Source organism: Pelobates fuscus, chromosome 6 (genome assembly GCF_036172605.1).
Source record: "Pelobates fuscus isolate aPelFus1 chromosome 6, aPelFus1.pri, whole genome shotgun sequence".
In the NCBI taxonomy this organism is placed as follows: domain Eukaryota; kingdom Metazoa; phylum Chordata; class Amphibia; order Anura; family Pelobatidae; genus Pelobates; species Pelobates fuscus.
The window spans coordinates 289,063,840-289,135,928 of record NC_086322.1 but is presented as its reverse complement, the minus strand read 5'-3'; the positions used below and the strand labels follow the sequence as shown (position 1 = coordinate 289,135,928).

Here is a 72,089-nt window from a genome sequence, read left to right as displayed (position 1 = left end):
GGGGAAAAGGGTGAGTAACTGTAGGGGTTTTAACCCCTTCAGCGCTGCGGGAGGGGGACCCTGAGGGTGGGGGCGGTTTTCCTGACACTATAGTGTCCCTTTAAGTGTTTGCATATAAATGCTCAGTGTGGCGAAACCAACCTCGCCACTGGGCCCTGGAGAAGCCTGTTTGCTAGCCTCCTACCTGCTGACTATGGCCCCTGGGTTATTTGGGGCATATTGTACTGTATATCGCTGCTACTGGCCCTTTTAACAGCATCTATGGACATATTGGGACTTTTGGGACTACTGTCCCTTTAAGACTGTGATACATATTCTAGTATATTGCCTGTAATATTATATGTGTATATGTGTATTAAGTTTAACCTGGGATATGTATGCAGCATTCATCTGATTGTTCGGTAGAATCACTCCATTTATTATATTGAGTGAAACTACCGAACAACCAGACCACCCAGGAATAAGTGTGCCTCCAATTACAGTTTGCAACAATGTTGCGAACGGGTAATTGGAAATCAGTGTAATGTATTCTTTGTCCTCTGGGTGGCCGCCATTCGGGAAACAAACACGTGGCGGCGGCCATCTTAAACTACCGAACAGCGGTGTTTTGCCGTCGAGTGTCTGGAACTAAAATCGGACACTTGACTAGGCAAACACCGCTGAGACCTCCATACTTCCAGAAATTCGTATGGAAACTACCGAATGACCCGCCGTTCGGTAGAAAGAACCCCACAAACAAGGGAATTCATTCAAACCCTCTCCAGGCTCTATAACACAGGCAATTCGTCTGTTTTCATTCCCTTGTTTGTGACCGACCGCAGGGCCAAAATGCATGGAACTGTTTTCGGATACTTTACCCATGCGGTCGGTCAAATCTTTGGAACCCCATATCTCCCGAACCATTCATCCGAATTACTTGAATTTTGGATATGTTGTCCCCCTGAATAAGGGCTATCCAGCGATGCTGGATTTAAATGTGTACCCCCGGGTTTTGGGGTACATCCAGAACTTGGCTGAAAAAGTGTACTGGATAATTGAGTTTAATGTTATCTGAGGGGAGGGGATGTGTGGGCTGAACCATGTATGTGATTGGTTATTTTATGCCTCCCCCTGGGTGTGGCCTGTATGTGGATTAGTGTAATAAAAGCCAGGCTGGATGAGCCAGTCCAGAGTTCCTGTTTTACCCTCAAAGTGATGTGTCGTCTCATTATTGGGGGAAGGATTTATTGTATGCTGTTCCAGTTGACTGCTAGGGGTACAAGCCTATTCGTATGGTTCCTATTCAATGGTCTACAGCATTCATACGCTTGGGAGAATTTAAAGGTTTCTTGGATTCTGTGATTATGGTGTCTGCCAGAGTGCTTGGAGTCCTCAGGAAGCACTAGGAGCATCCATTAACGGAGGTACCAAGTCGGGGTGCCAGGTGATCCGTTACACTCAGCAAATCCCTTTTTTTATTTTTACCAGACATGTTAATGCTTCAAACTTAAAATTAGTTTTATAGAACAAAAAATATTTAGAGAAGCAGCAAGATAAAAGCACTATCGGGTATGCCTACTGTAAACTATATTGCCCCAGGATAGTGGGGTAATAGTGGGGTAATAGCTGCTTGATTCAAGGAGACATCTGACTGCTATTTTGGGGTCAAGAAGGAATTTTTTCCTAGTTTGTTGCAAAATTGGAAGCGCTTCAGACTGGATGTTATGCCTTCTTTTGGATCAACAGCAAAAACATATGTGAGGAAGGCTGAACTTGATGGACGCAAGTCTCTTTTCAGCTATGTAACTATGTAACTAAATATTTTATCAAAGTCCAGTGGTATTATGCCTATCTCTATTTGAGAATTTTCAAGTGGCAAAAGATAGAAAAACAAACAAACAAATAAGCATACAAACAACAAAGAAAGAGCCTCGAATACTGAATCAACAGAATAAAACATGTTAACACAACAAACAGTTTAAAACCAGGATCTGCGAATGTTCCCTTTCCGAATACGTGTTCTGTTTCTCTCTTTTAAGTGACACTCAAGGATAATGTATTTAATTTAAATATAAAGACACAGCAGCTAGGACAATCCATGATAAAAACAATGAAACGTCCTTCAAATGAATCCACAAACAATATGTTCTTTTATGCCGAAGCAGATAAAAACATGAAGAGTGGTTAAAGTGAGGGCTAATGCTCGTGTCCTGACGTTAATAAAATCCTGACTTAACGCCGTTACGTTAGAAATATTTACTGAATTTATTATAAGCAGGAAGCTTGTATTATGCTAGTTTAAGGCTTCTACTGATAGCAAAAAATAAGGAGGGATCCGCACTCTCATCACCTGTAGACCTCGGTGCGCTGTACGTAGGACTGGCAAACCCCTTATCCGTAGAGTAAGAGCAAAGTAGTCCAGGCACTCAAGGTCGTCATACATCAGCAGACTTTTTGGAATAACATGACAGATACAGCAACGTTTCGATCCCTACAGGGATCTTCATCTTTATAGATATAAATGTAACCAAGGCAATATAGAGGATACAGCTGTTAATCTACAAAACATATAATAGTGCAACAATGTTAAAAAAAAATGGTTTATACACTATTTGTACATATTGTTATCTTTAGATTGATAAAGATCCCCGAAGGGATCGAAACGTTGCTCTAGTTTTGCTCATTGATATATTTTCCCTGTCCTGTCCTGGCTACCTTCTTGTATAACTCTACCGCCACCCATACCTCCCAAGTGTCCCTATGTAGGAGGACAGTCCCTATTTTGAACCCAAATCCCTCTGTCCCTCTTTTTCTATTCTAATGTCTCTCTTTTCTATTTTTCTGACGAGATTGATTAATTATTGAAAGACTTCTCCCCCCTTTTCACGCCTTTCTCTCTCAATGTGACTTGTGCTATGCTTCAAGTCTTCATCCCAGTTACTGACCCAGAGGCGTCTTCTCCTTTCCTCTCGCCCACCACCTGATCACATTCACTACATTTTATCAGATTTCCTTTTGTCCTATTCCGTCATTGAAAGAGCTGCATAAGGTTCCTAGAGGCCTGGGCAGGATGCCAGACTGTGGCCCCCTCCTTGAGACCTGGGTTCTGTTTTGTCATTGTTGTGTCTGTGGTGGCTGAGTGTTGCATGTGTAGAAGATGCTGCAAACTGTATGTGGAGGGTGTGGCTGAGTGTCCCAGTGTGTGCTGGTTCAGAGTTGTGTTTCTGTTTGATGTATTTTGTCTGTTGAAGAGTCTGATTGTGTCTAAATATTGTGTGTGTAGTATGTTAGTGTGCATGTGTTTTGCCTTCTTCCTGCTTAGCTTTCCCTGGTAGTCCAGTGGGAACACACTGAGAGAAGAATCCTTGGTGGTCCAGTGGGAACACACTGAGAGAAGAATCCCTGGTGGTCCAGTGGAGACACACTGAGAGAAGAATCCCTGGTGGTCCAGTGGGGAATATTGCTGTCTGTGCAATATTAGTTATAGACCACTTTAAGAAGTCCCTCACAGTCCTGGTGCTCAGTTAATGATTCTGAGTGGTAGCTGTGGCACTCTGGGTTACTGAAAAGTTCTAGAAGACTGTGAGTGAGCTTGTAAAGTTGTCTGCACCTGATAGAGATGCAGACCACAAAAGCTTTGTTGAACAGGTAAGAAAGTTCATTGTTGAGCAGGGAAATCAGCCAGTCTGAGCCCTAGTTGGCTCCCTATTCCAACCTGTAGTTAATCCAGTTCTGATCCTTAACACATGGCTTCATGGACCAAGGGCCATTTGGTGAGATTAGATTGTCTCTATTACCAGCCTGGGGTGGACTGGGGATTTGTGCAAATAACTCCGGGATTAGCAGCCTGAGGCTGAAGAGCTCATGGGACATGGTACTAGACCTTAATAAAGCTCTCATGGCGAACAAAACAACATTTTCGCAACAGTGTTTCAACATCAAGTGCAATATTTCCCCAATAACGTGCGTGATTTTGCCTTTTCACATCCTACATTCTATGTGTGTGAGTGCATGACTGCACTGCATGACTACGTATGTGTGAGTCTGTGTCTATGTGTTTGTAATAGTGGATCTGTGAATGTGTCTACATGTGTGGGAGTGAATCTGTAATTGTATGTCACTGAGTGCAGTGTCTGCGTGAGAGTGCAAATATTTATCAGAATTTAAACTGTGATTTTGCAGAGATTGAATTTGGAAAAGAAGGGTGTTAATGGCAACGAAATCAGTGGTTCTGGGTTAGCAGTGATGGGGTTAATCGCAGGACTTTATGGAATACTAGTGTAGGAATGAAGGGGTTAATTGCAATTAAATGTGGAGATTTAGTATGGTCAAGGAAGGGATTAATTGGTAGCAGGGGGGGGGGGAGGGATTATTGGATAAGGTGGTACTCTGGGAAGGTAAATTGGTGAAGGCAGGGTTAGTTGGCAGGTTAATGAGGCGATGTGAATATTGGGGAGAAGGAGACAGTCCGAAAGAAATGGGAGAATTTAAATTGAATGAAATAATTGACATATGGGTATAAATGAATGGGTTTGACAGTTGTGATGTAAATGTGTAATTGGTTTCGGCATGTTAGTAAGCGATGTAATATGCATTGTGTAAGTGTGTTATTATTATTATTATTATTGGTATTTATATACCGGTAGATCCAGCTTATTCCGCAGCGCTATACAATAAAAGGGAAATTTACCAAATGAGGCAATAACAAAATTTAACAGGAACAATAGGTAGCTGAGGACCCTGCTCAAACGAGCTTAGCTTACAGTCTAGAGGGGGGGGGGGGGTATAAAAACACAATAGGAAGGGTGTGTTATGAGTACATTTGAATGTATTGAGTGTATTACAGAGCTGGGTAAAATTGATATCGATATCAAGCCCCATTTTGAACCCCCCGCCTCCCCCCCTTCCCCTCCTCCCAATAATTGACACTTTATTGAATAACACTAAGACTTCGATTTAATATTTGTGGATAAAGTTTTCATATGAATAAATATTTTTGAATACACTATTAAGATTATTTATTATTATAATTTTTTTATGTGTAATATTTTGAATTTATTTTAAATATTTTTATATATAATGTATTTTTTTATATTTTAATATTTTGAAATTTTTCTTTAAAAAGTATATCCAAAAGAGATTAATTCATTTGAAACCCTTACCCACAAATATTTGAGGCCAATGTGTCACAGTATATATTATTCAGACCCTTCTAGTAATTCAACAACTCAAATAATTATTCATTAAACTATGAATTCTGGCAGTTAAAATCCAATTGCCAAGATCTCGGCTACAACAACTCATTGAGACAAATTCTACAGGCCAGCATTAGTCACATTAGTCACAACTTTACCCATCCTGGTTTTATCAGAGTCCGTGCAAATGTTTAAACAGCAACTAGCTGCATACTTGTAAAAACAGAATATTCAATTATATAATTTTTCAACTCTAGGGTAATAGCTTCTAGATCCAAGAATAAATCTGACTGCCATTCTGGGGTCAAGAAGGAATTTTTTTTTCCTAGTTTGTTGCAAAAAGATATGCTTTAAACTGGGTTTTTTGCCTTCTTTTGGATCAACAGCAAAAAACAAATGTGAGGAAGGCTGAACTTGATGGACGCAAGTCTCTTTTCAGCTATGTAACTATGTAACTAATTCGCTAAAATGCTGTGTTTAGTGAAGAATCCTAGTGATATACGAACTAGTGAGTTAGCCTCTGGGATAATCAAAGTTCAACGTGTTAACCTGCTATAAGTGTCTACGCTACAGTCACAACAGTCATTCAAGTCTTGATAGTTTTTTTATTTTTATTATTTTTATCAACAAATAACGTTTTAAGTAAACCTCCATCCCAAATAACAGCCCAACAGAGAGCAACATCCATGTCCCACCACTTAGTAAGCTAATTTAAGTGGAAACAATTGGCTTAGATCAAAATGGATGTCAATTATTGTTCTATGCTGGGGTTTCTAAACAAACTAAAAAGGTTTTGTCAATTAATTGAATAGAAATGTACTTCGTGAATGTCATTCTAACAGCACATCCGCCGCCTGTGAAAAGACCAACCATTTTATTATAATAGAAAATGTATCGATAAGTCCTGCAAGCAATGCTCCCTTGCAGACTGGAAACTCACAGCCAGTGTTTGTTTTCTCTACACTCTGACTGACAGGTGCAAAGGACACAGCTTATAACAATGACTGACTGAGATCTTAGATGGAGGCGCCCAGTCGTAGGATAAAGAGGTGTGTAGTTCTACATTTTAATGTGTTGCTGATACTACACAAACATATATTTGTCACTTATAGTGGTAAGTAAACAGAATATATAAAAAAAAAAACTGAGATGTAGCAGATTCCCTTTAAGTCAGTCTTCCTAATTCTCAGAACTGCTAGAGTACAGTGAATTAGTAGAGCTGTTATGTGTAGCGCTAAGTACCTTAATACGCTTTATTATGTAGCTTTCTAAAGATGAATAAAAAAACTTTTTTTAAAAGCTATGTAATTTTGCGAACTCATTCAATGTCAGTGAATTTTTTTGAACTCTTTCAATAATGCATATTTTCCTTGTTGTCCCTTTAACACTTCCTACCCTAAACAGTTAAATAAACCAATTGCTTTGGGTCTACTGCTACAATCCCCTGGCATATGGTGAGTTAACTTAGTAAGTATGCCATAATTACTCTCTTTGAATTTATTTCCCTACAATATTTTTTTTTTCTGTTCGAGTTTGGAATCAAAGTACATCCAATAGGGACCTCTTGGAGACGGAAAATGCTTTTTCAAAGCATTTTGGATATAAAAAGCTCTTCAGCTGTTTTCCACACTTGCATAGCAAGTAGATGTATGAATAAATCATTAGCTTTATATTTGCATAAGTAGATGAAGATAGAGATAATGAGAATGGATGAGGATTTTTGTTGTTGTTTTTTTTTTCCGCAAATCTATTTTGGAGAAAAAAAAAGTAATTACACATTTCCTTTTTTGTTTAAAGAATTTTTAACTTTGAGTATTTACATTCTAAACACAAAATGATTCGTCTTACAGGTAAAAATTACAAAATCAAGTCCTGGTTCATGGCCAGATTTGGTCATGCACAGTAAGTCTTTAATTTATAATACTCCATGTTTATAAGGACTCTCCACTGCCCAAATAAAATAAATAAATAAACAAATAATAATAAGCTCAAAGTTAGTAGATATATCCCAAATGTAAAATAATGCACATATTTAATTATTCATTTTTACTGGGTGTCAATCTAAAAACAACTTGCAAAAGCTGTGGATCTCTTGTCTGCAGCCTTTGCAAGCCCTCCCCTTCTAACCCCACCCAGACTTTATGTGGCTGTCCAATCACAGACTTCCCAATACAGCTCAATGACAAGTCTTTGCAAGGCAGGTGCTCTGAGCAATTTATTTCATCTTAAGTTTAGTTCCACTGAGCTAACCAAACCAGGATGTAACAGGAACGGTAGTCAGGTTATCAGTCAGGGGGTTGTAACCAGGTTAATTACAAAAGTGCCCATTTCTATTGAAATCTATAATTTTAGTAAAATGAGAAAAATATTGACTCACTTTTTACACTTTAGGGGTCTGGAGTGCCCCTTTAAGGGCACTGTCAAATTCTTATTTTGCCATAATTGAATGTGTTCTATACCGACAAACCTCAAGCCTTTTCAGGAACCCCCATAATATATATTTTAGGTGTCTTGAGATGGGACACCTCAGTATTCACGGTATTCACTTGCACTGAGTTTATAAGCACCATAATTCTAAACATAACAGGGCAAAACATATTGTCAACATACTTAATTCTGCAAGATATAAAATATCACACCATGAGGCCAATAACAATTGTTCATACTATATAACCGGACACAGTGCTGACTATCGCATTTAGCACCAAAATGTTAAAAAGAGCCCCAAAAAAAATCTGACCCAAATCCTATTGTAAACCGGAAGCTGCCAGTCACTTTTTACTATTAATTAAGTTCCATTTATGAAAATCTCAGTTAACACTTTTTCCTTTTTTTTTTCTGGTGTCACTAATGTGATTTGTTTTAGTCATTATATCATGTCAACTCGTGTGATTTTGCAGTAGTCGTTTATAATATACTGTATAACTTAGCTTCTCACATCTGCTTCCTATTTGGAATGTTCCCACTGTTGGTTGGCGCTTTGTGTTATTTTCAATATTAATTTTCAAATTTGCATTATATTTGTGATGTACTATTCCGCCTACATCAATAGATATCTGAGGATGTTAAATAGGGATCTTGCCAGATAATTAGTTTTTAAATAGTACACAATCAGATATATTCACATATTCTTAAAAGGACACTATAGTCACCAAAACAACTTCAGCCTAATGAAGCAGTTTTTGTGTATATGCGCCTGCAGTCTCACTACTTAATTCTCTGTAATTTAAGAGTTAACTCAATTTATTTATACAGCCCTAGCCACACCTCACAGCATGTGATTGGCACAGCCTTCCTAAACACTTCCTGTAAAGAGAGATCTAATATTTATGCTTCCTTTATTGCACAGTCTGTTTAACCCCTTAAGGACCAAACTTCTGGAATAAAAGGGAATCATGACATGTCACACATGTAATGTGTCCTTAAGGGGTTAATTTAGATTTTTTTTCATCTCCTGCTCTGTTAATAGCTTGCTAGAGTTTGCAAGAGCCTTCTGTCTGTGATTAATGCTCAATTTAAAGAGCAGATGGTAAAAACGTCTAAAGAAAGTTAGCATCTGTTTGAAAATGAAACCCTTTTTTTTCATGCAGGCTGTGTCAGTCACAGCCAGGGGAGATGGGGCTAGGGCTGTATAAACAGAAACAAAGTGATTTAACTCCTAAATGGCAGATAATTGAGCCTTCAGAGGCATGACATATACACAAAAACTGCTTCATTAAGCTAAAGTTGTTTTGGTGACCATAGTGTGACTATAAGGATAAGTGAGAAGAAGGAAGAAGCAACACACAGATACACTCACAAACATACAATAAAACTTTTTTTCTACTTTAACTTTATTGTGAAGAACATAGTACAGCTGGTAACATACAAATTATTCAAACTTAAATTTCAGTGAAAAACCCTATAAATAATTAATTCTCTCTCCGCTGATTACTTGTGTAAGTTGCAGCACTGAAAGGAACCTAAGCAATAACCTATAATTTACTAAGTAAGATTCATCACGGCGTTTCCATGTTTAACATTTATATTTTATTGTAGTTCAAAGCTTTACACACACAATTATTAAAATGATCTTATTAAGTATTGAATACAGAACTGAACACGTATTGAAATGGTCTAGAACAACATTATGTAAAATCTGTGAATAACAGCGCTCATTATTAAACTGTTTAAACATTAAATGGACACAGAATATTTATGAGTGCGGGATGCAATAAAAGGGGTAGTATATACAGGTAAACCCCTGAAATGCATGCTAAATATGGGACATCCAGCTCTCTGTTAGGAGTCCAAGACTTCAATGTCCTCAGTTGGGGGGCCCTGTTGAGAAAATAAACCGTGTCGTCTTTTATTATAAAGCAAACAAACAAATCACCATTTGTGTTCACTGAGCCACTGTAAGCTTTGGTCGATCTATAAAAAAGGCAGCATCACGGAATTCTAAAGGAAGGCATCCACATAATCAGCCAGTTTCAAGTCATGGACATTGCAGGGCTCCTTGTGATGCCTTTAGGCCAGAGACCCTGTTTGGTAGGTTTGTTCCAACGAACAAGGCGAACAAACCCTACCTATGAGCGAAGAGAACCATTCGTTTATTTTGTTCGGTTTGGAACTTCCGAAATTGACCGACCGCTACCACAGAAACTTTGGAACTGTTTCAGACAAGCGCCTCATGATCGGTCAAACATTTACCCCAGTAGCGATTCGGCTGTGTTTATGGGATCTGAGCACTATTTGGAAAACTTGGGCGCTCAGATCCAGGCTATCCTAGGATATGACATTTATGGGGGTTCCTATAGGTTTTGTGTGTATTATTATGAATTTTTAATATTTTGTATTTTATGCAGTCATAGTGACTCAGAATTTTGTGGGTGTGTTGTGGGAGTTTTTGTGGGCGTGTATACTGTACTCCTGAATTGCATAAAAGTCGGCCATCTGGCCTAAATAAATTATTCCTGTTCTACCCTTCATCTAGTCTAGGATGATGTTTGGGTATATGACTGACAATTAGTTTTCATGCTGCACTTTGATTCTTGGGTACAATTCAGCGCTCCGGACTGTGGGCTATAATAACTAAGTCCCTAGCAGTTCGGGAGCATACGAATGAACTGGTATACGAAATACAAGTGCTTTACGTAGAAAAGTCACCAAAAGTAAAAATGTAAAGATGCCACTGCAAATACATAAAAACTTATTAAAGGAGGAGATGTAAATGGGATGTATAGTATCCTTGGTTTTACCGGCTATGTTCTGGAACTTCAGCCCCTAAACCCATCCGTTGCAAGATCAGTCTTCAATGGTCCAGGTTGTCTACACATTCCTGGAGACATCTCAGGAATATCTAGGCATGTGCACGGGGAAAATATTTGGCTCGGATCGGCCTTCCGAAATTCGGGACTTCATCAATTCGGGACTTCGGCAATTCGGCACTTCGACACTTCGGAACTTCGGCACTTGACCACTTCGGAACTTCGGCGCTTCGGAACTTCGCCTCATCGGAACTTCGGCAACTTCGGCACTTCGGATCTTAGACACTTTGGCACTTCGGCACTTCGGCAACTTCAGCACTTCGGCAACTTCAGCACTTCAGAACTTCGGCACTTCGGCAACTTCGGAACTTCGGCAACTTCGGAACTCAGGTGTTTTGGGGACTTTTGTTGCAGCCGCTTGGTAGATAACTCCCTAATTCCCACGGTATTAGGGAGTTATCTACCAAAAGGCTGAATGACCTAAATTGGTCTTTCAGCCAAATTTACTAATACTAAGTAAAAATTACTTAGTATTAGTAAATTATGCCCCTACTCGCTATACCGTGAGTAGGGGCATGTCTATTAAACAGTGAGCAGCCTGTGGCTGCTCACTGTTAAAAAAAATAAAAAAAAATAAAAAAGGGTCCCCCCCTCCCTGAGCGGGTGAGGGCCTTAAAGTAAAGAAAGGGGGAGGACCTATTGTCCTCCCCACCGGCCCCCACCCCTGAGCGGCGGTGGGGGCCCTAAATAAAAATTGGGGGGGGACCTAATGTACTCCCCCTGGCCCCCACCTCTGAGCAGTGGGTGGGGGCCCTTAACAAGAGTAAGAGGGGGGACCTAATGTCCTCCCCCCTGGCCCCCACCCCTGAGCGGTGGGTGGGGGCACTAAATACAAACTGGGGGGCGGGGCCTATTGTCCTCCCCCCTGGCCCCCAACCCTGAGCGGCGGGTGGGGGCCCTAAATACAAATGGGGGGACCTAATGTCCTCCCCTCTGGCCCCCACCCCTGAGCGCAGGTGGGGGCCCTAAATACAAATGGGGGGCCTATTGTCCTCCCCCCCTGGCCCCCACCCCTGAGTGGTGGGTGGGGGCCCTAAACAAGAATAAGGGGGGGACCTAATGTCCTCCCCCTGGCCCCCACCCCTGAGCGGTGGGTGGGGGCCCTTAATACAAATTTAACCCCCCTCCCCCCCAGGTGACTAGGGGTCCCCAAACCCCTAGTCACCCCCTCCCCCCAAAACTAAACTCCTACCTACCCCCATCACCCTAAAAATAATGAGGGGGGACCGTTAACTAAATACCTGTAAAAATAAATAAAAATAAACTTACCATTCGATGTTTTCTTTCTTCTAAAATCTTATTTTTTCAGCCCCAAAAAAGGGCAAATAAATATCCATAATAACCGACGCAATGAAAAAAAAAAAAAAACAAGCGCAAAAAAAAAATCCATCTTCACCCATGGAGGGCTCCGCGCAGACTGAGCTCTGCAGGGCGGGGGAAGGCTTATAAAGCCTTGCCCCGCCCTGCAATTAGGCTCAGAGCACTCTGATTGGTGGGTTTAAGCCATCCAATCAGAGTGCTCTGACAGGTAAATGAAGAGACTGACAGGTAAGTCTCTACATTTACCTGTCACAGAACTCTGATTGGTTGGTTTGAAATCCACCAATCAGAGTGCTCTGTGTCATTTTACACAGCATGGGAAAGTTCTTTGGAATTTTCCCATGCTGTGTAATTTGACTCATAACTCTCTGATTGGTGGATTAAGTAACCAATCAGAGAGTTATGAGTCAAATTACACAGCGTGGGAAAATTCCAAAGAACTTTCCCACGCTGTGTAAAATGACACAGAGCACTCTGATTGGTGGATTTCAAACCAACCAATCAGAGTGCTGTGACTTACCTGTCAGTCTCTTCATTTACTTTTTTGGGGCTGAAAAAAGAAGATTTTAGAAGAAAGAAAACATCGAATGGTAAGTTTATTTTTACTTATTTTTACAGGTATTTAGTTAACGCCCCCCCCCCCTCATTATTTTTAGGGTGAAGGGGGTAGGTAGGAGTTTATTTTTGGGGGAGGGGTGACTAGGGTTTTTTGGACCCCTAATCACCTGGCGGGAGGGGGGTTAAATATGTATTTAGGGCCCACACCCACCACTCAGGGGTGGGGGCCAGGGGGGGAGGACATTAGGTCCCCCCTTATTTTTGTTTAGGGCCCCCACCCACTGCTCAGGGGTGGGGGCCAGGGGGGAGGACATTAGGTCCCCCCAATTTGTATTTAGGGCCCCCAACCACCGCTCAGGGGTGGGGGCCAGGGGGGGAGGACATTAGGTCCCCCCCCAATTTGTGTTTAGGGCCCCCACCCACCACTCAGGGGTGGGGGCCGGTGGGGAGGACAATAGGTCTTCCCCCCTTTTTTTACTTTAGGGCCCCCACCCGCTCAGGGAGGGGGGACCCTTTTTTATTTTGGGGGTTTTTTATAACAGTGAGCAGCCACAGGCTGCTCACTGTTTAATAGACATGCCCCTACTCGCGGTATAGCGAGTAGGGGCATAATTTACTAATACTAAGTAATCTTTACTTAGTATTAGTAAATTTGGCTGAAAGACCAACTTCGGTCTTTCAGCCTTTTAGTAGATAGCTCCCTAATACCGTGGGAATTAGGGAGTTATCTACTTATTCATTCCTGTCATTACACTGACTGGCTAAGTAACTTACATTTTATATGAATGTATGTTACTTGATTGTTGTAAGTGTTGCAAATGCTTACAGCTGAATCCTGTCTATGCTTGTATACTTTTTATTTGAAATTGTATACAGTGTAACATTCTTCTTCTTTCACTGGGTAAGTATATTCGTACTAAGGCAATACTGTGCTTCGGCACTTTGACACCTTGGAACTTCGGCAACTTCGGAACTTCGGCACTTCAGCAATTCGGCACTTCGGCACTACTACACTTCGGAAATTCAGTAATTTCGGCACTTCAGGACTTCAGCAATTCGGCACTTCGGCAATTCAACTATTCGGACATTCGGAAGCACCCGCATTTTAATTCGGACCGAAACGAACTGCACATGTCCAGGAATATCTAGATTGAAATGTTACATCAATTATAGTTATTATTTTCTTGCAGCAACTCTGAGTTTATTTAGGCCCACACTTCATCAGTTAGAGTTAGATGATTCTGTTTTATTCCTTGGTAAGTACTTGATAAAAAAAAGGATGCACGCAACATTAATATTTTAGTCATTTTGCTTTTTTATATTTTGGAAAACATCCTTCGAAATGATTTAGAAAGGCCTCCCTCTGCTTTCTGGGAATTCTGTATATTTATAACCCGACTTAATTACAGCTTCACAGTCTTAGACACATGGCTTCATTTTTCATTTTTATTCCTTAAACAAATACCTCATTTTATATTTATAAGAGGACTGAAAGTAAGTCAAAGCTCTGATGCTGGTGCTTGTCGGAAAGTCAATAAGATATGACAGATGTTTTGGTTAATATAAATCAGAGTTTTACCGAAGATGCATATGCATTCTCTGTGACCAACGCAGTTACGCAGTTATCTCACTTCATGGCTGCTTAAAACATTAGGGGGCTATTTGCTTAAAATTGAGAAATGCATTTTAAAGGGCTATGATCGGGCAGAACTGAACTTGTGATTACTCAGCAATTCTAAGAGGATTGAAGGGTACATTAGACAAAGATTACTTTGGTGGTGAAAAGCAGTTGGCCAAAGTATCTCTATATGGCTTATAGCTTTAGTGGACCTCTAGTGGACAGATTAGTCCGGTCTCTAAAAGCTTGACTTTTTTGGGAGCATCCTGGGATGTAACAATATCTCTGGATGCCTCCTTCCTCCAGGGCGTGTAGATGTGGAAGATTGTTCAGGCCCTATTTCTCATGGAAAACATCTGATTGCTATCTCAGGCACCTCCTGAGCACTAACGGACTTGGCCACCGCCCAGGAAGCTTGATGGAATAGCCAGCCCTGTAACCTAATACATTCTGCAGTAATTTAAAGATTTTATAAGCACAATCTGAAAGTGCACAAATTGATCGTACAAAGGTATACATTCTAATCTAAGCTCCAGTTACAAAGAACATCAGGAATTCATTCTTTCACCAGTTTGATTCCTGCACCCCAATCTCACTTAGCTAACATTTCCAAAATGTTGCTACTACTAAACCACCCTCAATTGCTTTCAGAAATCGCAAGGCCCCTTAAAAAAATATTGGCTGGACCCGCTTCTTCTCCTGGAGCCCCTCACCTAAATAAACATTTATGCGCACACATAGGGTCAAACAGACACACAGTTTGGCATGCATACATAATAAAAAACAATCTCATACACTGTCAGACACACACACATAGGCAGAGACACATTCACACTTTGTCAAACAGACACAAAGACAGACATACGTACTCTCACACATTGTTAGTTAGTTAGTTAGTTAGTTAGATACATACACACACTGTCAAACAGACACACAACCAGATATACAAACACACACACATAGTTAAAAATACACACACACACACTGTCAAACAGACACATGGCTAGACATGCACACACCCACTGTCAAAAAGACACAAAGCCAGAGATACACACACACACTGTCAAACAGACACACCCACAGATACACACACACCCATTATCAAACAGACACACAGCCAGACATACACACACGCACAACCTCCTCTGGTGCTACCACCTGCGAGGATCTTTGTAGGCTCCCTTATAATAAAGAGCTTACTCTGATCATAGTAGCCAATGGTATCAGGTTTTCTTCTATTGTAAAGCACTCAGCATAAGAGCTCAATAAAATAACTGTTTAATAATAAATACATTAATATCCATAATGCCAACATTTACTCATCCGTATTCTACGAGATAAATCGTTGAGACCAATTTATCCTTACTCAAATGGAGCATTAGTTTGATACATATCATCCACAGCATGCTTGTGTATTATTTTTTCAAGGAGATACGAAACTCGTTCCTCCTCTCGTTTCGGGTAAAACAATGCCGACATTTTTCTGCGCAATCGATGTGCGTAGGCTTGCAAAAGTATCATGACGAACAAAAAACTGTAAATAAATCCAAAGGTGATTATGGCAGACACATTGGGAGGACTTGGACGTTGACAACATTTGGATTCAGCAAAATTCATTTTCCACAGATATTCCTGGTTTATTGCAATGTTACTCTCAATTATTAAGAAAGCCTTCACCGTAGCCTGGATAAAAATCAAAACAAAAAGTAAAAGCATGAGTTATCTCCTCTCTATCTATCTTTATAACAGCCTGCTTTACCCCCTCACTTTCCCATTTTATTTCACCCCACACTGAGTCAGACAATTGGGTCTGATACTCCTCATTGAGCTGCATTGAGAAGTCTCTGATTGGACAGCCACAGCAAGCCTGGGCGGGGCTAGAAGGGGAGGGCTTGCAAAGGTTTCAGACAAAATATCTGCAGCTTTTACAATCTCTTAGTTATACCCCAAAGAAAAAAATCACAATTATATGCATGCACGTTTTAATCTGGGGTATATTAAATGAATCCATCCCCTAACCAGAACATTGTTTACCCTTTTTTACGCTTCTTTACAGTTTTTTTTTACTTTTTCCTACATGCATGCAGTCTAATATGCCTTCACCGCACATTTCCATTTAATAATCTAGCCTAATGTTTGACCTTTCATCAACGTTCAGTTTTACTTGTGTACTTTTAAACTATTGAAACTCATTTTCTTATTTTGCCAATTTACACAATGGTTACCAGATTCCCTTTAAATGATATTTCTGTGTTTTTTGTGTTACTTAGTTATATATTAAGTAATGATAAATTTACTTTGAGTACACCTGGTATTTGGAGCCAGGGCCGGACTGGGAAAAAAATTAGGCCCAGGCATTTTTCAATCAGAGCGGCCCCCTAAGGGGGCGGGGCCAGAGAGGGTGTGTTTTGTCATCACTAATGACAAGCACGCCCCCTCTCAAAGTGAGCAAGTTGGTTCAATGCGCAGAGCCCCGCTGAAGAGCTCTGGCATTAGAAAAAGGCCCTGAATTTGTTCTGCGCAGCGCAAGCAAATTTAATAACATGCTTGCGCTGTGTTTGCTTTTAAATTGTCTCTGGTGTCTCCACAAGTGGGATACCAGAGGACAAAAGGGCCAGGAAAGTGTATGGTGCATGTGTTTGGAGCCTGCTTGAGGGATTGCGTGTGTGTAGAGTGTGGTGTGGTATTGTGTAAATAGGTCAATTTCATTTGTGTTTGTGGTGTAATATGTGTGGCTAGGGGCTGTAGAGAGTGTGTGTATAGGGAGCATAGTGTTATAGGGGATGTAGCGAGTGTGTGCATACGGGTTGAAGTGTGTGTGTATAGGTGATGTAGTGTGTGTAGGGGTTGTAGAGAGGGTGTGTTTAGAGAATGTTGTATGTGTTTGCTGACAAGGAATGTAGTGTGTGTGTAGGAGATCTACTGTGTAAAGGACCCAGAGTGTGTATAGGAGATTGTGTGTGTGTGTGTGTGTAGAGGATTAAGAGTGCATATAGGGTAAGGGATCTAGCGTGTATCTGGAGCGTAATGTGTGTAGTGGTGCAGTGTGAGGGGTGCTTTAGTGTGTGTGTATATATATATTTGGACATATTGTATGCGTGAGGGGTGCAGTGTGTGTGTATGTAAGAGGGGTGCTGTGTGTGAGGGTGTTTTTATGTGCCGTCACATTCTAGGTTTCTAATTTTCTTAGTCTGTTAACTCACTGAGGGTTATTTTATTTATATATATATATATATATATATATATATATATATACATATATATATATATATATAAATAAAATAACCCTCAGTGAGTTAACAGACAAATAAAATTAGAAAGAGCTCATATATATATATATATATATATATATATATGTGTGTGTGTGTGTGTGTGTGTGTGTGTGTGTGTGTGTGGGAGTGTGCTGTATATGTGTGAGCGAGGGTGCTGTGTGTGTCTGAGGGTGCTGTGTGTGTCTGAGGGTGCTGTGTGTGTGTGTCTGAGGGTGCTGTGTGTGTGTGTGAGGGTGCTGTGTGTGTCTGAGGGTGCTGTGTGTGTCTGGGGGTGCGGTGTGTCTGGGGGTGCTCTGTGTGTGTCTGGGGGTGCTGTGTGTGTGTGTCTGGGGGTGCTGTGTGTGTGTGTCTGGGGGTGCTGTGTGTGTGTGTCTGGGGGTGCTGTGTGTGTGTCTGAGGGTGCTGTGTGTGTTTGAGTGCGCTGTGTGTGTTTGAGTGTGCTGTGTATGTTTGGGTGCTGTGTGTGTGTCTGAGGGTGCTGTGTGTGTCTGAGGGCGCTGTGTGTGTTTGAGTGCGCTGTGTGTGTTTGAGTGCGCTGTGTGTGTTTGGCAACGCTTAGACCTCGCGAGAGGACCCGGCGGAGCTGCTGGCTAGAGCTCCGCCGGTCCTCTCGCCTGCCTTCCTACCTCACACCCTCTCCTGCCGGCGGCCGCCTGTCAGTGTCTCTGGGCCGGTGAGGGAGATCTTTGATCTCCCCACCGGCCCATGGAGATACACAGCAGGGCCGGTGCTTGGGTAGCGCTGGCCCTGCAGGGGCTGGCAGGGTAGATCCTGTGATCTCCCCTGCCGGCCTCGGCCCCACGGCCATCGCGGCCCACCGGGCATTTGCCCGGTATGCCCGATGGCCAGTCCGGGCCTGTTTGGAGCCACATACCCCCCCAATGCTTAATACTCTTGCGTATGTGCACCACAAACTACTTATCAGCATCTAAAGAGGCATAATCAGAGAGAGGAATAGACTTTTGACTGTGCCATCCCAAAAATGTATAAGCCACTTCCTTAAAATTGTTAGGGCTTCTCATAGGAAAACTGTTACTTCTCTGGAACTTATAAAATTGAATAAAACATAGAAAAGCACACATGATTTGTGCTATCCCTTATTTTATTTTTCTTTTTTTTCCTTATAATTGTCTTTGTGTTTTTTGTTAATAATAGGGTTTCAATACCTCAGTACCGCCCCTGTGCATCATGGCAAGTTTTTTATTTGATAAATCAAAAAGAGATGTTTGGTGTAGTGTATACTCACTATGCTCTTACTAGGATTTAATTTAACACTTTATTTTTAACATCAGTACTATTTAATTTGCCCCCCACATTTTAGCGTAGGACCCACCGATATTGGGGTACTTTGAAAGTAGTGGTGGGCTTAACAACATATGGCCATATGGTGGAACCAAATCCCCATATTTATTCTTAGATAGGCATTTTAGTAGCCATCTTTGTATTATATTTTTTGCAGTCTGAGTGCGCCGCAACAATTTATTTACCACTTCTAAAGATATCAGCAGACAGCTTGTTTTTCTGAGGCAAACAGCATGCAGATCTACAGCTTCAGGCTTGAATACAGTAAGATATTGCTATATTTATGGAGGCATGAGGGGCCCAGGGGCTAGATGGTGGTTTTAACTCTACAGGGTCAGGAATACATGTTTGTGTTCCTAACCCTATAGTGATCCTTTAAAAAAAAAATACAACCAACCTACTTTCGAAAAGTTACTACTGACACAAACTAACTGTACGCAACACATTTAACTGCGTCAGATTCATTTTATATATTATGCACATTCTAAGTTCAATCGTAATAAGAAGCAGCCACTGCTTAGACAAGTAATCAGATGAGTACAGACACAGTAATCTGTTTGATTAATTCCCCAATGATCCAGAATATATTTAAACTTTGTGAAATTGTTTCCCAATTTACTGTTGGCAATCTGTGTTTCTGTTTCTCAAATTCTCAAAGCAGCATGACCTATTCACACAAAACAACAAATGTTTTCTTGTTCGTATAACAAAGTAACATTTGGCCATTTACAGGGAAATGTGCTAAAAACCTGTGACCACTTGCGAATAAGGCACGTTGGATGTCGATGGGAGGTACTTTCTGTATTCATGATTCCTCTCGCTAAACTACCCACATTATGTAATATCGGTAAAAGCACCCTGGTTGGTAAGCCAACCAATCAGAGCGCTTTGGCAGTAAAGTCTTCAGAGAAGTGAGAATTAAATTAGAATCTTGGGGGTATCCATTAACTGTCAATGGTCCTCCCCCTGAATATTACATTAGGACCCCAGCTACTCCCACGGTGCATTTATTTATTTATTTTGTCTTTTGTTATTAGCACAATGTAAGTCTTTGAAACCAGTGGTGGAAGTAGGGTGTGAAATTGTCTTAGAAACCATTTTGTTTTTAATTAAACATCATGGATATTATGATATTTTGTTTTTAATTAAACATCATGGATATTCTGCAATTCATAGACATCTCTATAACTGGGTGAATTATTTTTCCATATGAAAATTGAGAATGAACTATGGCTAAAAAATTCACAGATATTATCACAAATATTAAGTCAAATATTATGTAGAAAATATACCAAAAATAATCATCCAAATACCAAGGAGCTGTATCCCTAGGCAGCCAAACTTATCAACTTATGATACTCCCTATGATTCGGTCTTATCCCCAGATTTATTCACAAAACCATGAAAATATATCTATAAAGCAAAAGGAAAGTGTTTTCTGATTGAGAAATGAGAGAGATTCTGTAGACGTTCATAAAATTCAACTCAGAGAAAGGAATATCTACATGACCATAATATGTGCCCAAAGTCCATGTTGCCCCATAAGGAACATGTTACTGAGCCTTCACAGAGGCAGATTTAGCTTTGATCTCCTTTGTATTTTGGACCCATAGCTGATGAGACATATTTTGATTATCACCCGATTTTGTATGTGTGTTTGTTCTGTTTGAGCATGAAAAGTTGTAACACATTCAACTGTAGATCTAAACGAGAATACTGAAAAATATACTTACGTCATATTTTATTTGAAGAGCAATAGGCATGGCCGGCAGATCACTGACCCAGGCTCCCACTGCCAGTGCAAATTGGTAAGCAATGTGGTCAGCAACGATAGTCAAAACAGTCAATAATATGAACAAAGAGAGTATCAAAAATTGTACCAGAGAAATGCAGATTTCTTCTCTTGAAAGCTTGACTCCTGTTGATCTTATTAGCCATTTGGAGGAACTAGGTAATAGACCTGAAGCATGTTTCTTCAAGGCTAATATTTTGAGCTGTTTTGTGATATACATGTTGTCAAATTCAAGGTCAGTTAAGTATCTTTGTAGATACCAAATGGCATTCCATAGAAGATATAGGCCAAGACACACAGCCAGAACCTTGTTGCAGGTCAATACACCATCCTTGAGTTGTGATTCAACACTCGTAAATTCCTCGTTTACATTTTCTGACAGTTTTATTATCTGACGCGAGATTATTGATTTATCAATGTTTGCATCAATCTTCATATCCCTAGTGGTTGTCGACAAACTTAAACGCACTACCTTATCTTTAAAGTCTGTTAACCTGCCAGTCATGTCTCTAACAATGTTTTGAAAGACATCCGTTGAGTTTAAAAGACTTTCTGAAGAATGTTGGGCGATGCATTTCATTGTGTGAAAAACGTTTTTCAGATTTATAACAATGTTTGGGATGATGTTGAACATTATCGCCACAAAGCTTGCAGACCATAGGAAATTACGACCTTGTTTGGTGCCAATGGAAGGCAGGATAATGCTTATTACACAACGAATGGGATGCACCAGGATAAGAAGGCAAAATTGAAAGATGACTACGATTATTGTCAGTATGATCACTGGTTGGGAGTCATATTCCAAATAGCTTGAGAACCACTTGTACATCAAGAGTCCGATTGTTAACGAAAGAAGCAAGCACTCTATAATGAGAATTAGAAGCTGTTTTCTGTTTGAAGGAACTGGGTTGGAATATGCTAAAAAAAAATCCTGCATGACACTTTTTATTCTTGGAATGAAACTCTTAAAAATGTAGTTCTGTCCTAAGAATCTGTGAAATAAATTTAGAAAATATTATACATACATGTCCCCCACGTAATATCACAGGCTCATGGCTGCCTTGTCACTTAATCGGTAAACCGACTCAGAGGCTGAATGCCTTGAGTGCAGTCCCAGAAACGGGATACCAAGAATGAACTATCCCTATCTATCTATCTATCTATCTGTCTGTCTATCTATCTGCCTGTCTGTCTTTCTATCTGTATGTCTGTCTGTCTGTCGGTCTCATTATCTGTGTCTGTCTGTGTTTGTCTGTCTCTCTCATTATCTGTGTCTGTCTGTGTTTGTCTGTCTATTTATCTGTCTGTCGGTCTCTCTCATTATCTGTGTCTGTCTCTGTTTGTCTGTCTATTTATCTGTCTGTCGGTCTCTCTCATTATCTGTGTCTGTCTGTGTTTGTCTGTCATTATCTGTCTGCATTAATCGTTTTGGTTGTTAGCTGGCTGTACCTGTCTGTCTGTCTATCTCATTATCTGTCTCTGTCTGCATTTATTTTGCTGTAGCTGTCTGTCTGTGTATATATCTCATTATCTGTCTGTATTTATCTTGCCGGTGGCCAGCTGGTTGTTCTTCTCTCTCTTTGTATCTTTCTGTTACCTACCTGTCCTTTTTCAGTTCATGAAAAAAATCTGACGACTTTCCATTGCAAAAACAATAATATTAATGAATAAACATACCTCTTATCGGAACTGTTTATTTCTGATGTATAGCCCGACATTCTTTGAGTTCATTAATACATTTATCCACTGTTTGCTCTTAGACAAGGATTAGAAGTGAGTAATCTTTAAATGAGAAACGCTTGACATTTCCCAAATCACTCTGTAACTGTGGGAGTGATCCTCCTACATCACTACACACGTTTTTAGTTAAGAAAAGAGGAAGTAATGTTACTGTTACGGATTTTAATTAATAAGAAAAAATCTTGCCGTCTCAGTAATTCAAAATTTAAAGAGGAACTCTATGTCCGAAAAATACATCTATTTTTGATTGCAAATAAATATTTGTTGCAAAATAATATGCATTTACTAACGTTTGTTCAAATATTTCTTTAAGGGACCCCGTAGAATAAGGAATTAAAATCTGTGTTCCTAACACTATACAAAGCCAGTCCCTAGTTTCTTTTCCCTAGCATGCAATCATTGCCTCCACCCCAGCGCAGTGGCGGAGCTAAAGTAGGGAGGGCTCTGATGCAAGAATTTATTGGGACCTTACAATGGCAAGGTAGATGCCCATCCGTCATGCAGCTCCTACAATGCTTTGCCACCTGGGGCTCTACCATTTTCCCATGCTTGTAAGGTTGTATTTAGCACTGAGCAGTGTTTGTGTGTTTGAATGTAACCATGTTTTTGTATGGAGTATGTCTGTGTGAATGCAGGGGTGTGGTTGTATATGTTGCTGGCGTTTGAATACAGAATGCATTTATGTGTAATGTTGGTTTTTGAATGCAAGGATGTGTTAATGTTTATTTTTGGTATTTAAAACAGAGGTGTGTTTTTATGTAGTGTTAAAGTTTGAATGCAGGGGTGTGTTTGTATGTAGTGTTAGCGTTTGAATGCTGAGATGTATGCACATATTCACGTACACTGCCAAACACTGTGATACAAATACACACACATACACACACACTCTAAAACACATGTAGATACACAGATATACACACTTACACTTAAATACCCTGAAACACATGCAGATATAGAGACACAAATATATTCATTGACACACATACACATACAGATGCACAGACTGACACAGATGAAGACAGATACACAACCTGACACACATGCAGATACACAGATACAAACACTGACACACCATGCAGATATGCATTTACACAGATACACACGCAGACACAAACAAATACCCAAACTGACACAGACAGATATATTGACCGAAATACTGACACAGACACATAAACTGATACACACTGACAGACATACTGACATGCACATAGACACACAAACACTGATAGACATACTGACACACACAAACAGACACGTACACTGTGAGACATATTGACACATACACAGACACACTGACACACACACTGACACACAGAGACACATATACTGACTGACATATGGACACACACACATACATACTGACACACACATTGCAGGAAAAATAAGGTGCGCTATGACTTTAAATAACTTAATAGTGTCCAATACAATAATAATTCTTAATATTATTGTTAAAAGTGCATGTGCAATGTGCAACACGTGAAGAAAATGGGGTAGCAAATCCACACTCACAATTTTAACGCCACTGGCGTGGATCACCCCTCAGGGCTATGCAAATATGTAAAACAAACACAAAAAAACAAAGATCATAGGGTAATATGTCTTTAAAACTAGAAGTATATGTAAGGGGGAAAATTCACACTTACAAAAGTAGAGCAGTAAAAGTCTGCTCTAACTATGATGGCAGAAGTCCTCTTATCTCAGGACTCAGAGACCTTTAGTATTCAGGACAGCAGACAAATCCTTCTGAAGCACTTTATTTGAATAAAGAATTTAAAAAGTAATTCACACCAAGTGATAAAATGTATAAAATTAGCTTCTAAGTCACCAGTCCAAATGATTCTCCTCGTCCAGCGGTCACGATATGTGCTGTTTGTATCCGCCGGTTGATAAGTATTATCACCTCGAGTCAATACTTCTGGGTTTCGGAGCGATCACGTGGTGACGTCGTGCGTGATGACGCGTTTCGCCAGATTGGCTTCCTCAGATCAGAGGAAGCCAATCTGGCGAAACGCGTCATCACGCAGACTTTTACTGCTCTACTTTTGTAAGTGTGAATTTTTCCCCTTACATATACTTCTAGTTTTAAAGACATATTACCCTATGATCTTTTTTTTTTTTGTGTTTGTTTTACATATTTGCATAGCCCTGAGGGGTGATCCACGCCAGTGGCGTTAAAATTGTGAGTGTGGATTTGCTACCCCATTTTCTTCACGTGTTGCACATTGCACATGCACTTTTAACAATAATATTAAGAATTATTATTGTATTGGACACTATTAAGTTATTTAAAGTCATAGCGCACCTTATTTTTCCTGCAATGTATGTATAGTGGTGTTTTTTGAGCTATTTTACACTTTAAGGTGCAGCTTTTTATTATTGCTTCACTTGTAATAAGTAAATATTTGTGTTCACTATCACTAAATATATAGCGCCTACTGTTTGCCTGTAGATATTTCTTTTATACTGACACACACAGACACTAACACAGACAGACATACTGACACACACAGTCACATATACTGACAGACAACAAAAATAATGGGTAAGTGAGAATAACAAAGTGCAAATAAGTGGAGGCCAGCAACTGAAAACCGGGAAACACTCCCTGTATACCTCCAATAGAACCAAGTGCAAGCAAACTGTATAAACCAAAAGTGAAAGGTTGTTATAGTTACCAAAATGCAGAGTTAAGAATCAAACTCACATGGGAAAGAGAAAGAGAAATCACAGTGCAAACTTTAATACACACAAAATATTAAAAGAAAAAAAAGTAGGAACGCTCACAAAAGTAATGGCACAATTGAAATAAATCAATATTTGCACAAGCGCTTATTGCCTCAATGTGGGGTTAGTCCCCAGGAACAACAGTCAGCAGTATAAGTCTCTGTGCCTCAACAGGGCTTGCTCCGCATGCCGTCAAAGATCAGGAACCAGGGAGTCAGTCTTCAAATCATTCTATACTGGAGTCCTTCCGGGGGTGACTATCTGCTCAACGCGTTTCGTCTTGCTTCAGACTTCCTCAGGAGCTTGTTCTGTCTTCATTTTCCGGCATTTAAATATGCCTAGCCACGTCCATGCGCAGTGTCTGCACATGCGCGTCGACGTAACGGCGTGATGACTTTGGAACGCAAGCAAACTTTATTGCTGCTACATAATATGTCCACATATCTGGCTTGTCAAGCTGGTATATAAAATACAATACGAAAAAAATATAAGAAAAAATATATATTAAAAAATATATATTAAAATATTATGTATGTATGTAGAATATATATGTGGATGAGACATAAAAAGGAATATCACACCAAAGAACTATTATATAGTACATATAATACGGTTTACAAAGTAAAATCAGGGTGATTAGTCTAAAACATAATATAACAAGTATATATCTAAAACATACAACAAGTATAAATGGATTGATTCCATTGGAATTTTTAGCTCTTTTATAAATAAAAAAATTTAATATATTTTTCACATCTTTTTATATATATTTTGAGTATTTGTATCTTTTAATGATTTATACTAATGTATTCCCGAGATGTATCACCTATTCCTAAAATACTAATTGTCTTTTTTCTTCTTTTCATACAATCTTTAGGTCAATAGATTATGTAATCAATACTGCTTTTCATTATTGCCCCCCCCCCCTTTTTTTTTTTATATAAACCTGTTTTATATATACTTGTTGTATGTTTTCAAAGCATGAGCTACCTGATGGGTCTCCTTAGTGTGCAGCGGGTCCATGGAGCTGCTAAAATAAATTGAGGGCACGGGGCAGCTGCTTTGAGGCCCCCCAGGAGTAACTGGACCTGGGGTACTTCCCCGTTTCCCCGACGTTAAAGACGGCCCTGGTTTGCAGTACAATTTAAAATTAAAACAATATATTTACCTTCTCTCCAGTGCCAAGTCTCCATCAGCACTGTCATCTGTACTCGTGACGTCAGGGTATGCCTGGTTATGAGAATAACTGCAGTGTTTTTTGAAGACTAGAAAACTTTTATTATTAAAAGGAGACTTAAGTCACCCAGACCACTTCATCTGAACGAACTGGCGTGGGTGCAGTGGTTCTGTACGTTTAACTCTTCAAACCTATGAGCAACATTGAACTGGGCCGTCGCCGAAAGAGGCCACGTCTTCTCGATGACATCACAGAAGTTGGAGAGGTGAGTAGCACCAAAGGAGTCTCGGCGCTTGAGAGAGTTAAGTAAATCTTTTCTTTTATCCTTTTGTATTGCAAATGGGTGTGGGACGACCAATATATAACTAATGACAGGGGCACTATAGTTTTAATATTTCTAAGATTTTAAGGTTTATATTCCTATCCTATCGGGTTCCTTTGAACTTTCAAAAAATAAAAAAAAGGCTGCAGGGCCAGATTATTTGCACCATAACTACTTCAGGTAGATAACGTTGTTGTAGTGCGTAGAATAACTCTTTAAAGTGATGGTATCAATACAGGGGTGTTTTTTGCTTGTTTTTTGTTGTGCAAATACTACGTGTATAGAATTGAATGGTTTAGTCCTAGAAATGGCTTTTTTCTTCTGCTTGTGTGTGTTATATTTAGTGATGTCCCGAACAGTTCGCCGGGAACCGTTCGCTGGCGAACATAGCGTGTTCGCAGTCGCGAACATGCGCGATGTTCGGTCCACCCCCTATTCGTCATGGAGGTGGGAGGGTCTGGGAGGGAGGGTCTGCTGCTGATTGGCTGGAATGTGTCTGCTGACTGTGAGGTACAGGGTCAAAGTTTACTCAATGATGACGAAGAGGGGGCGGACGGAACATCGCGCGTGTTCGCGATCGCGAACACGCTATGTTCGCCGGCGAACTGTTCGGGACATCACTAGTTATATTGTTAGTTTCTGCTTTCGTGCCTACAAGTCATATGATCTTGTACATAAACCGTGAGCTGTAGAGAGCTGACTTGCGAAATGAAGGTTAACGTTTCTTGGGTATTTTAGCCATAAGTTAAAGTCAGTTGTCAGCACAAAACATCTTATACTTCAGCGAATAGACGTCCAGGAAATGTGTCTATAATGTACTAAATATACCACCTCACTCGCATTTTCAGAGGCACGGCTTTTTTTCAGAACACAGTGTTATGCATTCAGTTTTTTTCTTTTATTGTGGTGGAGCTCAGCATATTACTGTGAGTTTTATTGTTTTGGAGCTCTGTGATACAATCACAATGCTGCATGTTACTGTGAGTTTTCTTGCTGTGAACCTCTGTGATACACACTCAGAACAGGTACAAGACTATTTTGGGCCCTAGGCAAGACCAGCTTCACCCCCAAAATGTATTTGATCCAATTTGTGTGTCTTTCTCCCCCAACTCCTTTGTGTGTCTATTTTTCCCTTTTTCACAGTCCCTCTGTGGGTCTCTTTCGCCCCCAATCCCTTTGTGTGTCTATTTTCCTCAACCCCTTTGTGTGTCTCTTTCTCCTCCTCAGCCCCTGTGTGTCTCTTTCTCACCCAATCCATCTGTGTGTCTTCCACCCCAGCCCCTATGTGTGTCTCTTTCCACCCAGCCACTTTGTGTGGCTCTTTGTCCCCACTAAGCCCCTGTGTGTGTCATTTTGTTCCCAAACCCTTTGTGTGTCTCTTTCTCCCCAGCTAGTTTTTGTGTCTATTTTCCCCCCAGCTCCTCTGTGTGTCTCTTTGTCCTCCAGTCCCTGTGTATGTGTCACTTTTTCCCCCCAAGCCCATTTGTGTCTCTTTTTCCCCCAGCCCCTTGTGTACCCCTTTCCCCCCCTCAGGCATATATGCACCTCTTTGTCCCCCCCAGGTCACTTGTGGTCTCTCCCCTTGGTGGCTGCTCACCTCCCTCTATGTAGCGTGGCAAGCTACTGACCACAGTGGAGGATCTTCTGTTTCATCTCCCCAGTCTGACAGGAAGCTGTTTTGTGCTCTTAGTGTGTCACGATTTGGGGAACCCAACACGCTAACAGACACACACACAGAAAGTGTGCAGTACCGGTCCTTAGAGTGGCCGGGCTAAGCACACACAGAATAGTCAGGAGACAAGCCGAGTAAGGGGAACCAGAAAACAGAATAACGAGAAACAAGCCGAGGTCAAAGGGTAGGAGAAAGTCACAAAGTCAGATAAACAAGCCAGAGAGTACGTAACCAGAAAGCACACGTTCAGAATCAATACTATAAAGCAAAGACCACAACAGGGCACTGAGAGACAGGAAAGGTAAGTATAAATATCCTTGCCTTAATTCTGATTGGATAACTTCCAATCAGAATTAACAAACACACGTGGGGGGTATCTATACCCCCCACTGTGATTGTTGCACTGTCGCTTTAACGCCGGGTCATGTGAGTGACCCCGGCGTACTGATATGGGTGCCGGCTCCCAGCGTGCAGCGTTAGACATGCTGCCGCTGGGGGGAGGAGGAGGAGAGGACGCGAGCGGCGTGTCAAGAGGAGCGGATGCCGCTCGCCGACCGGTAAGAGGAGGGGGGACCGCGGGTAGCGACGGACCGTGGGTGAGTGCTGCGAGAGGATTGCAGCCTCCCCTCACCGCTGCCCGCGGAGCCCTGACATAGTGAGCACTTCCTGTTTGACCAGGGAGAGAATACAGAAGATCCTCCACTGCGGTCCGTGTCTCAGCCAAGCTACATACAGTGACTGGCAGGAGGAGAGCGCTCCCTTCCTGTCGGTCACCAGAACATTGCGCCCTAGGCGACTGCCTAATTTGCCTGGCTCTGTACACTGGCCCTGTACACACACACCACATTACTATGATGTTTAATGTTCTGGAGCTCTGTGAGGGACTTATACAAACAGCACATTACTGTGAGATTTATTGCTGTGGAACTCTGTGATACCTCAAATGCTGCACATTGCAATTGCACGTTTCTGTGAGTTTTATTGCTGTGGAGCTTTATGATACCTCATATGCTGCACATTGCAATTGCACGTTTCTGTGAGTTTTATTGCTGTGGAGCTTTATGATACCTCAAATGCTGCACACTGCAATTGCACGTTTCTGTGAGTTTTATTGCTGTGGAGCTCTGTGATGCACAAATTCACACTGTGCATACTGTGAGTTTACTGCTTTGGAGCTCTGTGAAACATTTATAAGCACTGCACATTACTGTGAGCTGTATTCCTGTTTAACTCAAATGTCCATTCACACTGTAATATCATCATATATTCTGCACGTTACCATAAATATTATTGAAGATCTGCAGATAAAGATATTTTCATCCGCCTCTCACAGTGCTGTGAATACCTCACTTATATACAATACACAGCTGCTAGGTTTATTTCCATGGAGCTGTGTGATACACACATTCTATCTGTCTGTCTGCCTGTCTGACTGTCTGTGTCTGAATCTATTTATCTGTCTGTCTGTCTGTCTGTCTGACTGTCTGTGTCTGAATCTATTTATCTGTCTGTCTGTCTGACTGTCTGCCTGTCTGTGTCTGAATCTATTTATCTGTCTGTCTGTGTCTGAATCTATCTATTTATCTGTCTGTCTGTCTGTCTCTATCTATTTCTCTATCTATGTATCTCCCTATTATCTTGTCAATCAGACTTGGGATACTGGGATACATATTAGCTTCAATATTACACAAAAATGTACATTGATATTTGATGAAGTTATTCTGCCACCTTGTGGGCAAAGAGCATATTGTTATATAAATATTTTTTTTTATCATTCTTATTTCTGAATTAGAACAACTGCTTTACTTGCAGAGAGAGACAATTGCAATTTTAAAAATAAAACATTGTTACTTTCAATTTGGAAATCTACATGACAAAGGTCCCTATATATGAGCAAGTAATATACTTGAGATGTGTGTTAAGTCACACATGGTTCATTATCTAATATGCTGGGAATGAGAATGCATTGCTCTTGATTAAAGCAGCCATTACAAAATGTGTTAAAAATAAGTAAATAAATAATTAATGTCAAGATTAATATCTGAGTGTCCCAGATTTCTCCAGGAATTTGGCCCTTCTTGCTTGACTGACTGCCTTCATTAATTGAAACCAGGAACTGGCTGAAATCTCTCAGCCAATCCATGGCCTACTATTGCAGAGAAGTCCGTACCACAATTGGCTTGTCACTCGATGCTCAGTCTAATCAGTTCCAGGAACTGGCTGAAATCTCTCAGCCAATCCATGGCCTACTATTGTAGAGAGGTCCATACCACAATTGGCTTGTCATTCGATGCTCAATCTAATCAGTTCCAGGAATTGGCTGAAATCTCTCAGTCAATCCATGGCCTACTATTGCAGAGAAGTCCGTACCACAATTGGCTTGTCATTCGATGCTCAATCTAATCAGTTCCAGGAACTGGCTGAAATCTCTCAGCCAATCCATGGCCTACTATTGCAGAGAGGTCCATACCACAATTGGCTTGTCATTCGATGCTCAATCTAATCAGTTCCAGGAATTGGCTGAAATCTCTCAGTCAATCCATGGCCTACTATTGCAGAGAAGTCCGTACCACAATTGGCTTGTCATTCGATGCTCAATCTAATCAGTTCCAGGAATTGGCTGAAATCTCTCAGCCAATCCATGGCCTACTATTGCAGAGAAGTCCATACCACAATTGGCTTGTCATTCGATGCTCAATCTAATCAGTTCCAGGAATTGGCTGAAATCTCTCAGCCAATCCATGGCCTACTATTGCAGAGAAGTCCGTACCACAATTGGCTTGTCATTCGATGCTCAATCTAATCAGTTCCAGGAACTGGCTGAAATCTCTCAGCCAATCCATGGCCTACTATTGCAGAGAGGTCCGTACCACAATTGGCTTGTCATTCAATGCTCAGTCTAATCAGTCAATTCACGGGTAGATGATTAGGGTAACTCACTAAAGTTGAAATATTGACCATAGATCAGAGCGATCTATAATATTAATAAGACCTTGGGCAAAGCATTTTCTTGGCCCCTGCTGGACCCTGCCTCCCCACTCCGTGGCATGCAGCCACGCATCTCACCCTAAGGCAGTGGGGGAACTAAAGTAGAGAGGAAAATGGAAATCTGCCATCAACCTTTGTCCAATCCCAGCAGCCATCACAAATAATGTCTGTTTTTGTTGCAGAGACTAAGGGCAAGCAGCAAGGGGGGGAGGATAATAAATTAACTCCTTCCTGACCAATGACGGAATTATTCTATCATGGTTATCCCAGCCTTAAGGACCCATGACAGAATAATTTGCAAGCGACATTTTAACATCAGGGACTGATCCCCTGCTTGTAATTGGGGAGCTCAAGGTATCAGTCAATACCTCTGGTACCCCTCTGTCAGCTGGGGCCAGAATTAGTGTCCCCACATTGACAGGTAAGCTGACTCATGTGCTCAGCCAAAGTGAGCAGTGCATACAGACATTTAAAGTACTGAGTGTTCCATCTGACAGGAGGAGATTTGAAGCGGTCTGTATTTTTTACAATAAATTTTAATTTATATATGTATATGTTACATCAAATTAAAGTCATTTTTGTCCTTTAAAAAAAAAAAGCATAAAATATGTGTTGTTGCAGAATTATTCAATAATCTGAAATATAAGCTAAGTTGGAGACATTTTCCAGCTTTTTTTTATTTTTTGCCTAAAATTTGCCATTTTGATTTCAATTCAGTAGAATTCAGAGTTTATAGAATAAATAATAATGTTTGTTCTGACACAATTGGCTGGGCCTCACCGGTAATTGCTATGGAAGAGTTTGCCGAGCTAAGTGATGTAGAAATCAATTTAAAACACTTTTAGTATCATGTAATTTCCAGTCCAGGGTGACATCACACTTTCCTACGTAATCAGCGCTGTATCTTCCGCGAGGCTAAGAAGGCATTTACCTTTGGCGGCACTTTACAGGGGGAGGCAAAAAATGCCGCCCCCAAATGCCCAGGCAAATCCCTTGTTAGCCTCGTTTTAAGGGGGCCCAAGAGCTGGCCAGCTGGCCACCTTTGGGCCCCCTGAGGAATGCGGACAGTTCTGTCCCAGGCGGTCGGGTGCGCAAAGCATGCAGTGAGGGTGGTGAGCTCTTCCTGCTCAGCTCCCTCGCGCGCCCTAGAGTAATGCAGGGAGCCGGAATATGACGTCACTCCGACTCCCGGCATTACTCTGTGACGCGCGAGGGAACTGAGCAGGAAGATCTTAGCACCCTCACTGCATGCTTTGCGCGCCCAACTGCCTGGAACAGAACTGGCCGCATGCCTGCACACACGCCTGCCCACATGGCTGTCTACCCAACAGCCCGGCCTCAGCTAGCCCAGCAGCCCCACTGGACCGCAGGTGAGAAATATCCACCCAGCTCTCCTGAAGGTAGGGAGGCTGGGTGGATTTAAATGAAAAAAAATAAAAAAAAATAAGTTATATGAGTGTTGGGTGGAAATGAGCGTGTGTGTCTGTCGTGAATGTTGTGTGTCTGAGTGAGCATGTGTGACTGTCAGTGTATGTGTGTATGTCTGTCAATGTGTGTCTGTGAGTGAGTGTCTGTCAGTGAATGTGGGTGGGTGTGTGTCTGAGCGATTATGTGTGTATGTCAGTGAGTATGTGCGTGTCTGTCAGTGAGTGTATCTGTCAGTGTCTGTGAGTGAGTGAGTGATTGTGTGTGTATCTGTCAGATTGTGTTAAATCGGTGAGTATGTGTGTTTGTCAGTGTATGTGAGAGTGTGTGACTGTCAGTGAGTCTGTGTGTCTGTTAGTCAAAGTGTGTGTCTTTAAGAGGAAGAGGTGTGGTCTTGACAGGAAGGGGTGGGGCAAATGTAAATTAGGGGGTGCCCGAGTTCCATCATGCCTAGGGTGTTGAACAGCTCTTTTGTTTCTCTACCCAACACCGGGCAAGACTTACAAGGTTATTCACTAAAGTGATAATTCAATGTGAATTCAGATACCCTGGCCTTAGATTTGAAATTTACTTTGAATTCACTTTGAATTACCCTATTAGTCTCTGTTCAGTTGGCACCAGATGAAAAGGCTCCACTTGGCAATCATTGGAAGGTAGGAAAACCTCCTATACAACATCAATTACTACATGTTGCAAAATGCCAAAAGCAGATTTTACACGAATGGTTCAGATTTAAAGTTATGAATTTCTCTTTGATAATATCAGAGTATCCCATCACCATCACCAGATTTATACATTACTAGTCAATGACTGAGAAAGGGACCACGCATTTCACAGGTCAATCAATAAACTTTATTTCAAGTTCCGTCATTCATCACAGTGTCACAAAGTCATCAATAAAATTCTATACATATATACACACGTTTTGCATTTATAAAATAGAAATTGTAAAAATACAATGTACTGTAACTGCCAAAAGTGTCTAAAGGACCATTGAGAGAGGAACATTCATTCAAACTTTATTGAGATTGACTTTCCAGTTTTAGCTAACGAAAGAGGGTTATGTAGTTGCTGGCTGCAACCGAAAATATTATCGTAAAAAGGAAAAGGATGTCAAAAATGTCAATAGCTCCATCTAATGTTTTCTCTTTTGTATTTCAAATAGCAAAAATCCACATACCAAATATATCTGCTCTACCATGATAAATTAACAAACAATAAGTATTTTTATTTTTAGAACACATTCCTGTAGAAATATTTATTGTGAGATCTATTCTTTGGTAGCATAGTTCTAATTTGTAACTATAGGAAACTTGCCAATAACTTTCTATAGAATTAACTGATTAGTAGATTGCATTATTTACAAATTTAACCCGTTAAGGACACAACTTCAAAAATAAAACTCAATCATGACGGATTATTTCCGTTGTGTGTCATTAAGGGGTTGAAAATGAAGTAATTGCTATTTCAAATTTTTTTCGTGCATATTTTTCATACACCCGTTCCCAAAATTGCTAATAACCTGTCAGGTCACATACTAACACCAATTCAGCAAGTTTAGCCTACGGTGAGAGGTTATAATATAAATACAGCTAAAATTGAGAATTTTTGCCATCGACATTTCTTACCTACACAATGCATTTAAAAGTATAATTTGTTGTACACAGCCAACTTGATTCATTCTTGCTTATTTGGATTATAACCAATCTAGTTCAGAATATCGTACTAAAACATGCAATTCATTTATATATTTTCACAATTGTTTTTATTATTTTAAAGGGACACCCAGATCTCGATGAAGTGATCTGGGTTCAGTCATTTTAGTCCTGCCACGAAAGACACACCTGACAGCTATTAGAGGTGCTTCCACTGTGAAAACAGAGTTAGTGTCGGCTCTTATAACTAACCTCCTCAAATGCTTTCAAAGAGAACATTTGATTGGAGGAACACGGCACTGGACGTGCATGTGCTTCTCGTCCCCAGCGTACCAGTGGATTGGACGAAAAGACAAAGCGTTATCGGACAGCTACAGGGGCTGCTAAACTAAATTGTTTTCTCTATTTTTAAAAATTAGATTCAGGGGGCCTGAATCTAACTGCTGAGGAGAACACTATAGAGTTTGTAGTCCTAACTCTATAGGGTCCATTTAACGTTATTCTTGAAATTATTGACATGTGCAGAATGTGTGACGTCTGTTGTTTGAGAGATCACAACGGCAAGAGAAAGAACTAACGCATTTGAGGAACTTATTCACTAAACTTCTAACCGTAGAGAACTGAAATTCAAAACAGCAAAATTCAGTCTGAAATCGCCGTTCTGTGATTATGTCATTATGCCATTCGGCATTTCAATTCGGAATTCATGTTTCTAGCATATAGTTGATTTAGAAGAGTTTTACGATTTAAGAAGGCACGTAACGCGTTTAAAAAGCATATTTTACAACAAGACAAATTCCGCAAAGTAAAAACTGGGCCCGGGGCAGATTATTTGAAAAAGATATACTTTCATTGAAAGCACATTACAGCCATTGCTGCAGTTTCCAAGTATTTAAAAGGAAAATAATTGCCTACAGAATTAACCTTTAGATTCTAAATACATATAAAACACTATTGGTTTGTCAGTTTCTTATGTCGGTTTTGTATTGACAGTTGTTTGGAATATAAAGTGATTCTGGTGCTAAACTTTCTTTCCCTTCAAACAAAAAGGCATTCAACCACATTGTGCTCTTGTGACAGTGGACACCAGTTCACCCCTAAAAGAGAAAAACAGGCGAGACTGAAATATAATGCTTATCCCACCAAAATGGAGTGGGGAAAATGCGTGGGGGGGGGGTCAGAAAATATCTGAAAATACAATATCAGTAATAAGACAATAAGTAATTGGTAAAAAGGCAACAGTGCTGTGGACTGTAAAATACAAATACAAGGAAAAAAGAGAAAACAATACAATCAAGATTGAATAAACAGAGAATTGTGAAGAATTCACGAGGGAGTAGAAAATTTGAGGCCAAAAAAGCTGAGCTAAAACATAGCTGGCTTGGGGATTTTTTTCCCCAGTGCAACTGTTTTGGCCTTTAATTCTCAATGTTATAGCATTGCAAAACTAAAGGGACAATCTAAGCACCATAACCACCACAGATAACCTACGCCCAGATCTTTCCACCTTCTTATTGTCAGTGAAGAATTCTGCTTTATGTTAGACTTGCTTGGTGAGAAAATTCAGTTCGGCCGAATTTCAGCCATGTGTCGGTTAGCTCGGCAGAATTTCGGCAGCAAAAAAAACGATTCGGGAAATGGATCAGAAAAACCAAAATGGGTAATCAGTGTCCAGCTAAATATATACATAGTATAATATTATATATATATATATATGTTTTCAGTACACGGATAGGAGTATTTGGTTCACAGATCTATTGAGACAAAATAACCAATAGAGAAAAAAGGAGAGGAGAAAAAAAAAAATCTATATTTATGTATTTACATATTATATATTTATTAAATCTATTTGGCACCATGGGCAGAATTCACATTCCCAAATCAACACGAACATGCTTGTCTATTGCATGTATCGACTGGTTCCTGGAGGTTAGGAAACCAATTGATCACCCAATTGTCCCAAATACGGACAAATTGCAGACCATATACAAGTCTCCGAGTCTATTTTCTATATTATTAATGAGACTGAAGAGGGTACGGGTTAATTTTTTGTCAAAACGCTCTAAAATGTTTCGGCCCGTTTAACGAATACAAGCACAGACACAGTACTGGTAGAGAAGAAATACCAGTGTGATATCTGTGACATACTTCAAATAGAGCATTGACTTATCTACCATCCTTCCATTTATTAATACAATAAAATAGACCTATACAAAGAAATATTTCATACAATCGTACACAATAAAATATATTACAAAACTACCGTGGCTTAAAAAAACGTAGCAATAAAATTATTTAAAGTGGATGCTTAGATTTACGACATAATATATATTATTAACACACAAGATTTACATTCGTTGTGAGCCGTATAGGTGTCATAGGGTTAAATAACAAATTATCTGGACAACCACTGAAACAGACCATAATTCATTTGTATATCATACTATAGGCTCAGATTATTCAGCAGCAAAAATTAGTGATTGTTAGTGGAACCTGTGCGTTTGGAGGTATCTGAATTAAAAAAACAGAACACACTGCAAAATATAACAGAAAAATGCTTCTTAAGCTCTAACGTCTGAAAATGGAAATATTGTACGTGGGCGGAGTCAAGTGAAGACTGGGAGGAGCTAAACTTTCCCAACTCATTTTACAGAGCAGAGGTAAGTCGTAATGATCCAGCAATTTACTGCCAACCCCAGAACCACTGAGTTACCAGGTGTAAATACGAAAGACTAAAAAATTAACATTTAAAAAAAAAAAAAGCAACATGTTTTTCAAACTATGGTTATACACACAATTCTAAAATAAATTGGCGCACAGACCTAAAAGGGCACTTTTTCTGGTCTTGGAACAATAGATTTAAGAGGCACGGAAGTCTTAAAACAGCATTCGGTAATCAGTGACTCTACAGCAAATAAGGGTTTAGGTGAATTTTAAGAAGCATTACGAGAAGTGGGAGATTGATAAATACCATACCAAAGAGAAATGGAGGGCATCAAATAACACATTTCTTATAAAAATATCTTAAAATATTTTGTGTTTACAGATATGCAACGGACTCTTAGGCAGCTGAAAAGAGAATATGCATTTTCAAAGTATCTTTTAAACCTGCAGTACCACATATGGCCACCAGGTGAGATAGCATACACTCATTTTCATTTGTTTGTCAAATGCATTGTCCAAGGTGTATAGTACCTTTGTCTTTTTACTGGTACCAATTGTACCCGTGTACATGGCTGGGGAGTGTGTTAGAGCTTCATAAATAAAATTTAATAATAATAATAATCAGGACTGTCAACATTATTATAGACTTTAACAAGTCAAGCAGCTTATAGAGTTATTAACTAAAGTGAGATTGTTATACAAAGAAAATATAAAATTTAAGGAAAGCATAAGCGAATAGACAATTTTTTGCAGTTTGGCTATTTGTCCTTAAATCTAACATTCACTTGGAATTCTCACTTTAGTAAATAGCTCTGTTATTGTTCATATTTTGAATCCATCACAGAACGCGAAACGCGCCGCCAATACAACTGTAATGCTTTAAAAGTGACTGATTTATAGTTTCTGGAACCGGTAACAAGAAAGTGCTCTTTCTTTAAAAGTTAGGCTGTTCATGTCTTAGTTTCTTGTTTTATACCAACGCCAGCTGACGAAAACTTCACGTAAATTAGGTGTTCAGCCACCCATGGTGGCATTCTGTATTCCCGCTGCAAGACTTGTGATATTACTGGACGGGAGATGGACCCAGTCAGGAAAGGTGCCCAGCTGAAAAATACTGGATGCCCAGGTATTCATGGCCAGACTGAGAAGAAGTACCCCCATCAAATTCATCAATAATCCAGTTTTTGCCTAGATATAATAAGAAAGGAGAAAAAAAAAAGCTTCAAATAAACTTGATAAAAATGATACTCTGCAAAAAAAAATTCAGGGCCTTAAATATGTATGCACACCTTAGAAATGTTATATTTTATTATATATAAACCTTTAAATGAAATGTATTTTACTGAGATTGTTACTACCGTATATACTCGAGTATAAGCCGAGTTTTTCAGCACATTTTTTGTGCTGAAAAACCCAACTCGGCTTATACTCGAGTCATAGTCTGTATTATGGCAATTTGGATTACCATAATACAGACAGGGGGGAGAGGGGGGCTGGCAGAGCTGTACTTACCTTTCATGCAGCTCCTGTCAGCTCTCTCCTCCTCCACGCCGTCCGTTCAGCACCTCAGTCAGCTCCCAGTGTAAGTCTCGCGAGAGCCGCGGCTCTCGCGAGACTTACACTGGGAGCTGACAGAGGGAGCTGCACAGACTGCGCGGAGGAGGAGGGAGCTGACAGGAGCTGCATGAAAGGTAAGTACAGCTCTGCCAGCCCCCCTCTCCCCCCCACTGAACTACCAATGACACTGGACCACCAGGGAAGGAGCCCCCCTCCCTGCCATGTATCAAGCAGGGAGGGGGGACGAAAAAAATATATAATTTAAAAAATTTAAATAATAATAATTAAATAATAAATAATAATACAAAAAAAATAATAATAATATAAAAAAAAATAATAATAATATATGAAATGCCCACCCCCACCAACACATACACAAACACACACTGCATCACACACACTCACACTTCATTCATATACACACACTGCACTCACACACACTTCATTCATATACACACACTGCACTCACACACTGCACTCACACACACTGCACTCATTATATACACACACTGGAAATAAATATTCAATTAATATATACGCACACACACTGCACTCATACACACTCACACTGCACTCATACACACTCACACTGCACTCATACGCGCACTGCACTCATTATATACACACACTGTAAATAAATATTCAATTAATATAATTTTTTAGGATCTAATTTTATTTAGAAATTTACCAGTAGCTGCTGCATTTCCCACCCTAGTCTTATACTCGAGTCAATAAGTTTTCCCAGTTTTTTTGGGTAAAATTAGGGGCCTCGGCTTATATTCGGGTCGGCTTATACTCGAGTATATACGGTATTTGTATTTAACATTTTGAATCTGCAAAATGTGTTCCTTTATTTTGACAAAAAAGTTAGAGGGACACTATAGGGTCAGGAACACAAACACGATCTATCCCCCCGGCCCATCATTGCCCCCCCTAAAAATCTTACATGTATTCCAGTGTGCTGCTGCTGGCTCTGCCCCTGATCTGCCTGCTTGTCTGACATCATCAGAAGTGTTGAATAAAAAAAAATCACAAAGCTTCCTTATAGGATTTACTGAGACTGTCAAGGAGGCAGATTAGGGGCAGAGCCAGCACAATTCAAACACAGCCCTGGCCAATCAGCAACTCCTCATAGAGATACATTCAATCAATGTATCTCTATGAGGAAACTTCAGTGTCTCCATGCAGAGGGTGGAGACACTGAATGTCAGTCACACTGTGCAGCACTGCACCAGGAGTCAGTGGAAGTATCCCTAGGCTGTAATATAAACACTGCATTTTCTCTTACAACACAGTGTTTACTGCAAAAAGCCTGAAGGGAATGATTCTACTCACCAGAACAAATACAATAAGCTGTAGTTGTTCTTGTGACTATAGTGTCCCTTAATGTAAAAAAAAAACAGATGTGCTCACCCTCTGTCCTCCAAGTCAGTGAGATATTTGTTTAATTTCCTGCCAGATTTGACACTGAGATGATGCACGTTTTGACAATTCACCCTGGCCAAGTTATTAATTCAAGCAAAATTGGTCAAGTTGTGTCAGTTTAGATGGAGGACACTCATGGACATCAATTGTCTTGTCTTTTAATAGATTTTCATTCAAAGTGAAGTCTAGGCTTTCACTTGGTCATTAGAAATTCAGGATCTTTTGTGAATGTTTAGAGGAATTACCTTCTGAAAGATAAACCTCTGTCTCATTCCCCCAAGGGGTTTGAGCTAAGGTCAAGAATTTGCAGAGCGACCTTTCTGACTCAAGTTCTAACCTACGGGTAAGTATTTCACCTATTTTGCTTCTTTTCTGTTGCAATTATAATTGTACATTTTCGGTTTTAGTTCTTTAGTTTTGTTTTTTGTTTTTTGTTTTACATCCTTTACTCCTCTGGGTATCCAGTTTTGAAATAACAACACTTCCTTAAACTACAATTCTTGAAACAAAAAAAAAATTGTGAAATATCTGTTAAGAGAAATTGTGACCAGAGCATGAACATTTGGTGAATCTAAAAATGTAACTCATTGATTTCCTACAAATCAAATAGATTTTTATAGCAACATTTAATTTTCTTTAGATTTTGTGTAAAGTGTATCAGATAAACCTTCCCAGAGAGTTAAAAACCTGACGCTCTGGATTCTTTAAATGGTAAAAGGTAATACATATAGGTCCTTATTTTGGGGCCAGATCCCTGTTGTCCTCTGTTTGTATATCAATGTCCTCATGTTTTTAGGAATTCCAAATTTGTTGTTGTCTTTGTACTTTACAATAATAAGCTTACAATAACCTGTGTTTAAACTGTAAAAAGTGTTTTAAAAGGAAAGATATTTTACACTTGTTCTATATGTCCCTTTTGCCCATTTGAAATGCTGGGATGTGTGCATAGATGTCATTTAAAAATAATAACTAATGGTGATGTTCGAGGTCTCTTTACTTTACATTCCTGCAACAATAAATTCTTGCTCTGAGATTTTGCAGAGAATTCCATCTACTATTAATGGAACACTCAAAGCACCATAACCACTACACCGCATTGTAGTAGTTATGGTGCCAGTAGTGCCCTGGTGCCCCCCCATTGTAAGTAGCCAAACCATTTAATAATGGTTTGACTTTTTACCTGGGGTCCACCAGAAACTGCATGTTGCCTCCACTACTTCTGACAGAGAGCTGAAATGCAATATAATAAGAACTTACCAGGTGCCCATAGCTGTGCCATGTAATTTCACACAAATTCTGCCCTCTACTCTAATTCAAATGATGTGCCACTTCTGCCCTTAAAATGATCCTCAGGCATCATATAATATAGTTGATAAACATTCTGCTGTGTCAATATTAGCAATTAACCTCCTTATGTCATCCCAGCAATGTCAATGGTACTAAATATAAAGAATTAGGGACCCAATACCAGTTCAAGCTTCCAGAGTTACTTCTAAAATGACTTAATTTTCCACAGCTCATACTTGTAACATAATTTGTCCCATTTACATTCCTGGGCTCACCATATCTTTGACAAGCAGATGTCCAGTAGAGAATGCTATAGAGTTGGGAGGTGTGGATACGGGTAGCATGAATGCATAGGAGCAGCCAACAGTTCCAGGGATCATGAGATAAAGAGGATTAACTTTAAGCCGAATAGCCTGAGGAAATAGAGTAATAAGGCCTATTAGCAAGTTAGAGCCATACATGTATCAAGTATAAACAGATTATTTTAAGAGCACCTGCACAGTTTGAAATTATGGCAAAAGGAAGTGGCATGAAACAAGGGATATGATGATGTTGCACTAGTGACCTATGAGTTTAAGCATACCTTTCTTCTCGATATTTAGAATTTTGAGTACTTTGGAGGAGAATATATTACAAAAAAATCAATACAAGTTCCTGTGCATAAATATTTGTGGAATGGGTAGGGAGGTGGGTTTGATTCCTGTGTCCTTCGTGGGAGAGTTATTTGAAAATTATTTAAAACAATTACCCAGTACTTTTGATAAGGGCAATTTTTACTTGCTGCACACTTCAAGGTGTGTAAACCTTTCTTTGTCAACGGCCCTTCAAAAAAAAGTTATTTCCACGAGCATTAGTTGAGTGATAAAACAGCTGATAGATCTGTGCTTCTGACAACCAAGATATTTAGTCTTCTTCTCCACTGAATGTCTCCACAGGTAAAATAACTGTGGGATGATATATATTTTTTGGGGGTGTGGATATTTTTTCTTAAGTCACTGATGGCAGCTTAAAGTCCCCCCAATTGCTCTCTCAACATAATTTCTAAAATAAACAACTTTTTATTTTTCCAAAAGAGGTCCCATCAATTCCGCCAGAAAGTTGCATACTGAGAACTATAAAATTTGTGTTTCAACAACTGATGGCGAAATAACATTGCCCGGGGTGGGCAAACAGATTACTTATGTCACGCACATACATTGTTTGGAGCTCATTGTGGTATTCAATAGGAATCTAGACAGAGAAGCTTTATCATGCTTACCAGCTCCGAGAGTACAGGAAGGAAGACTATAATGGTTGCAGTGTTACTAGCAAATTCGGTGAAGGAAGCAATTAGTATAGTGACCAGGAGTACAGCCACAGCTGGTGGAACACCTTCAAGGGGATGCAGGCGACCTCCGATCCATGTGGACAATCCTGAAGCCTGCACAAAGAACCATGTTACATTACAAATCATGTTACACTAGTGTAAGAAGGTTTCTGCATAGACAAGCTTGTACTTAGACACAATGTCACTTATTTAAACATTGTTCTGCTGATTGAGATCTTAAAGGAACACTCTAAGTACAATAACCACTAAAGTGAGCCCTTCAAATGTAATTAGTCAAACAATTTGTTAATGGCTTGACTTTTTGTCCAGGGTATGTCTGGAACCAATCTCTGCCTCCTCTTCTTACATTGGGGGGGGAGCACCAGGGCACTCCTGGCACCATAACCACAATACAAATCTGTATTGAATCAACCATGCCTACTGGCTGGAATAAGATAACAGTTCTCTACCTACTGGGTGCTAAAGAACTTTGTGTAAAATGCATTTCAAACCTCTTTGGTACTTAGCGAGTTAATCTTAAGGTGAAACAGGACTGTACATAATTTAAACATTTCTCTTACAATACAGTAACAGAGTAAAGTGGTCACTTTATCAAGCCTTCCTATCGATCTGCTGTCTTTATACGGGCAACCACTAGTGAGATCAAATTCAGATTGGATTTATTGTTTCCTGAAGAAACATTTTAATAAATGCAAAATGGTTTATACTTTCAGCATTAACCAATTAATCAAATCATATCCTGGACGAGAGTCAGCAATATTGACTCAGGTTTATACTGCTAATCTTTGGATTCCGTACTCTTTTGATTCAATAATTGGAGTAGAATATATTGCTTAATTTACTAATGCTGCGTCGAAGACAATAAACAATGTTTTACACTAATTGTAAGCAATACTCATTACATTTCCATCATTTAATGGCAACAACTGCATTCTATCTAGGGGGTTTATCCAATAAATGGTGTGATGGGGTTTTACAAAAAAAACGACAGAAAAAAAAAAGTTAAATGACAATGATGAAAAAAAAACCTACAATTTCAACCTAATTTCAATCAAAATGTTCTAATTAATTTTTAGCTTGTTCGGATGCAGGTAAAGTTGAGCAGGTAAAGCATAACTAGGCCTGGGTGGGACTTGGCGGGAGGGACAAGGCAGAGTACTTTGAACTACACTTTTGGAGAACAAATTCTGTCTTGGAGAAGATCCCTCAACAACTCTTCAAACCTGGAGCTTCAAGGTCAAATGTGGAGATATTTCATGTGTAATCATGAGGCTCACTGTTTCTGGTTCACGTACCTGTTGATAATTATCAGACGATAATCCTAACAAAATAAAACCCTGTAACTCAATAATCTGAACTTGGCTGCCGTTTCCTCGGACCCGGTAACTGAATGTTGCGAGATTCCTGGGAGATGTTCTACCAAGTTTGGTAACTGAACTGGGAACTGGCAGGGCCATTGTTAGCTAATAGTTGATTCATAAATTTTGTCTATTGACCTCGCTTTGCTCTCTTCTGGAAAATTTTAAGTTTGGTTACAAAAAAAAAAAAAAGGTTTTTTATCTGTCTATTCCATTTAATGTGACTTTACTCGGAAGTAGTAACTTCAAAAACGATGGATTAGGATTTGCAAATCCTCGTTTCTGGGGACAAAATCAATTTCATATCACTTTGGAGCCCCGGTGCAGGGATTCTTTAGTGCTATCTCCTTACCTCACAACCCTTTGCCATTGCAAACCCTCCTCCGAGAAGCAAAATGATGTTCCAAGGCACTGTGTCCTGGGCTTTCTTCCAAGATAACAGCGCTCTATTTTCTGTATTTGGAGCTACAAGGAAAGTCATATAGAAGTTACTACAGGTGATACTCGAAAAATTAGAATATCGTGCAAAAGTTCATTTATTTCAGTAATGCAATGTAAAAGGGTAAACTAATATATGAGATAGACGCATTACATGCAAAGCAAGATAGTTCAAACCGTGATTTGTCATAAGTGCGATGATTATGGCTTACAGCTCATGAAAACCCCAAATCCACAATCTCAGTAAATTAGAATATTACATGCAATCAATAAAACAAGTAGTGTACATAGAACAATATCAGACCGTGGCGTGGCATGGAAGCTATCAGCCTGTGGCACTGCTGAGGTGTTATGGAAGACAAGGATGCTTCAGCTCTTCTGTATTGTTTGGTCTCATGTCTCTCATCTTTCTCTTGGCAATGCACCATATATTCTCAATGGGGTTCAGGTCAGGCGAGTTTGCTGGCCAATCAAGCACAGTAATCCCATGGTCATTAAACCCGGCTTTGGTGCTTTTGGCAGTGTGGGCAGGTGCCAAGTGCTGCTGGAAAATGAAGTCAGCATCCCCATAAAGCTCATTTGCGTAAGGAAGCATGAAGTGCTCCAAAATCTCCTGGTAGACGGCTGCGTTGACCCTGGACTTAATGAAGCACAGTGGACCAATACCAGCAGATGACATGGCTCCCCAAATCAACACAGACTGTGGAAACTTCACACTGGACTTCAAGTATCTTGCAGTGTGTACCTCTCCATTCTTCCTCCAGACTCTGGGTTCTTGGTTTCCAAATGAGATGCAAAAGTTGCTCTCATCAGAAAAGAGGACTTTGGACCACTGAGCAACAGGCCAGGTCTGTTTTCCTTTAGCCCAGGTAAGACGCTTCTGACGTTGTTTGTTGTTCAGGAGCAGCTTGACAAGAGGAATACGACATCTGTCCAGAATCCGTCTGTGTGTGGTGGCTCTTGATGCACTGACTCCAGCCTCAGTCCACTCTTGTGAAAGTCCCCAACACATTTTAATGGCCTTTTCCTGACAATCCTCTCCAGGTTGAGGTCATCCCTGCTGCTTGTGCACCTTTTTCTTCCACACTTTTCCCTTCCACATAACTTTCTATTAATGTGCTTTGATACAGCACTTTGGGAACATCCAACTTCCTTCGCAATTACCTTTTGAGGCTTTGCCTCCTTATGAAGGGTGTCAATGATGGTTTTCTGCACAACTGTCAGGTCAGCAGTCTTCCACATGATTGTGATTCCTACTGAACCAGACGGAGAGACCATCTAAAGGCGCAGAAACCCTTAGAGTGGTGTGAGCCTAGAATATCGCACCTTTTCACAATATTCTAATTTACTGAGATTGTGGATTTGGGGTTTTCATGAGCTATAAGCCATAATCATTGCATTTATGACAAATCACGGCTTGAACTATCTTGCTTTGCATGTAATGCGTCTATATCATATATTAGTTTCCCCTTTTACGTTGCATTACTGAAATAAATGAACTTTTGCACGATATTCTAATTTTTCGAGTATCACCTGTATATGCAACAATTCATTTCTTTTTTTCTAAAGAAAGTTATAATAATTATTACACGTTAGTATCGATATAGCAAGGACAAAGTTGATCGAACTATACCAGAGAGTTGTTCACTCTCATAAAACAAGAATGAATTTATATTTATATATTTATTTATATCACTATCACCTTAATAAAACATATTTCCCTATTTTAAATCAAAGTACCACACAGATTTCTGTGTGCGATTTATAATTCAATCTTGTTAATTAACTTTGGAATAGATAGCTGCGTGCCTCGTTCACTGTACCTTTTAGATCAAACCACCACTTTAATGAAGGTTTTTCAGCTGGGAAAAAGAACAGTATAATGGCTATAGTGATTCCTGTAACGGCATCCGAGGTAAACCTGGTGAGTATGAAGTATTGCGAAAATTAGATTATTGTATTATTTGGATGTAAACAAAGCAGATTAACATTTTTAAATATTAAGTGATAGAATTCAGCGTATTGTGTCTCACCACACCATCTGTAAAATCCTCGATTTATTGGTTGTACGACTGTATTAATGGAAAACCTAAAGAACTGTCTCTTCTATTTAGGGTCGCACATTATGTGTGCAATTTGTGTTCTACTCTACAGCGCTGCAGAATACGTTGGTGCTATATAAATAATTGCTTTTGATAAGGGCAATTTTTACTTGCTGCACACTTCAAGGTAATGCTTTGTTATCAAAATAAATGTTTTTGTGAAAATATTATTTATTGTATTTTATTATTTTAGTTTCTTTTCATAAAATGGTTTACATTTTATGGTTATGGTTCTATTGCTAAAACATAGTAGAGACTGTTAAAGGAACACGTTAGAGTCAGAAAAACAAACGTATTCCTGACCCTATAGTGTTAAAAACACCATCTAGCCCTCCTGGCCACCGCTTGCCCTTCTAAATATAGTAAAATCTTGCTTCTGTTCAAGTCTACAGCTGCTGGCTCTACCCCTTATCTGCCTGCTTGTCTGACATCATGAGAATTGTTGAATAAAAAACGATCACAATGCTTCCCCATAGGATTGGCAAGACTGCCAAGGAGGCAGATCAGGGGCAGAGCCAGCACAAGCATCAGCTTCTCCTCATAGAGATGTATTGAATCAATGAATCTCTATGAGGAAAGTTCTGTGTCTGCATGCAGAGGGAGGAGACACTGAATGTTTGGATGAATTTTAGGCAGCCATGACCCAGGAAGGATCTCTAACAGCTATCTGAGGAGTGGCCATTGAAGTTATCACTAGGCTGAAAATACAGTGTTTACAGGAAAACACCTGAAGGGAAAGATTCTACTCACCAGAACAAATGCAATACGATGTAGTTGTTCTGGTGACTATAGTGTCCCTTTAAGTGCCTTTTTTCTAGATGCTATATAAGGATCAGCAGGTAAAAAAAAAACTTTCACTGCCTCTTACCTGCGTCAACCATCAATGAAGTTACACAGAAGCAAATGAAAAAGTCACTCTAAGTACCATAACAACCTTGCATCGCACCAAATATAGGTCCCTGAGATTGTGCTTATACCTACAAAATTTGCATATATCTCCCCAGCTATAACCTTTCCCTCCGAGCTCTAAGACATCGGTGGAGGATTTTTTACTCCGTTCAAAGCTAATCAAGACCCATCCAACCTGGGCAGACGCTATATGCAGAGTTAGGACAAACCTGATTTTCCTCCAGTAGAATGGAATATCTTTAAGTTTTTTGATACTGAATTACCAGTTTCAAGATATTTGAAATAACACATTTTCCTTTACGTTACCTGTCTGTATCTGATTGGAAATTAATTTATCTAATTAGGAAGTAGAAACATCCACACCCATTTTAGATATATCTGACGAGGAACCGGACTGTGAGCCCTTGGACAACTCAGGGGACTGTCAAACTGTTCTAAAATTGTGTAAATTGTATCCATGAGGCAGCACCAGGTGACTCCTGCCACCGCAGCCACCACAGTCCCCTATAGTGTGCTCCAAGTGCCCCATCAAAAACCAAATAAGTGCATTTTATGTCTTATATGAAATCTTACCCAGGGGTAAATGCAGAAGACCATCCAGGGATAAATTTTGGATCCCTTGTGAATAGAAGGATTGCAAAGAGGCAGAAAAAGAAGAATACGGCTTTTTCTGCAAAACTAAAAAAGAAATCTAAATTAGAAACTGGTTTGCCTGTGGCGAGATATCAATACTTCAAATTCAGAGTTTACATGCCAAACATTTGTGACCATAAAACATTAACACAATTCATGCGGTGCAGTGGGATGATATATTGCACCCTAGAATCTATTACACAAACATTCTAAGCTCGGACACGGCTGGTAAGACCTATTAGGTGACAACCACATGTCAAAAAAACAAGTCCTCCAATGCTTACTTTGTGGGCCCCAACTTGCGATAATCTTCCCGTATTACATCTCTCGCTTTGGCTTCAGCATCAGTTCTTATTACCGACTTTTCTTTCCTTTTACAACTGAACAAAGAATGAAAAGAACATAGATATGGAAACTAATATGGAAATCACCCAAAACTAAGATGACCAACTGGCCCCAGAGATGAGCTTGCTATTGTTATGCATTTTACCTCAAACTAATTGCCCCGTGTAAAATTGAGATCCAAAGCCATCCAAGAACCAGGAAGATAACCATCAATGGAAAGGCAAAGACAAACCAAGAACCAAAGTTCACAACGTCGCAATCCGGAAAAAAACTGTGGAGAACCGAGAGGAGTTAGTATTTACAGATGTAAAAATTAGGTACCATGTCACCCACACTTCATGACACTAATTTTCACAGCTAAATTGGTGGATCAATGGCCAAAGTCATTCCATGGGTACTAGAAGGGAGTAGGTGAATCGAATGGTCATAGGGGTTTTGGGTCTTAATGGGAAAGGAGCATTAACCCCACAAGCTCATCTACTGTTCCAAAACCTACCTTTTTAGTTGCCCAAGGAGGATGAGGTTTGGTGCAGTTCCGGTAAGAGTGGCCGTTCCCCCTATACTGGCGGAGTATGGGATTGATATAAGGAAAGCCTTCCAGATTCTGTTCTGATATTCACGTTCTTTTGTAACATCTGGGTGGATCTCGATGGAAAAGTCTGACTTCTCTGGCAGGTCTTTGCTTTATAATGAAACCACAAGATGCATGGTTAAAAAAATTACAGGAAATACAGAAATATTGGCTGGGATCATTAAAACATTCTGGAAGTGGACACACTGTCTAGAATTTTCAGGATTTTTTCCAGCTGAAAGACGTACGTTAAAAAGTGCCTTCAGAGTCAATATTTCTGGTGGGGTCTCACACTTTATCTCAATGAAGTGGTCTTGGTGCAGTGGCCCTATCTTTTACATTGCAGGGTTAAAACCATCTCTACATAACTATGAAAAGGAGCAGCCTAGTGTTCCTTTAAAGACCAATCTTCACCAGGTCTTCCCCATTCCTTTTGTTTCCAGAAGTTTTGGGGCAAAGTTAGGGTGATGTGGAAGTATGTGAATAATCGTGCATGATAGGCGCTTTCTTAAAAAAAGAATTGAGATTGGTCAGAGGTACTTCTCCTACTCAATGTTTAAGTGCAACATCATAGTCCCGAAGATAAATATTCATACCCAGGGCCTATGGGGAAAATATGCCAGAAAACTGGGTGAGATCATCTCTTGTTCAACGAATCACACATTACGAACATACACTGTAATTGCAGCCATACCTCATTATTATATTTTCTATTTATCACAAGACGTTTAAATTCTCAATATTATACCGCTTACACCATGCGGTTTTAAAAATAAATTCACTACTTTTCATGTCAATATATAAACCTGACTTTTGACGGTTCTATATAAACCATCATCGTCTCAAGCTAAAACATTGTGCAAACATGAATTTTAAAGTTAAGAAATGTCTAATTTTCAACCTACAGATGCAATACTAAAAGCATTTAATATTCATAGTTTATATATGACTGTTGTGTTTATTCTACAAAGATAATGTACAATATATATGTTCTGACATCTTCCACATCTATCTAAATAGCTTTTTCAAACTTTGCTATTTTTTCCTGCAATTTCAATTTACTGGCTTATTACAAACATTTTGATTATAAGGAGCTCAATATGAAGAAAACAATTTGTAACTTACACTTCATTGGCTGTGAGGAGCTGGGCTTCCGTAGGCACTAAATGTAGGCCATTTTCTTGAAAGTTAGCTAAAACGCCAAGAAATTAGTAATTAGATCAAGAATTTGAAAAGAAAAAGTGTGTTAAGAAATAAAAGGAAAGGGCGACGATTTTTGTTATACTTTCTGATTAATACTGGCCTTTCCTGCTTTAATATACATTTGCATTCTGAATTTGCATGATTTCGATCTGAAACTTTTATGATTATGAATGGAAACCCCCTATGATCAATGCTACTTATTTACTGAAATACTAAGATAGTATTAATGTTCCTTTAAATACCTGATCTTAAAGGGACACTCCACTGCCCAAATCCAAAAAAAAAAAAAAAGAAACATTATGCAAATTATGCATTTTTACATTCTGGGTATATCTAAAAACAAGTTGTAAAAGCAACAGATCTCTTGTCTGTTGCCTTTGCAAGCCCCTCCCCTTTTAACCTCACCCATACATTCTGTGACTGTCCAATCAGGGACTTCCAAATGCAGCTCAATGAAAAGCCTTTGCAAGGCAGGTGGAGGGCAGGCACACCAGCCTGGGTGGTGTAATATCCCATTGTGTCCAGCAGAAGAGGTGGTGCACAGCAATCCCTCTACTGTCAGTTATTCCATGCAAAATTGGAGAAAGCAGAAATGGGAATCTTTACCCGGAATATTGCTTAATAGTGGTGTCGCTGAATTTATACACAAAACGCATAGGGAACACACAAAAATAATGAGCGCTCACAAATACAGAACTGTTTGAAGAAGTTCTGGGTAGTGATTCCCAATTCATGTTTTTATTTCTCTGTATAGTTTGAGCAGTGGTCCGCATCTTTGGGTTCCCCAACATACTCCCTATACATGTGTGCCCTATAAAATGTGTCCTCCAAGCCATATACACTATAGGAAAACCTATTTGGATAAATTAGGCAGGCCAGAGCAATTTATATAATACTCTCCCATGTTAAGCTTAGATTTGGATCCATCGATATTGGCTTGTATTTACATTGTAACCATAAGTCATACATTATAATTCTTGTATTTTGTTGTAAAGTGGTAGACATCTGTTAACATGTGGCATACATAGCATCCACCATTGATGGGGTAACTATATAACAGATATCTGCATAACTCTATGTGTCTTATAATAAACAGGAATTTGATTCAACAAGAGAACAGTCCAGACACTGATTTGGATTGATTTTCTAGCAACATCTCCAGGAATTCGTCCCACAAATTGTCCATCTCTCCACTAAGCAGCGATGAAGTAGATCCAGGATGAGATTGGGTCAGGACAGTTAATTAGTGGTGATTTGGGGGTACTCTTGTTCTATTGACAGATGTACACGCTTGTCTCAGGCTAAGGTAAATAACGCACCCTAGGGATGTGCTGTGATATGGTATGATCTGAATAAGCCAAGGTTTCATTATAAATGTTTCAAGAGTTATTGACCTTTGTAAATCAATTTTTCTCCAATTTCCTGCTTTAACTAACCCAGATTAGTTTGATCGGAGGTCAAATGTATGTAACAAGCACAATAAGAGAATTTAAGAATGTTCGGCAATCCTTGAAAACAAATAAGTAAAATAAATACTCAGCATGGGCAGACAAGATGGGCCAACTGGTTACCTTATCTTATCACCATCTATGGCTCTAATATAGGTGTGCTGCATGTTTGAAAACAAAAATAAGGCTCAAGTTGTTCAGTGCAAAGTCTTTTAACTAAGTTACTCATTATAAAGAATTTTCTCTTTGGGCAATTTACAAAAGATAATGCATTCAGAATTCTATTCAATGTCCCACTGTTAATCATCAATTTGAATTATATGACATGAAAATATGAATATGTAACTATCTAGATAAGAACAAGCTCAGGGGTCTCGGAGTGCATAGCAAGATTCCTGAGGTCATATAACACTATGCAGGAAAACATACATGGAAACGGTTGGTGAGATTGCACAATAACATCTAATTCTGGATGGTTTTACGCAGCTTCTTATGATTGGTAGCTTACACAGTGCCACTAGGATCCAACACCAGAAATATATCTGACTAAGGTAGGTATGAGAGAGATGTATGATCAGTCCTTAGAATTCGCCGGATTTAACGTAGTTAGGATAGTCAAGAAACAAGCCAAGGTTAGGGAGCACTGAAAGAAGTGTAATCAATTAAACAAGCCAAGGTCTACAATATCTAGGAGTAGAAAATGGTCAAAGAACAATCTGGGGTCAAATAAAGCCAAAGATCAGACAGGAGAAATTAGCGCTCTTGGATCACCACAAGGTAAAACCACGACAGGGCACAATACCCTGCGTGAGTTTAAATAGCTCTAGAGAGCTTGTTACAGGCCAGCGCCATTTCTGCGACACCAAACAGTGTGCATGCGGTGTCCCATAAATCATGTAGGCACGTCCACTTGAAAAATGAGACAAGGGCATTCAGCGTCAATACAAAGCGCAGATTTGCATTGGCCTGCGCCATAAACGACACAAGAGGAAGGATAATGGAACCCAACACCAAAGGTCTCAGTGAAGAAGTTTATTCCACCTGAGTGGAAGTGACCAGCTAAACTCTGGTGGAATAAACTACTTTACTGAGGTCTTTGGTGTTGCAGTTTCGTTATTCTTCATTTAGTCTACTTTTAGAGTTCACAGAAGGGGACATCAGGAACCTGCACCCATTTATATATACCTGTCAGTAGTGCTGGTTCCTCTCTACTTTTAAACTTTGAGAAATGATGCAATGGTGTTCCGCGTCAATACAGAACGCCATTTTGAATTGGTCCACGTCAGAAATGACGCAAGGGCATCCAGGATCATAAAAGGACATGGATAGACAAGGCCAGCAGTAGAAATGACACCAAGATGACATGTGACTCTGGAAGGCAAGGAATCATGGCACACAGGTACTATGACAGCAGCACAGACAGACAAACCGACCACATTTTGTTTTCTAGAAGTTTGTAACCGGTGTTAGTGTCAAACCCCCCCCGCCCACTGCACTTAGTCAAGTAGGAAATATAAATGGAAAGAAGGATCTGTAGTACAAATAAGTAAGAACTTGGGTCAAATGTGAGATTTAAAGAGACAATGTAGTCACAGAAGCACTAAGATTATTGCATAACTTCTGTAGCAAGAAGTTACAAGAAGTCTTTGGATTTTTGAGATATTAGACAAAAAATAGTTCTCACTCATACTGCTCAAATAATTCTTAAGTTTCACTTCCTCGTAATCCATCCAAATGTAGACTGTAATGATATGCTATAACCATCTAAAGTTAGTTAGCTTTGATTGGGCAATGAAGAAGCAAACAGCATGGCACCATAATCACTATAATAAACTGTTGAGATTATCCTGCATAGAGTGTCCCTTAAAACATTAGTAAACTTATCTATCTTTCATTGCCTGCATGAGTTTAAGTTAGGACCTACAAAAATAGGGCACATTAAAGTGGAACTTAAAGGGACACTATAGTCACTAAAACAACTTTAGCTTAGTAAAGTAGTTTTGGTGTATAGATCATGCCCCTGGAGTCTCACTGCTCAATCCACTACCATTTAGAAGTTAAATCACTTTTGCTTCTGTATATATGCAGCCCTAGCCACACCTCCCCTCGTTGTGACTGACACAACCTGCATGGAAAAAAAATGGTTTCATTTTCAATCAGATATTAACTTATTTGTTTTTATCTCCTGCTCTGTGAATTGAACTTTATTCACATACAGGAGGTTCCTGCAGGGTCTAGAATGCTATTAACATAGTAAGAGATATGAGATTCTAAATCAAACAGAATGTGCAATAAAATTTAAACATTAGCTCTCATTTTACAGGAAGTGTTTAGGAAGGTTGTGTAAGTCACATGCCAGGAGGTGTGACTAGAGTTGCATAAACAAAGTGAATTAACTCCTAAATGGCAGAGAATTGTGCCGTGGGCATTATCTATACACCAAAACTGCTTCATTAAGCTGAAGTTGTTTTGGTGCGTTATATGTACATATATACATAACTCACATGTTTTGCTCTAAATTAGGTGATTTTACAGAACTTGGTTAGATTGGCAGTTTGCACGGATTCTTTTTTCTATTCTGAGATTGCATAATAGACTAGATAAGCTAGTGTTTATTTTCCGAAAAAGAATTGTCAGCTGCATTCCTCCAGAATTTTCGACCTACTGTTGTTCTCGACCTACTGCTGTTCTCGGCCTGCATCAAAAGAATGAGGAATTCTCCTAATTAACCCTGTTCTGGAATAATTCCCAGCGCTATGAACAGAGAATGATATGTAAATTTTAGTCAGAGATGTCTTTTCGTCTCAGCTATATTTTCATACAGCCTACTTGGGGCTAAATGGTAATTGTTGATTATTGACAAACTATAGATTTTAGGACGAAGTAGGCAAGGTGGAAAAATATGTGAGTTTGGATGTTTTGGCCTAAGACGTCCAGGGCATTCTCAAAAAATGCATGTTTTTTTTTTAATACTCCTGAATGTGAAATGCTGAGGCTATGCTAGTACAGGAGGGTTCTAAGTAATCTGTTAAATACCCTGAAATAGTTCTCTTTGACGATCTTCAAACTAGTAGAGGCGTTTATACACTGAACATTGACACGTAGTGATTTGAAAACTGTATTGAACAATTTATGCTAAAGGTTTGACTATAATTGACTTTTTTTTTTCTCCAAATTTTTTCCAAATTTTGCCATTTGATTTTCGATAGCAACAATTACTGAACAAACCACATAAACCCGTAAAAATGATTGAAAATCAATCTGAATAGGGTTTGGCCCCTACAGGTATCCATACCGTCTATAATAATTGCTTTGGGTTTTTATGGGTTAAAAATGAAAGTTTAACATAGCATTCAGAATCAGGGAAACGGGGACGCAGTTATCCAGAATAATACTTGTATAATAATGATGATAATAATAATGATAAAAAATACAAAAAATTTTTTTTTTTTTTTTTATGATTTGTTTAAAGTCAAGATTTTTACCTGAGCTTTCCTCGTTGCTTGTAATTCCCCTCTCCTCACAAAACTTTTCTCCAAAAAGGCTTTTAAGGATTGCATTTGCAATAGGAAGCATCATAGCTGTTGACGCAGTGTTACTCAGCCACATCGAAAGGAAAGCTGTGGTCATCATCATTCCCAGAATGAGCCTAGAAAACGAAGACATTCACTTTCGTTAGTTACATTGTATCGTCATATCTCCAGACGGATTAATCCGTTCAGGCCCAGATTAAATGGCATTCGGTTCGTTCGTGCCAGCTGAAACACATTTGTCCATTTGTCGCTATCCTGCAATCTTGGCGCACATGTGAGCTGGAATGTTACTCCACCTTTGTGAGCAGTCACTCTGCCAAAAATGGCAACTGTGCCGCGGGTATGTCCTCAACCTCGCAGTCAAAGAAAGACTGGCTAAACGAGGCCAGTAATCAGAACTCTGAATGTTGAAAATTGATTGACAGGTGAGCGACCTTTTTTTTTTTTAAATGTAATTTTCTTAAACAAAAATCTGTACATTTAATGGCTGCTAGTACAATATTGAGTTGAAATTGTATATACCTTCAGTTGTGCATCAGTTGCTATATCCATGACAGGTCAAATTTACCATCTACGGACGGTGCATGCCAGAGCCACATGCGACTCTTTAGAGGTTTCAGTGAGGCTCATAAAACTCTTTTTCCACCGTTATTTTGTGTGCTGTGCCTTGTTCTCCCGTTCAAGAGCGTCCATACGAATAGAACCCATTCGTCTCCCGAATGGGGACCACCCCGGTGCCCAGTGGTGTATCCTGGTTTTGTGCTGCCCTAGGCAGGACAAAACTCAGGCGCCCCCCCCCCCGCGCGTCACCCCCACCCAACCTTTACCCCGCCCCGCATTCTAAATACACACACACACACATTCACTGACAGATACGCATACACTAGCTAACAGAAACACACACTCGCTAACAAACACACTCACTAACAGACACACACACACTCACTAACAGACACACACACACTCACACTCACTAACAGACACACACTCACTCACTAACAGACACACACACTCACACTAACAGACACACACACTCACACTAACAGACACACACACTCACACTAACAGACACACACACACTCACACTCACTAACAGACACACACACTCACTAACAGACACTCACTCACTCACATTAACACCTTTCTTTTTTTTTACTTTAACCCCCCCTCCAGCCTCCTTACCTTTGGGAATGCTGGGGGGGGGTCATCTTTTTTCGCGCCGCAGAGTGAGGCTGGGAGGCGGAGCCAGAATATGACGTCATATTCCGGCTCCCAGCCTCACTCTGCGGGGCGCGCGAGGGAGCTGAGCAGACAGCTAAGAGGAAGTGCTCCCTCGCCAGCCGCCCACTAGCGCCGCCCGACCGCACAGCAGCCCAGCATGTCTGTTAGCCGCGAGGCTAAAAAGACATTTGCCTTGGGCATTTGGGGGGCGACTTTTTTTGCCGCCCCCTGGAAAATGCCGCCCAAGGCAAATGCCTTGTTTGCCTCGCGGCTAATACGCCCCTGCCGGTGCCCCATTAGAATATTTACACCCAATTAATTAGAAAGTTCACACCCGTAACATAGGTGCGAAACTGCAAGGGTAGTAATTAATGAGTGCTCCCGTGGGTGGCCACCATTTCATATAGACGAACACCAACCAGGGGGAGCATTCGTATCCCGAAAGGAGACGCTTCCCTTGCCTGGGGTTTGCACAAAAGCCGCACCGTGCCCGGGCTCCCAGGCACAGATGATCCCGGGATGAAGACCCCTGTCGTTTTTGTGTGGGAGACCCCTTGTATGTGTGGCAGGCATTCTGTACCTGGGAGACAAAGATTCTAGGTCCCTTTTCCCACGCCCAGACTCCCAGGTACAGAGGATCCTGGGATTGAAACCCCTGTGTGTTTGTGTGGAAGACCCCTTGCAAGGAGTTATGCATAAAAGCTGTGTGTGGCATAATAAAATCGTGTTGTACTCCCAGAGCTGTGTCTCATCCAGTTACTGGGGGAATGGGTGTCTCTATACTGTAAGCGGTTCCAGAGTGGCTAAGGGAAGGAATTAGCGGAGGTAACCGGTCGGTTACCCAGGGTCTGCTACAAGCTTATTTCCCTCTACCCGGTCTGACAAGAAGTGCACACACGAGAGCGCCGAACTACTTCCTTTCAGATCGGGTGAAAGGAAACAAACTCCTCTATCCCAGCCCGCAGCTCAGCCATGCTACACAGGGGAGGTAAGCTGGCACATGGGGGAGGGAGGGGTAAGAAGCATGAGGTGAAAGGAGGAAATGAGACACATGGGGGCCTTTCAGGAACTAGATTTAGTTAATAGAAAAATATTACAGTAAGTCCTAGAAGGATTTTTCCAAGCTTCATAACCACTATAGCCCGGTGTAGTGGTTATGATACCAGGAGTACCAGTAATGGGACAAAGCTTTTACCAATGGTTTGCCCACATACCAGGGTCCCCACTGGGCTCTGATGCGCTCTTCTGGTGATGTGCAGTCATCAACATTCGTTAGCTCAGAGTTGACGTAGGCGAGCTCGGAACTATAGCTGATGACACTCAGTTGCATGGAATGCTGAACATGCTATCACAACCACCATTACAAATCACCAAAGTGGTCATGAACACGACATAACACGTGACAAAAATAAGAAAGGGATAGTTTCTAAACAATAATGAAAGCTACCCCTAATAATACATAATATAATATAATATAATAATGAAGAGTAAATAATGGTGTGTACCTTGCTGGCTGGACTCCGACCAAAATTAGGACTTTCAGAGCAATTCTCCGGTGAAGATTCCACTCTTCAATGGCTGCCGCCATGAGAAGGCCACTGAGAAACAGGAAGTTGGTATCTAGAAAGTACTGCGGGCACACTTTGCTGGATGGAAGGATCCCCAGAAATGGGAAAAGGACAATTGGAAGCATTGCAGTAACCGCCAGTGGTAGCGCCTCCGTGCACCAATAAAATGCCATCAGTAGCACCACATAGAGGCATTTTCCTTCCTGCAAGTAAAATATGTTTGATAGCTTAGTATAACTGCTTGGATGAAACAACAATTATAAAAATATTTACAAAAAAAAACCATATCCAGGACAGTCTGCTATAAAGCTTCTGGTGCCGGGGGTCCCATGGTGCCATCCTCCAGTAAATTAAAATCTAACTTTGGGCTAATAACCAATATTAAAGGGACACTCCAGGCACCCAGACCACTTCTGCCCATTGGAGTGGTCTGGGTGCCAACTCCCACTACTCTTAACCCTGCAAGTGTAATTATTGCAGTTTTTCATAAACTGCAATAATTACATTGCAGGGTTAACTCCACCTCTAGTGGCTGTCTACTAGACAGCCACTAGAGGTCACTTCCTGGTCCATAGCACAGGAAACCTGTGCTAAAGCGTCGCTGGACGTCCTCCTGCTGTGTGAGGACCTCCAGCGTCGTTAAAAACCCCATAGGAAAGCATTGAAATTATTTTTCAATGCTTTCCTATGGGGAGACGTAATGCGCATGTGCGGCATTGCCGCGCATGCGCATTAGGTCTCATCGGCCAGTGGGCGGGATCAGTCTCGCCCACCGGCCGACACAATGGACAGGAGGAGCGTCGCGGAGGAGGAGACAGCGGCGAGGGACATCGCCGCTGCCTCAGGTAAGTCACTGAAGGGGTTTTCACCCCTTCAGCAACTGGGGAGTGGGGGGTGGAAGGGAGAGGGACCCTCCAGTGCCAGGAAAACTGATCGTTTTCCCCGGCACTGGAGTTTCCCTTTAAGCTATCACTTAAACTGAGTTGGATAAAATGTCCAAATCACTCTTTTAGCCTCAAGTTTGTCGTTCAATTTAGATTTGAATTAGCTAAAACATGGGAAGTTTTTTTACTAAACACCCTACCATAGCAAAATGAAAACTTTTTGTCTTTTGTGGCCCATTAGCTTTTCTCTGCTATCTTCGCTTGACCCACCATTTTTACTTCCTATTTCCCACCTGGCTTTGTCCTTAATTTTGCCCTAGCCCTTTTTTAAAATTTTTTACAAAAATGTAATGTTTCGTAAGTATTCTATCTAGCATGCTGTACAGGAGCAGGCTGTGTTTTGGCTATAAATTGGCAAGTCTTATGAATGAAGTGATGTTTAGAAATGACGTTATATATATATATTTTTTTTTTAATAATAATGTAAAATAAATCTAAAAAAAGTAATTCTTATGCCATTTTTTGTAAACAAATAGAACTTGGTAGTGATGGGGTTAATTAATGGTTTACTATAGGTAATCCACATACAATGATTTCAACAGCTGAACTAACAAGCAGACAGCCTTGAATGCTGGGTCGCTAAGTAAATTATTTAAAATAAAAGGTTTTTCTTATCAAAAAAGAAACTGAAGTGTTTACAGGGCACCAACATGCAAGAAAAGAAAAAAATGCTGTAGGATTCAAAAACCAAATGTTATCTTGCTAATAACATAATACTATGTAGTGCGCAGTGTGCAAGAGTGTGCTCTACAACACAGTAAAGGAGGAGACTATATTTAAAAGAAGAAAAACTATCGCAACAAGAGGACATTGTCTTAAATTAGAGGGACAAAGGTTTAAAAATAATATCAGGAAGTATTACTTTACTGAGAGGGTAGTGGATGCATGGAATAGCCTTCCAGCTGAAGTGGTAGAGGTTAACACAGTAAAGGAGTTTAAGCATGCGTGGGATAGGCATAAGGCTATCCTAACTATAAGATAAGGCCAGGGACTAATGAAAGTATTTAGAAAATTGGGCAAACTAGATGGGCCAAAAACAGGAGAAAAAAAAGAGTGTAGACCGCGCCTAGAGGTTATTATATACAATAGTATACATACATATATTTGATGGATATTTCCAAAAGTAGATGGTAACCTCAAAATAAGAATAAATAAAAAAAATAATAGTGCAGTACAGTAAATCAGTCCAAAGAATAACAAATAAAGCTATACACAGTCCACTCACATTTGGATGAGCTATAACAGAGCTCGGCTGTGATGCGCTTGGACGGTACAATCCCCGTCTTAGGATATGTGGTGGTGGTGGCTCCAGGTGTTTTCCAAGATGCAGAGGTGTGGTGGTAATAAAAAGGAAATATAGCAGCAAATGGTGAAGTAAGTACTGATAATTTGATAAAAGATAAATAGTATTGTACTTACAATTGCTGAAGAAGCCTTATTAGGCGAAACGCGTAAAGTGGACTTTTATTTTATACTTGTTATTATATTATACTTGTTTGTTACATATTAAAGTACTTTTTATAGATTACTTTTATATTTCAACTACTTTTATTTACTCCCTGGATCCTGCATATCCTTGGTGGGGATTATACCACCTAAGCTGTTTACACTAGAGCAGGCTTTATGCTCTAGCAATTGTAAGTACAATACTATTTATCTTTTATCAAATTATCAGTACTTACTTCACCATTTGCTGCTATATTTCCTTTTTATTACCACCACACCTCTGCATCTTGGAAAACACCTGGAGCCACCACCACCACATATCCTAAGACGGGGATTGTACCGTCCAAGCGCATCACAGCCGAGCTCTGTTATAGCTCATCCAAATGTGAGTGGACTGTGTATAGCTTTATTTGTTATTCTTTGGACTGATTTACTGTACTGCACTATTATTTTTTATTTATTCTTATTTTGAGGTTACCATCTACTTGTGGAAATATCCATCAAATATATGTATGTATACTTTTGTATATAATAACCTCTAGGCGCGGTCTACACTCTTTTTCTCCTGTTTTTTATCCACATACAAGGTTTTGGGAATCCTTGTTCTGTACACTGCTGCCTGCTCACTACCTACTATAGCGAGCGCCTATTACCCTCTTTTTTCTTAAACTAGATGGGCCGAATGGTTCTTATCTGCCGTCATTCTACAGAAATAAAACTCACTGGGCTATAAACTAAGCACTGAATTAAGTTTAAAAATGAACTGTGAAATGTAGACTGAAATAGTACGATAGTACGAGCTTCGATATTCGTTTCCAAATCGGCCATTTTTTGTCTAAAGTTTGCAGTTTGTTTTTCAACACTACAATGCAGTGTTTAGAGAATAAATCACAGAGTAATATGCTGTATGTATGAGTGTATCACAACACACAGTAATATGCGATGTATATGAGATGAAAGATAACAGATAGCCCCATTCATAGCGATTTGTTTTAACCAGCAAAATCCCTACAGCTAGGTGTAGTGATTATAGTATCTGATGTATCTGGGTGCTATACGCCCCCCCCCACCCCATTTTATGTCAAACTGTTCAAGAAAGGCATAACTAAACAAACGGAATTCTCCATGACATATTAAAGGGTACCTGTCATGACTATAAAAACCTTTGCTCTTTTGAAAGATGATACCATTCTGTCTCTGCATTCTGTTAGCAGTTTTGCAGGTAAATGTATAGGTTGCGAGAAAAGCCTATTTAAAAATAGATTTTCCTCCCACCTGTCACTCAATTATTTGGCATAAACCCTGTGCCAAAGAATTGACTTATAAGGGAGAGGAGAAAAGACTTCCCAAATGAGGTTCTTCTGCTCTCCATACATAGCAAACACATAGCATACGCTGTGGTTATAATGATAATTCTCTAGCCAACACTTCTACCACTCCCTAGGGAGTATAGGAATGGAGTAACGTCACAATTGAGCGTGCACTCAGGAAATGGGCTCAAATGCCCAGCAGCCTCAAAATGTGCGTTCTGTTTCCCGGTGCTCCAACGAATCAGGAGGACCCACGGATTTCCCACAAGGGAACAAATTCTGAGGGCAACACTGTGAATAATAATTAGGAGGCTATCTTATCCTTTATTCGAAGACAGAAAACACCAATCACTGCAACGTTTGCCCATTGTCGAAATGCATGACTAAGGCTACGGCCGAAACGTTACTGTGATTGGTGTTTTTCTATGTTCACGGTCTCCGAATAAAGATAGCCTTCTAACTGCATTATTCACCGCGTCAGCCTCCAAATTTGTTCTCCGGTATAATGAACCAATGTGTTGTCATCACACAGGACGTTTGCCCTTCTCGGGGAAGTGCTACCAAGCAGGGCAAATCACAGAAGACTGCAGGAGGGGTAAGGGGAGAACCCGAGGTGGGTGTTACACAAAGAGTAATGCCCATGAAGAAACTGGTGGCCCAGAAGTGGAGGTGATTATAACTTGACAATTTACATTGAATACATGATGTATCTTTGTAATATGTGATACATTTAATGTATGTATATGGGGACGATTTTGACAAACTTAGTATACATGTCACATGCTCACTTTAATGTCAACTTTATCCAATATGGGCATCAGTAATGGGTGAGCATACTTGCTAAAGATTACTCCCAAAAATGTCACATTTGCACCCGTCCAGTGTCATCCACTCTTATTGTTTTTGTATCAGGCTGAGAGTGGTGTGAGTAGTGTTTAATGTTGCTTAGTGTGTCCCTTTAAAACCAATTTGCCATCTGTATTTTTATTTACTTGCTCTGTGCCCATGCAAAACAATGTATTTTTGGTTACAAACCCCAAACGATGAATGGAAGGTTTATTTTTAATACCACAGAAAATGTTAATCAGATTTAGACCACTGTTGAACAAAATTGGATTAAGGTGGATTACAGCACCATTAACACATACACATATTTTACTAGATTTGGAAAATCTGTGTTGGCAAAAGCAGCTGGCATGGAAAAAAACTGCGATTTTTTTTTGTGAACAGATGGGCAATGCCAGCCTCATTGGCAATCTTTTTTTTAAGAACGGGAGCTGAAGCTATAGTTTTGCACGGCCCTCTGGGACAGCCAAGCGCTGCCAGATAATGTTGCTGACAAATCACTTTTCTCTACAAATCATCCATTGTTTTAACAGCGAATTCAACATGGGTAGAAACGGGAGCAATCAAATTAAATAGAATACCCAATTAAACGGCTGTTTTGCATTTCTTTGCTAAACAGTTTGTAGTCCATAACCCTTTAACCCCTTAAGGGCACATCTTCAGAAGTAAGAGGCCAGTATGACGGAAATTATGACAAATGAACGGCATACCTGCACTGTATCAACACGTAGAGTTGTTCTGTATATCTGCTGTACAGTTTGCCATCATATACTCTTGGATTAAGATGGTCAGCATACCTGTACTGTACAAACTTGATTATCGTCATCCATTAATAGAAATTTGCCCATGAGTTAATTAAATATTTGTAATAAAATGGGGGTGGGAGTGAGCCTGATATCCAATATGGCTAGACGTGCTCATCTATAGTTCCTGTCAGTTTGGGCTAAAATCAAATTTTTTAACAACACTCGCATGGCTTTCAGAGGTTCTCTGCTGTGGAGGGACAGATGTTATTGTACCTGACCTGTAGCCTTAGACCGAGCAGAAGTTCTGACTGTCTCTGAGGCCTACGCTGCATGCCGTGCTGGAGGAGAGAAGTAGCGGCAGATCTCCTGACGCCAATAGCATGCACCAAGGTGTGATCCTACAGCCCTGCTACGCCCCCACTCTGGACCAGTGCGGGTTATCCCGGTCCCCACTATGTATTACAGACTCGGTGGTGGAGATACCCCTGACTGACTGGTGCCTTGAGAGCCACGAGGCGCGACCAAGATGGCCACCGTGTTGGAACTTCAGCCCAGCTGACCAGATCTCACAAGCCAGGACAGGAAAGTGTCCTTTGAAGCGCGATTTGACACAACATGCCAGACGTTCTGGAGTAGAATCAACTACAGATAAGCAGTACTCACCCCCTCTACCACTCCAAAGCCCACGACAGGTGCCAGCACCATCCGTTCCTCTTCTGGGCCAGGGGCCGGCCTGGAGCGACGCCCTGGCTGCTGTCCATACACCCATGGGGGTGTCCGAGTGCAGGATACACTGTGGGCACAAGATCCTGCCACCTGGATCTGGGGGGTCTATGGACATGAGGCACTAGCCCCCTTAAAGGCCTGGAGCTGCGGATATAGAGATGCAGTGCTTGGGGTTCTGCTACACCCTACACTATTCAACTACTTGCAAAATCTATACGCACTGTTCCTAACGAGGACCTAACCTACCATCTATGGCCTACATGTGGTATTGGATGACCTGCCTTGGAAGTTTATAGCCCCATAGAGTATTGCCAACCTGCTTGCACTCTATACATCTTGCCTCTTCTAGCCTCCTATTACTCGTCTACCCTGTTTCTACCTTGAACCCAGTGGCTCCTTATAACAACTGTTAGTCACTATAATCAAGTATTAAGTATTCTGTTTGTTTGTTTGTTTGTTTGTTTATTCTGTGACCACTTGCCTAGCTTGTTTTTGCTTACCCTATAATACAGAAAATGAGACCGACATCATCAGTACATGCAATGCTGGGTTTATCAATGCAATGCCTATTCCTGACACTTAGTCCAGCAATATAATTTTATATGAATATGCACTGCTATTACAACTCTGCTATCCTGTATTTACCTCTTGTGTCTCAATAAAATCTGATTGACAAAAATTTTGTAAATATTCCATGTATAGATAAGTTTGGAAGTGTGTGTCTCTTTGGAACTCAAATCCTCTTGTCCTTCTTTACTTCATTTCTACCAGCTTAGAATATTTCTTGTGTACGAGTGCATCACATAACTCCACAGGGTTTGTCACAGAGTTCAACTGCAACTGGTAGACAGCCACTAGAGGTGGAGTTAACCCTGAAAGTTAATTATTGCCGTTTCTTAAAAACTGCAATAATTACCATTGCAGGGTTAAGGGACCTGAGACGGTGCACTCAGATAACTTCAATGTGCTGAAGTGGGCTGGGTGCCTATAGTGTCCCTTTAAGTCAGCTCCATTTCCTGTGTCAAAAAAAAGTATTCACCCTCCTCCTTAACACAGGAAATTGAGATGACTTAAGCTCCTCCTTGTGTCAATGAATGTCAGCTCCAGGAAAAAAAAAAAAAAACATATGTTTTAAAGAAAACTAGGTCAGCAATAAAAAAGAAGAACATATCATGAGAGAGGAAGAGAAGAGGGAAACGACAGGAGAAAGGTAAGTTCGGCGTGACAGTGGCGCTTTAAAGGGACACTATAGTCACCAGAACAACTACAGTATAATAATGCTAATAATGAGAATAATGACTGTCCCACTGGAGTCGAGACAGTCGGGTGGGATCCCCTATATTACAAATGTATAGATTGGGGGTACTTTTTCCCCCAATCTATACATTTGCTAGCAATTTAAACCGCATGAAGATATTCTTTAAGACGTAAGGCAGAGGGAGTTGGTCGTGGATTGAAATTAAAGAATAAGGGGCCTGTTTGACCTTATTACAGGGCTACAGCTCTATGTTTACATAAAGTGTTATGTAATTCCTTAAATAATGTGTATAATCCCTTTATAATGGTTATCTCTTTCACCTGCCAAGAATATGTTTCAAATCTTATCTATTTAAATGTTATCTTCCTACAGAAAACAATGGATGCCTGGGATTTACTTGGTATATATACACGCCCCTTACATTCTGCAGATCCCAGTAACATATTCTTGTTGGAACACTAAGTCACAGTGCATTCAGACCTTTTCAGAAAAAGCCCAAAAAACTTTCGTTACAGACTAGCTATTTATATATATTAAGGGTTTATATTAAAGGTTATATTTAAAATACAAAATGTGTGACCACACATTGACATATAATTTATATGGCTAAAATAACGCTGTGCTACTTAATACAAACAGGAGTTCTCTAAAATTAGAAAAAAAAATACACTTTTTCATTTTTAAGTGTCTTTTTTTTTTGGAAGCTGTGAGCGATGAAACCGAATGACCGAACGTCTTAAGGTTGAAGTGCTACTGTTGATTCGCTGGCTGACTGCCACTAGAGGTGTGTTCTCACACAAATGTGAAAATTGACGTTTTCAAGAAATATCTATGTGTTTCTTGTTATCCAAGTCAAAGAGCAGTATCTGAATGCCAAAACCAGTATATCAAGATGTAGTTGTTTCGCCATTTCATGAGTGCTCTTTTAAAGAGGAATTGTCAGTTCTCTAAAAGTTACACGTCCTGGTTCCTCCACCTCAATAAAGACTACAGAAGGGCCTACTCAAGTGAGGAATACAGATGAGTTAAGTCTAAAACATACTTACCTTCTTTGTCACTGACGATGTTTTCACATCGTTAAGGTATGGGCCTACTCAAGGGCCGACATGCAGACAAAGCCATACCTGTTTGTGTTCCCTTGAGAATTCCTTCCCAAACTACCATATATTTGTGTATTTGAGATACCTTGTAAGCTGCAGCAGACCTATGCAATACATGTTCCCCTGTTTGCTCTAGGTATGTGTCCCATGGCTGTATTTACCGCAAGGCAAACAAATGCCTTGTTTTTTCGTGTCCTGGGGCTGTCCACCTTAGGGTCCCCACGAGGTGAAAATATTCTGGCCGGGTGGCAAGGAAGCGCTGTCCTCCGCTCTTCTTGCTTTCTCATGTGCTCTTCTGTGATGCTGGTAGCCGGAATATGATGTGGCCCCGGCATCACTAAGCGGGGTGCGAGCTGTCAGTGTGTGTCTATGAGTGAGTGAAAGTGTGTGTGTCTGTCAGAGTGTGTCAAATCAGTGAGGATGTGTATGTCAGTGAGTGGGTGTGTCAGTGTGTGTCTGTCAGTGAAGGTGTGTGTTGGTTAAACAGTGTGTGTGCCAATGACTGTGTATTTGTCAGTGAGTGTATCAATGAGGGCCTGTGTCTGTCAGTCAAAAACGTGGCCTTGACACGAATTGGGGGGGGGGCAAATTTAGATTTGGGGGATGCCCGAATTTAGGCGTGCCTAGGGCAGCACAAATCCAAAATACACCACTGATGTGTCTACCATTAGTGTAAGCCTCTTCCTGACATTACATGAACAATATTTATTACACTTGTGCATGGCAAAAAAAAATTGGTTCCTTCAAAAAAATAAAATGTTTTTTTTAGTATTTGGGGGGTTGGGGGAACCAACATGGAGAGAAAATGGTCCAGTCAGTGTATTCCAAAATGTCTGCAGAACACACAATGTAAGTTTTACGTATATATATCTTGCAATACACTGATAGGTACACTTTCTGGCCATTGGGTTCGCACCATAACCGCAGTGGGCTAAGTTAAAGTGCCCCTTCATTGTTTTCTGTGTCTGTTAGAACTAAGCGCTACGTAATCTGTTGGCGCTATATAAATGGCGATAATAATAATAACTACCTGAGATTCGCCGTCGTAGTGAACTCGTATGCTTAAAAAGCAGGAGTCGCTGTTTATTTGCTACATGACATTACAGCACTTCGTGCACATTTATGGTGTGGTTCCACTTCGCCTACCGGTGTGTCATGCCTTACAATATTCTGTAGCTGAAAACATATTACATTTACGCTTGCGGGCACGAATTTTGAGAATGTTTCAGAACACAATTTTGGTCAAATTCTTACAAGGAAATGCAAAAAGTGGCCACACAGTGAAATTTGAAAAAAAAATATGCTTTTGTTTTCATTACAGACCTTAGTAGAAAAACACAAAGTAAAATACAATATAGCACCGATTGTTGTATAAACACTCAGAATAAGTAGAAACCCATCCTTGACTCTAAAGTGCATTCACAAATGTTCCTTACAGTGCCTTTTTTATTTTTTTAAATGGTGGGCTACTGAAATTAAAGGAACACTGTAGTGTTAGCAATACAATTATGTATTCCTAACGCTATAAAGCCCTAGTCACCTAAACGGTGACTAGAGCCCCAGTTCAGCATTGAATACATAGTTAATTAACCATTTATTTGCTTACCTTAATCCAGCGCCAGGCTCCCTTGGCGCTGGTGACCTCTCCTCCTCTTTCGACGTCAGCTCCTGAGTGGAGCTGAATGCGCATGCGTGGCCAGAAGAACGTGCACATTCAAACCCGCCCATAGGAAATCATTACTCAATGCTTTCCTATGGGGATCCTTTTGACGCTGGAGGTCCGTGAGCACATCCAGCGTCAAATAAGTGCGATTTACTCAGTGTAAATCGTGGAAGCGCCACTAGAGGCTGGATTAACCCTGCAGTGCAAACATAGCAGTTTCTCTGAAGGGTTAAAACTAGGGGGACCTGGCACCCAGACCACTTCATTGAGCTGAAGTGGTCTGGTTGCCTATAGTGGTCCTTTAATCAAATTAGTCAAGGACCCAAAAAATTCAGAAATCATGTTTCCACATTTCCCAGATTTGGCCATGAAGCTTAAAAATACAACAAACCCATATGTGAATGTCATTCCTTTATTGAAGGAAATTAGCTGATATTGTGTTCTAGTAAAGCAAACATAGGGCTTAACATTTTTTTTTTTTTTAATGCAAAACAAATTGCGTGTTAAAATGCAGAAAAACTATCACTTTCAAGGTGGAGCCCAAGAAATAAGTCAAACCAGGGCTTACAATTTAAAGTCCCACACCACTAACCAGGCTTTCAAAGTTATGCACCATTGCAAGCTTAGAGGGTCTATGTCACAGTCATCTGGGGTCTATTTCTACTCGCCAGGGTTACATTTTCATGGACGAGTGGAAATTTTCATCCCTGAGCCAATGGGCACTAGGAAACTCCTGGCACCATAACCACTACATAATGCTGTAGTGTTTATGTTTTTTTGCAGTCCTCCATTAAATTGGTCCAAAAAAAATCACACGTTCTTGGCAAACCTGCGTATACAGCAGCAAGGCCACTTCCAAGTCTCTTTGCATGTTTTGTAAAGACTCCAGAAGGTGACAATCCCACCGCAGTCCAAAGGTAGTGTAGAAGGGAGATATACTTACATGAAACTGTCCTTCACAACACCATATTCTTTCTTAAACACCGAGCCACTTTAGTGGTGTACAATGTGTGAAGGTACACCAATGGGGTCTAGTGTGAAACCTATAAGACTTTGAAATCCAAAGTTTCCCTATTCCCACAGCCATTGCTAGAGACAGCTATCACGAATCTTGACAAGGGATGATCCATCTTTTGTCAAGTTTTGTCAACTTGGGACATGACCACAATGCAAAGTAGACCTCACTTTGTCTCGAAAATATTTTTATTGCATTGAAACTTCATAAAGATTGCTAGGACATTCTCAAAATCAATACCGCCATAACAGAGTCACTTTAATTGAATTGCGTTGATTCCTGCAGATCACTTATTTCTTACAAAATACTAAGCAAAAATATCAGTTGTTTGCATGTGCAAAACCAAAACAAAACTAAAGTCTAATAAACTTAATATTAGAGGCAAAATGACCACACAAGAGATGTCAATTAGATAAATGCTCCTGTTTGTCTGTGTAACTGTATGTGTATTAATGTGTGTATCTTTTTCTGTATGTGTGTCAGGTGTGTGTGGCTATGTCTGTGTATCCGAATGTGTGTCAGTGTGTGCAGCTGTGTGTCTGTTTATCTGCATGTGTGTCAGTGTGTGTAGCCAAGTGTATGTGTATCTGCATGTGTGCCACTGTCTGTGTATGTGTGTATACATCTCAGCATCTCACCAACACTACACACAAATACATCCCTGCATTCAAATGCCAACACTACATACAATCACACCACTGCATTCACTCACACATATTCCTACAAAACATGCTTACCCTCAAACACACAAACATTGCTCAGTGTCTACTTTTAAAAAAAATACTTTTGTATGTTGTTATTTGAATTTATGACAACTTTAAACTTACAAGCGCACAATAAAAACATTTTGAAAACTATTGGCTTTTAAACAGCAATAAAACTATTGATAAAATAGTTGAAAATTTAATGTATCCCCCTAAATAAATGTGACTAACGAATGTATGCATTATTCTGTAGCAGGAATACTGGTACACAAATCATGGAAGGCAAAGAAATCGAATTTACGTGTTGCCTTTTTTATATTTTTTAGTAATTAAGGATAAGTTATAAGAGAGAGAAAGAGAAAGGGCATTATATGCCCCTGAATAGAACAATATATCATATGTGTGCGTGCTCCAAATGAAAATAAAAAGGAAATTATAGTGGAATAAATATATAAGAAAAATGTTTTAATGCTGCTGGTGTCAGAGTTAATAAAAAACATTTTTCTGAAGGTGGTTAAAATACCCAACAGAAGATAAACTGACATTCATACAGTGTCCAATTTAAAAAAACTTTTCCAACTTATACACAACTAACTCTTTAAATAGATTATTGAACAGTTTGCTCTGTCATTAACACAAGATAACAGTTGGTTTGAAGAATCAACACATTTACATTCTGTGTATCCAGCTAAACAGATTTTGGGCTTTGGGGGGGGAGAGCTTAAAAAAAGGGGGTGCAAAAATGTAAATGTACAATCATTCAATTCACTGCAGGGATTGAGTCCATTGGTTTCCATGGTGATAACTTTACCCTTAGAACTTTGCAGAACAAGTTCCCTGATTTAACCCTTCAGGGACCAGAGGGCTGTGGGCAGCATTTTAACATATAATGTATAACATATAACTAAGATATTTTTTCCCCAACTGGGAACAAGCAAATAACTCGAATTCTTTCAGAATCTGATCAGTAGTTAGATTTTTCTCACCTCTGTGGCACTGAAGGGGTTAACAGGCATTCCTTACCTTTGGTGGAAGTGTGAAAAGTATAGGCAGGAGAATGAGTGGAGTTGCAATCAATACAATGTATCTCTTAACACACCAGAGTTTCTTGACTAGTGCTACAATGACAGACATGCTGCAGTGCATACAGAATGGGGTCAGACTCTGCATAACTGCTGCTTTTATATTCAGCCTGTGTGGGAGGAGCTACTGGATCTCCCAAAACACACCCACAATTTAAAGACCTCCCCTCACATTGACACATGGAATGTAATATTTAATTTAGTACATTATTGACATGGCAGATTAATCTCATTAACCTGGGCTGTTTAAGATTAAGGGGAAAAAAAGAGACACAAAAAAGTCCAGAATTGAATTTGTTGAACATTGGTTGAAGAGATGATTATTTTTTAAAATTATTAATAAAGCACCAATCTATTCCAAAGCATTGCATTGTAATAAAATCATACTCTTTATGCATAATATGCATTTTATTTATAGAAATTAAATTACTTGGATATTATTTACAACTCACTTATAGTCACAGTTTGGCTATTTAAAAGCTTACTTCAGCCAAAAAAACAAAAAAAACCGTTCCTGTCCTGGTCTTCCCCCCGCCCCTCCAAAAAACAAAATTAAACAAATAAAAAAGCTAAAACTCATCATCGTTCCCATGCCAAGTTCTCCTACAGCCCGACCCTCTCATCCATCAAATGGTGGGGAGGGAATCAGGAAGCACGGGCTGGGGGAAGGACATGGGCGCAACAGAGAGGGGTTGCCGCCCGCAACTAGCATGCTGATGTCAGATGCCAAATATGCACAGGATTGACATTGTGTAGCCCGGAACTCTTGTTTAAACTAGCTAATGACGCCCTTAATGACTCTGCTAGAGGTGGAGCTAAACCCAAGCAGCAAAGGCGTAAAACCCAGTACGAGTAGCGTTTCACAGTGAAACACAGCACATACAGGCTCCAGGCACCATCACCACTTCAAATCACTGAAGTGGTTATGGTGCTTGAAGAAACCTTTTATGCCTGAATTTCGCCAGATTCTAATTCACTGCAATTCAGACGTGAGTGCATAATGTTTGGTAATTTAGTGTATATTTTACTACACTTTAGTGCTTAGTCAATTATCTCCTGAATTTACTAAACAGAAGAGACTTTTACTTATTACTAATAATTGGGCTTTCTCTCTGAAAATCCAGCCTTATTTTTTAGATGAAATACAAGACACTAGAGAAGTATCTGCAAATCAGAGAACTACGAAATGGGGAGGACATTTTAATATCTTGGTATTGAAGTACACTTTTACAAGGCACAGCTATTTTTTAACCTTTATTTGCATCTTAGAATTTTCATATCTTTGGGGTTATTCACTAAACTCTGAATTTCAACAAATTAAACCTGATTGGCAAAATGGAGGCTAAAATCGCTAGTTAGTAAAAATAAAAAAGATCCCAACTTATCTTTAGTCATAGTTTGGCTATTTTAGCTTAAGTTTGGTGTTCGGACTAAATTTGCTAAAAATCAGAGTTTAGTATGTAATACTTTTAGCCTTTCCTGAGGAAAATAAAAACCCTTAGCCCTCAATGAATGCTATCCTAGCACCCTTCTTTTCTACCCTACCCTTACCTTTTGCGTCATTTTACCCCACTCCCTCTAGCATGTAAGCTCATTGAGCAGGGCCCTCAAT

The 72,089-nt window shown here is 40.0% G+C and overlaps 2 protein-coding genes across 2 annotated transcripts; both read right to left on the bottom strand.

Annotated features, from left to right (window-relative positions):
* Nucleotides 1-15,341: 15,341 nt before the first annotated feature.
* Nucleotides 15,342-22,063, bottom strand: OCSTAMP (osteoclast stimulatory transmembrane protein). Its single transcript, XM_063425904.1, has 3 exons — nt 22,023-22,063; nt 20,287-21,337; nt 15,342-15,662 (listed from the first exon to the last, which is right to left on the bottom strand). The coding sequence occupies exons 1-3, from the start codon at nt 22,061-22,063 to the stop codon at nt 15,342-15,344; spliced, it is 1,413 nt and encodes a 470-aa protein (XP_063281974.1).
* A 15,138-nt stretch (nt 22,064-37,201) lies between these two features.
* On the bottom strand, nt 37,202-70,535 carry SLC13A3 (solute carrier family 13 member 3). The gene is made up of 13 exons (XM_063459414.1): nt 70,419-70,535; nt 57,575-57,840; nt 54,801-54,964; nt 49,790-49,856; nt 48,590-48,775; nt 48,239-48,364; nt 48,033-48,128; nt 47,689-47,793; nt 45,928-46,025; nt 44,019-44,131; nt 42,240-42,401; nt 41,257-41,394; nt 37,202-37,900 (listed from the first exon to the last, which is right to left on the bottom strand). Exons 1-13 carry the CDS (start codon nt 70,527-70,529, stop codon nt 37,727-37,729), a joined length of 1,806 nt encoding a protein of 601 aa, XP_063315484.1. The 5' UTR covers nt 70,530-70,535; the 3' UTR covers nt 37,202-37,726.
* Between the last annotated feature and the right edge of the window lie 1,554 nt (nt 70,536-72,089).

Coding starts and splice junctions, on each gene's coding strand:
- OCSTAMP (XM_063425904.1), bottom strand. CDS start 22,063: ATGTCGGGCTATACATCAGAAATAAACAGTTCCGATAAGAG. Junction 21,338..22,022: donor ATAAACAGTTCCGATAAGAG/GTATGTTTATTC, acceptor TTTATTTCACAG/ATTCTTAGGACAGAACTACA. Junction 15,663..20,286: donor CTCTTCAAATAAAATATGAC/GTAAGTATATTT, acceptor ATTTTTATCCAG/GCTACGGTGAAGGCTTTCTT.
- SLC13A3 (XM_063459414.1), bottom strand. CDS start 70,529: ATGTCTGTCATTGTAGCACTAGTCAAGAAACTCTGGTGTGTTAAGAGA. Junction 54,965..57,574: donor GTCGGAGTCCAGCCAGCAAG/GTACACACCATT, acceptor TTCGTTTTCTAG/GCTCATTCTGGGAATGATGA. Junction 41,395..42,239: donor TTCCTGTACTCTCGGAGCTG/GTAAGCATGATA, acceptor CTATTTCCTCAG/GCTATTCGGCTTAAAGTTAA.